The sequence below is a fragment of the Felis catus genome, chromosome X (genome assembly GCF_018350175.1).
Source record: "Felis catus isolate Fca126 chromosome X, F.catus_Fca126_mat1.0, whole genome shotgun sequence".
NCBI lineage: Eukaryota > Metazoa > Chordata > Mammalia > Carnivora > Felidae > Felis > Felis catus.
Window position 1 is genome coordinate 83,445,578 of NC_058386.1, and position 72,089 is coordinate 83,517,666.

Below are 72,089 nucleotides of genomic sequence, written 5' to 3' on the forward strand. Positions count from 1 at the left end.
CCTTCAGACAGTATACCCCCATGAACCCCGAGGCCCCCGAAAATCAAGCTGCTGTTGTAATGGCCTTTGTAAATCAGGCAGCCACTGATATTAAAAAGAAACTCCAGAAACTAGAGGACCTGGAGGGAAAACAGATTCAGGACTTACTCCGCATTGCCCAGCGTGTCTATAATAATAGAGAGACTCCAGAGGACAGGCAACTTAAAGCCACCGAGAAAATGACCAAAGTCCTGGCCGCTGTTGTCCAAAAGCCCCTAGATAAGGACCAATGTGCCTATTGCAAAGAAAAAGGCCATTGGGCCCGAGAATGCCCTAAAAAGAAAAAGCCACGTCATGATCAAAAACGTGGCAGCCAAAAACCACACCCGCCCTCTTCACTCAAGATGCAGAATAGGGGGGACGGGGTTCGGATCCCCTCCCCGAACCTAGGGTAACGCTACAAGTGGAGGGGAACCCAGTTCAATTCCTAGTCGACACAGGGGCACAACATTTGGTCTTGATCAGACCCCATGGAAAAATTTCTGAAAAATCTTCCTGGGTCCAAGGGGCTACCGGAATAAAAAAAATATCCCTGGACCACCCAGAGGACTGTGGACCTAGGAAATGGAAAGGTCACCCATTCCTTCCTAGTCATCCCCGACAGCCCATGCCCCTTATTAGGAAGAGACTCACTAAAATGGGGGCCCAGATTCATTTTATGCATGCCAGGGGGCCCCCAAGTGACTGGCCTCACAACCAACCCATTACCATACTTACTCTAAGATTAGAAGATGAATATTGACTCCATCAGGGGCCACCCTCACAAAGCCAAAACATAGAGCCCTGGCTCCAGCAGTTTCCAGAAGCATGGGCCGAAACCGGGGGTATGGGGTTGGCTAAACATCGCCCAGCTCTATTCATAGAGCTGAAACCGGGGGCAGATCCAGATCGGGTCCGACAATACCCGATGTCAATGGAGGCCAAAAATGGCATCACGCCACATATCCGTCGCCTCCTAGACTTAGGCATCTTGCGTCCCTGCCATTCAGCCTGGAACACCCCCCTGCTCCCTGTACGAAAACCTAACAGTGCAGACTACCTTCCGGTACAAGATCTGAGAGAAGTTAACCGCCGAGTCATGGACATACACCCAACAGTACCCAACCCCTATACCCTCTTAAGTGCCCTCAGCCCAGAAAGACAATGGTATACTGTCCTTGATTTAAAAGATGCTTTTTTCAGCCTGCCTCTGGCCCCCAAAAGCCAAGAGCTCTTCACCTTCGAGTGGTCCGACCCTGAGAGAGGCATAAATGGGCAACTCACCTGGACCCGGCTCCCCCAAGGATTTAAAAACTCACCCACCTTGTTCGATGAGGCACTACACGAGGATCTGGGTGAGTACCAGAATCAAAACCCCGAAATGACTCTCTTGCAGTACGTTGACGATCTTTTAATCGCCACTGAGACTGCCGAAGCTTGCTTGCAAGGCACCAAAAATCTCCTCCGGACACTTGGTGCCCTGGGGTACCGGGCTTCAGCAAAGAAAGCCCAAATTTGCAGATCCGAGGTAACCTACTTGGGGTATCTGTTAAGAGAAGGCCAACGATGGCTCACTGATGCATGGAAGGAAACCGTCCTTCGCATCCCCGACCCACAATGTGAAGGCAGGTAAGAGAATTCCTGGGATTGGCCGGGTTCTGCCGCTTGTGGATACCTCGTTTCGCCGAGATGGCTAAGCCTCTTTACCTGGTCACCCGAGAACAGGTGCCCTTTGAATGGACAGAGAAAACTGAGCAGGCTTTCCAGCAAATTAAACTCGCCCTGTTGTCAGCGCCGGCCTTAGGGCTCCCCAATGTCTCCAAACCCTTTCATCTCTTCATAGATGAAAATAAGGGGGTAGCCAAAGCAGTGCTGACGCAACTCCTCGGTCCATGGCTCAGGCCCATTGCCTATCTTTCAAAAAGACTAGACCTAGTAGCGGCTGGCTGGCCCCCTTGCCTCCGTATGATCGCTGCTACAGCTCTAATGGTAAAGGATGCTGATAAGTTAACTATGGGACAAGAGTTACATGTTACAACCCCTCATGCCATCGAGGGAGTCCTCAAACAACCTCCTGACCGATGGATAAGTAATGCCTGACTGGTTCACTACCAGGGACTATTATTAAATCCCCTCAGAATCATTTATGCTCCCCCCCCGAACACTAAATCCTGCTTCCCTGTTACCAGACCTGGACTTGGATACCCCCCTCCATGACTGCGCTGAGATACTGGCACAGGTTCATGGAGTTCGGGAAGATTTACAGGATCACTCGCTACCAGACGCTGAAGTTACCTGGTTCACTGACGGCAGCAGCTTTGTACATCAGGGTCAAAGGTATGCGGGGGCAGCAGTCACAACTGAAACTGAGACTGTTTGGGCAGAGCCTTTGCCAGCTGGCACCTCTGCCCAACGGGCTGAACTTGTGGCCTTGACCAAGGCACTGACTTTGGGAAAAGACAAGAGACTAAACGTGTATACCGATAGCAGATATGCTTTTGCTATGGCCCACATACATGGAGCTATATACAGAGAGAGGGGACTGTTAACTGCAGAGGGGAAAACTATCAAAAACAAAGAAGAAATATTGGCTCTTTTAAAGGCACTCTGGGTGCCTAAACGACTAGCCATCATACATTGCCCAGGCCACCAAAAACCGGTCACACCGGTGGCCAGAGGAAATAATTTGGCTGACCAGGTGGCCCGAGAGGTGGCCTTACAGGTGGACTGTGCTTTAATGACCACCCTACCAGACCCCGGTTCAGCTAGTTTACCAGAAAGTCCCACCTACACTATAGAAGACTTAAACTGGATCCAAAAATTGCCTATGACTCAGTGCCTTAACGGATGGTGGAGAGCAGCAGACTGTAGCATAATCCTCCCAGAAGAAATGGGAAATAAAGTCTTATCCAAGATGCACCGAGCCACTCATATGGGCACAAGAAAAATGCAAGACTTAATAAGACATGCTAGGATCACCATTAGAGACTCCAGGACAAAAATTGAACAGATAGTTACTAGCTGTAAAGCTTGCCAACTAACTAACGCCACCAACCACGGGAAAAACCCTGGCTCCAGAACCTGCGGAACCAGGCCGGGAGCCTATTGGGAAGTAGACTTCACCGAAGTAAAGCCTGGAAAATATGGATACAAATATTTGTTAGTGTTTATAGATACCTTTTCAGGATGGACAGAGGCCTTCCCCACCAAGCATGAGACTGCGCAGGTAGTAGCAAAGAAAATGTTGGAAGACATCATGCCCAGGTACGGATTCCCTACCCTAATAGGATCAGACAACGGACCAGCATTCATTTCAAAGGTAATACAAGGGATAGCGCAGTTTATTGGGGCCGATTGGAAACTACATTGTGCATATAGACCCCAAAGCTCAGGACAGGTAGAAAGAATGAATAGAACCCTAAAAGAGACCCTAACCAAATTGACCATGGAGACTGGCACTAACTGGGTAATCTTACTCCCCTATGCTCTGTTCAGGGTACGGAACTCCCCTTACAAACTGGGATTAACCCTCTTTGAAATCATGTATGGAGTGCCCCCCCCCCCATAATTCCCAACCTACAGTCTAATGTGTTAACTGAATTTGATGATCATAAACTTCTTATTTCCCTGAGGGAACTCCAGCACACCCACCAGTTTGGGAAGTTTGGCCCAGATTGAGAGCCATTTATGAGAATAGGCCCCCTCCTGAGCCGCATCACTACCGACCTGGAGATTGGGTATACGTGCGGAGACACAAGCAAGAAACCCTCCAACCATGGTGGAAGGGACCCTACATTGTGATCCTAACCACACCCACTGCTCTCAAAGTCGACGGAATTGCTACCTGGATCCATTACACCCACGCCCGACCAGCTGATCCCTTTGCGGTTCGAGAAGACTTCGTGCCAGAAGCCAACACCGCCTGGACGGTTGACCAGAGTAAGACCCATCCTTTAAAATTGACTCTGCGTTGAAAACCTGACCCCGAAAACCGGCTGAGACCAAAGGCCTGGGTGTCCCATACCAAGACTGTTGCAGCAGCTCCGGACCCACAATGATCGGAGGAACACTCATTAGCGTGCTCCTGCTCACCTCCTACGGACTGATAAGTATTGCGAGCAACCCCCATATACCCTATACTTTAACTTGGGAGGTTTCTAATTTAGAAACCCAGGAAGTCTATAATACTACCACAGCAGACGATACTCCCCTAAATGCCTGGTGGCCTGATCTATATTTTAACCTAGAGGATGTAGCCGTAACCATGGGGGTACTTCCCCCCAACGGAAGCCGCCAGCGTCCTAATCCATCATGGACCGGAACCCCAGAAAATGAAAAAGAGCGCATAAGATCTAGTGGGTTTTATGCATGTCATGGGTTCAGAACAGGAGCAATGAAAAAAACCTGTGGAGGAATCGAATCCCTCTACTGTAAGGCTTGGAGTTGTGTCACTACCAATGATGGAAGCTGGAAATGGGAGGTAAAACCCCATTATATTGACATGAAATTTGCCAGCCCCTGTCCCAAGCAAACCCGTGCCTGTAACCTTATTCGTATCAAATTCCTAGAGGACGGAAAAAAGGAGACGAGATGGATTACGGGACTAAATTGGGGAATTTACCTGTATCGGGGACCACCTTACTTTGCAACTGTTATTCAGATAAGATTAAAAATAAAACCCAAAGCTTCACCAACACTAATAGGGCCAAACCAGTCAGTATGGCCCACAAGTAAGCCTAATACTACCCCGTGGTCCACAAATAAGGGTACTAATCCTCTGGCCACTCAGGTGGTCACTGTAACCGGGACTACTCCAAGAAAACCCCCCAAAAATTCAAATCCCATTCAAAGATGACCCCTTATGGGTAATGATGAATACCACTTATAAGGCCTTAAACCATACTAAACCACAAAGAGATACTACCACATGCTTACCTGAACAACAAAAATGAAATAGATGGAAGATATCAAGTGTTGGTGAGATTGGGTATATAGCCTGGAACAACCACTTTGTGCATTTTTTTAGTTTATTTATTTATTTTTGAGAGAGAGGGAGAGAGTGTGGCATGAGTGGGGAAGGGGCAGAGAGAGAGTGTGTGAATCCCAAGCAGGCTCTGCACTGGCAGCATGGAGCCTGATGCGGGGCTTGATCCCATGTACCACGAGATCATGACCTGAGCCAAAATCAAGAGTTAGATTCTCAAATGACTGAGCCACCCAGGTGCCCCCCTTTTTTTTTAAGTGTTTTTTTTATTTTTGAGAAAGAGAGAGAGAGGGAGTGGAACAACCACTTTGAAAAAGTGTTGGCAATATCTACTGAGCTCAGCATACACACATCCTATGACTCAGAAATGCCTCTCTTAGGCATGTGCTCAAGAGAAAGGAAAATAAGTACCCCATCCAAAAGGTATGTACAAGGTATGAACATTCATAGCAACATTATTAATAAATTAAAAAAAACTAGAAAATAGTCAAATCCTAATAGATAAATATATTAAAATATCTACAATGTAATACCATACACCAATGAGAATGATCTGCAACTATAGACAACGATAATGTAAATCACACAAACACACGCACACACTCACAGATACGTATTATGTTCATTGGAAGGATCCAGACACAAAAAAATACATGTTGCATGATTCCAGAAAATTTTTCTTCTAATCTCCCAACTGAGTTTAAGAAAGAAGAGGAAAATAAACACCTCATTTCCTTTCATTTGAAGATATTTAGTGTCCTCTTATATTACCTTCAGAATAACCTCAGAGAAGCACATATCCTCTGAGCCCTTGAAAAGTGGTTCACTACATACAGTGCCATGTCTGATAGACAAAAAAACTGAGTATGAGACAGGAGATATACATGGCCCTGCACTAGACCTAACCCACTAACTCTAGGTGACCCTGGGTAAGTCACCACACCTCTGCTTGCCTCACCTTTAAAAAGGGGTCAGATCATACCTGCCACCCAACCAGTGAGGCCTCAGACACAAAATAATGTGATTCTCATCCAAAGAGCACTCTGAGTTTATAAAACAAAAGAATTCAAAGTGGAAGTCCAAGTAATTATTTTAACAGACAAGTTGTCTAATGCATAGTAACTGCGATAATTATTACTTTTTTGTTTTTATAATTATTACCTTTTCATTTTTCTTAAATAAATACCCTCTGTATATATTAAAAAATGCATACTCAAGCATAGGGGCACCTGGTGGCTCAGTCAGTTAAGCATCCAACTTCGGCTTAGGTCATGATCTTGCAGTTAGCAAGTTTGAGACCTGCATGGGGGCTGTGCACTGACAGCTTGTGGTCTGGAGCCTACTTAAGATTCTGTGTCTCCCTCTTTCTCTGCTCCTCTTGTGCTCACACTCTGCCTCTCTGTCAAAAATAAATAAACGTTAAAAAAAAAGGTTTAGATAGAGCGTGAGTGGTGGTGGGGCAAGGAGAGAGAAAGACACAGAATCTGAAGCAGGCTCCAGGCTTCAAACTGTCAGCACAGAGCCCAACGCAGGGCTCAAATCCACGACCATGAGATCATGACCTGAGCTGAAGTGGGACACTTAACCAACTCAGCCACCCTGGCACCCCCTCCAAAACTTTTTTAAATGCATACTCAAGCACAGCTTTCACCCAAAAAGATATGGCCCCAGGATGCACCTGGTCTGCTAAGTCGATAGAGCATGCAACTCTTGATCTTGGGGTCGTGAGTTCAAGCCCCACATCCGGTGTAGAGATTATTAAAATAATAAATAAATAAACTTAAAAAAATATGTGGCTCCAGCCTAACATCACCCACTGTGGGCTGACATAATTAAACACATGTTTTTTAATTATTCCTAAGTGTACTGGTTTAGAATGTGGCCTCTGGAGACAGTCTAGGGCCATACCCTAGTTTTGCCACTTATAAACTGTATGAGTGTGAATATTTTACTTTTCCTTATAGCCACTTGGCTTCTGTCTACCCTTTAGACCTCATTTCTTACCGTCTGTGCTTTGTCTACCAGGCTCCAGCCACTAGAGCTCATCATCTGCTCCTGGAACAATTGATGCCACACACATCACAGATCAAAAGGCCAGCCCAGGCCTAATTACCACTTGTCCTTCAGGACTCATCTCCAATGTCACTTCCTGAGAAAGACCTTACTGACAACCCAATCTAAGTAATCCCTGACCCATCATTCTCTATTCTATTTATGTGTTTATTTTCCTAAAGCACTCATCCCCATATGGAATCGAAACACTTATAATTTACCTCTTTATTGCCAGTTTTCCCAAACTTAAATGAAAGCTCCAGGGACTCTGCCTGTCTTGTTCTCTGTGCTATGTTTAGTGCCTAGTTCAGAACCTCACATATAAATCACTAAAAATGTATGCCCTAAATGAAGGAATTATTACCTATTTGACACACAGGAGCAGACAGAGATATTTGACAAAGAAATTAGATGCCAAAGATTCAAAATTTAAGAACACTTTGGTGCAAATCTACAGCAATTCTTCTCAAACTGGAAAGAGCCAGAACCAATCATTTGAATCAAATTATTCAAAATGTAGACAATTCCCACATATCTCCCTGTGTTGGATACAGCAGACCTAGGGTGAGCCCAAGAATTTGCAATTTCCATAAGCACTCCTTGGTGATTTTCATAAAGTGGTCCATGAACCACACTTGGAAAACTCCTGACCTAAACATCTGACATTTGTGTAACATTAATTTCATGCCTACCATGCAGAGTTCTGTGATATGAAGGGCATTTCCATTAATATAATTACTCAAAGGGGCACTAGCTCTTCCCTCCTACTTACAGGCACAGATTGCTTTCCCGCATGGAATCACACTTAAACTCAACAATATTCCTGAGTGGTGGAAGGAATTTGGTATCACTTTACTCTTGTATAGATGAGCCTGATGGAAGGGTAGTGATATACCTAATGTTTCCCAATGATGGGAACCTGACCTCTTCACTCTTGTTCCAGGAAATTGTCTAGCACACTGGACATTATTGTTGGTTCTTCTCTATCAGCTCCTGTTTTGGGGGCTCACATTCCACACCTTTCTCTCATGATCGACTAGAAGGGAAAATCTAGGGATCAGACAGCAGAATATAGAGGAAAGCAAGAAGAAGGGAGAGCACATGAAATGCAGAGAAAAGGGAGAAGCATGTACTTGCTTGTCCCCACTCAGTTCACAGGAAGCCATGCAATGGCACTGTGCCTCTTCCCCAGCTACATCCCACAGCACCCTCCTACATATAGCAGTGACACTGAAGCTCACATATCATAGAAATGTGGGCTCATCCTTGCTTGCTGTTCTATGTCCAAGTATTCTCTCTGGTAGTCCTGCTATCATGTTCATGTAAGAAGCATCACATTGACAGAATTAAGGAGGCAAAGTTGGAACAGACAACTAACATTTTGAAGGCCTACTAAATGCCACACAGTGTAAGTTATTTTCAGAGTTTTTTTTTTCTTTAAAGGCTCAAAGCATTGCACTAATGTGGGCAACATTACCTTCTCTCTACAGATTGGGAAATACTCAGGATCAGAAAATAAAAAGTCCATACTCAAAGAATTCTAGGGAGATGACAAATGGACACAGAAGTCAACTTGAAGGAGCTTCTAATGGCATGACCTCAGCTTCAGCAGCAGCGGGGGTAAGTCTCATTTTGCAAGTAGACAACCGCACATAGTGCTGCCCATAGTAGGCAAAGACAGCCTCTGCAGAAAACTGGACTGGAGGAAAAAGAGGCCAAGACTCATCAGCACAGCAGACGCAACACACATAGGAGACACTCGCTGAAGCACCAGGCCCTAGGGAACAGGGGACACTACACTGCAAGGCATTATGAGACCTCTTCTTCTTAAGGCTATTATTCAGACCAAGAGAATTAGTGGACGTTCCTAACAAAGACAAACAGACACAGAAAGTCACACAAAATGAGGAGATAGAAAAACATCTCTCAAATGAAAGAACAAGAGCAAAATACAGGAAGAGACCAAAGTGAAACAAGTAATATGCCTGATAAAGAATTTAAAGTAATGATCATAAAGATACTCATTGGACTGGAGAAAAGAGTGGAAACATCAGTAAGACCCTTAACTCAGAGATAAAAAAGAACCAATCAAAGACCAAGTACACAATAAATGAAATTTAAAGTACACTTGATGGAATAAATAGCAAGCAAGAAGAAGCAGAGGAACAAATTAATGACATGGAAGACAAAGTAATGGAAAGTAACCAAGCTGAGCAAAGGAGAAGAAAGAAAATTATGTAAATTGAGAACGGTCTTGTGGAACTCAGTGACTCAATCAAGCATAATCACATCCTCATTGTTAGGATTTCAGAAAGAGAGAAGTAAGGGGCAGAAATTTTATTTGAAGAAAAAATAGCTGAAAACTTCACTAATCTGGGGAAGGAAACAAATATCCATATCCAGGAGACACAGAGATTCCCCCCAAAAATTCAACCCCAGGAGGGTTGAATATATAGTAGACATATAGTAATTAAAATGTCAAAAAAGAACAATAAAGAAAAAAGTTTAAGGTGACAAGAGAAAAGAAGACAGTTACATATAGGGAAAAATCCCATAAGTCTATTAGCGCATTTTTCGGTAGAAATTTTCCAAGCCAGAAGGGAGTGGCATGATATATTCAAAGTGATGAATAGGAAAAATCTGCAACCAAGAATATTCCATCCAGCAACACTATCATTTGGAGTAGAAGGAGAGATAGTTTCTCAGACAAACAAAAACTAAAGGAGTTCATGAGCACTAAACCAACCCTATAAGAAACATTAAAGGAGACACTTTGAGTAGAAAAGAAGACCATAAATTACAGTATGAAAAGTAAAAGAAAAAAAAGCCATAAAAATAAATATTTCTGTAAAAATCAGTCAAGGAATTCATAAAATAAAAGGATGCAAAATGTGACACTATATACCTAAAATGTAGGAGGGAAAGGAGTAAAGAATTGGTTTAAGCAACCATCAACTTAATACAGACTGCTATATGCAGACATGTTATATGCAAACCTAAATGGCAGACACAAATCAAAAACCAGTAATAGATATGCAAAAAATGAAGAGAAAGGAATCCAAGTATATCAGTAAAGAAAGCCAACAAACCATGAAAGAGAGCAAGAAAAGAATAAGAAAGAATCACAACCACAAAACAAGTAACAAAATGGCAAAAAATTATCTATTGATAACTATTTTGAACATAAATGGACTAAACACTCCAATCAAAAGACACAGTGTGACAGAGTGGATAAAAAACAAGACCCATCTATATTCTTTCTACAAGAAACTCATTTCAGACCAAAACACCTACGGTCTAAAAATGAGGGGATGGGGCAGCATCTATCATGAAAATGGATGTCAAAAGAAAGCCAGGGTAGCGATACTTATATCAGGGAAAAAACAGGCTTTAAAATACAATCTGTAATAAGAGACAAATACACTATATGATAGCAAAGGGGACAAACCAACAAGATAATATAACAATTGTAAACATTTATGCGCCCAACATGGAAGTACCCAAATACATAAAACAGTTAATAACAAACAAAAAAGAAATAATCAAGGGTGCCTGGGTGACTCAGTCAGTTGGGCATCCGACTTTGGCTCAGGTCATGATCTCATGATCCATGAGTTCAAGCCCTGTGTTGGGCTCTGTGCTGACAGCTCAGAGCCTGAAGCCTGCTTCAGATTCTGTGTCTCCCTGTCTCTCTGCCCCTCCCCTGCTTGCACTGCCTGTCTCTCTCTCTCTCTCTCTCTCTCTCTCTCTCTCTCTCTCAAAACTAAATAAAACATTAAATTTTTTTTAAATAAATAATCAGTAGTCATACAACAGTCATAAAGGACTTTAACACCTGACTTACATCAATGGACAGGACATCCAAAACATGAAATCACCAAGAAACAGTGGCTTTGAATGACACACTGCACCAGACATATTCAGAACATACCATCCTAAAACAGAATATACATTCTTTTCAAATGCATGTGGAACATTCTCCAGAATAGATCACATATTAGACCACAAAACAAGTCTCAACAAATACAAATAAACTGAAGTCATAACATGCATTTTTTTTCTGACCATGAAACTAGACATCAACCACAAGAAAAAATCTGGAAAGAGCATAAATATATGGAGGTTAAGTACATGCTATAAAACAATGAATAGATCAACCAAGAAACCAAAGGAGAAACCAAAATTTACATAAAAACAAATGAAAATGCAAACACAATGGTCCAAAATCTTTGGGATGAAGCAAAAGTATCTCTAATAGGGAAGTTATAGCAACACAGGGCTATCTCAAGAAGCACGAAAACTCTCAAATAAACAACCTAACCTTACATGTAAAGGAACTAGAAAAAGAACAAACAAAACACCAAACAAGCAAAATAAAGGAAATAATAAAGATTAGAGCAACATTAAATGATATAGGAACTAAAAAAAGAGGGATGGGGGTCCTGAGTGGCTCAGTCGGTAAGAGTGTCTGACTTTGGCTGAGGTCATGATCTCAAAGTTTTTGAGTTTGAGTCCCACATTGGGCTCTGTGCTGAGAGTTCAGAGCCTGGAGCCTGCTTTGGATTCTGTGTTTCCCTCGTTTTATGCCCCTCCCCCGCTCATATTCTGTCTCTCTTTCTCAAAAATAAATACACGTATTTTTTTTCAATTCTCAAATAAACAACCTAACCCTATGCCTAAAGCTAGAAAAAGAACAAACAAAACCCATAACCAGTAAAAGGAAAGACATAATAAAGATTAGACCAGAAATAAATGATATAGAAACTAAAAAAGGCAGAGGGATGGCATACATGGTTGCCTCAGTCAGTTGAGTGTCTGACTTCAGCTCAGGTCATGAGTTCAAGCTCTGCATCAAACTCTCTGCAGTCAGTGCGGAGCCTGCTTCAGATCCTCTGTCTCCCTCTCCCTCTGCCCCTCCCATTCTCATGTGTGCTCTCTCTCTTTCTCTCTCTCAAATATAAAAAATTAAAAAAAGAAACTAAAGAAAATAGAACAAATCAATGAAACTAGGAGCTGGTTCTCTGAGAAAATCAACAAAATTGAGAACCTCTAGCAAGCACCATTTAAAAAAAAGAGAGGACTCAAATAAACATAAATTACTAATGAAAGAGGAGAAATAACAACCAACAACACAGAAATACAAACAACTGTGACATAATATTATGAAAACTGATATGCCAACAAATTGGACAATTTTGAAGAAATGGATAAATTCCAAGAAACATATAACCTACCAAAACTAAAACAGGAACAAATAGAAAATTTGAACTAAAAAAACTGAATCAGTAATCAAAAAAAATTCCCAACAAACAAAAGTCCAGGACCAGATGGCTTTATAAGTGAATTCTACCAAAAATTTAAAGAAGAGTTAATACTCATTCTTCTCAAACTACTCCAAAACTTCGAAAAGGAAGAAAAACTTCCAAACTCATTCTATGAGGCAATAATTACCCTGATACCAAACACCAGACAGAGACAAAAAAGGAGAACTACAGGTCAATATCTCTGATGAATAGAGATGCAAAAATCTTCAACAACATACTAGCAAACCAAATCCAACATTACATTAAAAAAAAATCACTCACAAAAAAAAAAAAAATCATTCACCACAACCAAGTGGGATTTATTCCTGGGCTGCAAGGGGGGGTTCAGCACTTGCAAATCAATCAACATGATACATCACATCAATAATAGAAAGGATAAAAACCATATGATTATTTCAAGAGACACAGAAAAAGCATTTGAGAAGGTACAATATCATTCACGATAAAAACACTCAACAAAGTAGGTTTATAGGAAACATACCTTAACATCATAAAGGTCATCTATGTAAAACCCAAGTCTAACATCATACTTCATGGGGAAAAACTGAGAGGTTTTCCCCTAAGGTCAGCAAAAAGACAAGGATGTCTACTCTCACCACTTTTATTCAACATAGTACTGGAAGTCCCAGCCAGAGCAATCAGACAACAAAAAGAAATAAAAGGCATCCAAGTTGGTAAGGAAAAAGTAAAACTTTCCCTATTCACAGATGACATGATACTATTTATAGAAAACCCGAAACACTTCACCAAAAACTACTGGAACTGATAAACAAATTCAGTTAACTTGCAGGATACAAAATCAATGTACAGAAATATGCTGCATTTCTATATACCAATAATGATGCAGCAGAAAGAGAAATTAAGAAAATAATCCCATTTACAACTCTACCCAAAATAATACAATGCCTAGGAATAAACCTAGTCAAACAGGTAAAAGATCTGTACTCTGAAAACTATAAAACTCTGATGAAAGAAATTGAAGATGACACAAAGAAATGGAAAGACATTCTGTGCTAATAAATTGGAATAACAAATATTGTTTACAATGTCTGTACTACCCCAAGCAATCTACACATTAAATGTAATCCTTGGCAAGATGGCGGCTTAGGAGGATGCTGGGCTCACCGCACGTCCTGCTGATCACTTAGATTCCACCTACACCTGCCTAAATAACCCAGAAAACCGCCAGAGGATTAGCAGAACGGAGTTGCCGGAGCCAAACGCAGACGAGAGGCCCACGGAAGAGGGTAGGAAGGGCGGCAAGGCGGTGCGCACTCCACGGACTGGCGGGAGGGAGCCGGGGCGGAGGGGCGGCTTTCCGGCCAAGCAGAGCCCCCGAGTCTGGCTTGCAAAAGCGGAGGGGCCCAACGGACTGTGTTCCCACAACAAGCGCGACTTAGCCTCTGGGAGGTCATAAGTTAACAGCTCTGCTTGGAAAGCAGGAAGGCTGGAGGACAAAGGGAGGGAGAGCTGCTGAGCCCCCTGACGACAGAGCTCAGTTTGGTGGGGAACAAAGGTGCTCGCCACCGCCATCTCCCCCGCCAATCCCCCAGCCAAAATCCCAAAGAGAACCAGTTCCTGCCAGGGAACTTGCTCGCTCTGCGCAAACACCCAACTCTGTGCTTCTGCAGAGCCAAACCTCCGGCAGCGGATCTGACTCCCTCCCGCTGCCACAGGGCCCCTCCTGAAGAGGATCACCTAAGGAGAAGTGATCTAAGCCTGCCCCTCCTGCCCCCGTGCACCTTGCCTACCCACCCCAGCTAATATGCCAGATCCCCAGCATCACAAGCCTGGCAGTGTGCAAGTAGCCCAGATGGGCCACACCACCCCACAGTGATTCCCGCCCCTAGGAGAGGGGAAGAGAAGGCACACACCAGTCTGACTGTGGCCCCAGCGGTGGGCTGGGGGCAGACATCAGGTCTGACTGCGGCCCCGCCCACCAACTCCAGTTATACACCACAGCACAGGGGAAGTGCCCTGCAGGTCCTCACCACACCAGGGACTATCCAAAATGACCAAGCGGAAGAATTCCCCTCAGAAGAATCTCCAGGAAAGAACAACAGCTAATGAGCTGATCAAAAAGGATTTAAATAATATAACAGAAAGTGAATTTAGAATAATAGTCATGAAATTAATCGCTGGGCTTGAAAACAGTATAGAGGACAGCAGAGAATCTCTTGCTACAGAGATCAAGGGACTAAGGAACAGTCACGAGGAGCTGAAAAACGCTTTAAATGAAATGCAAAACAAAATGGAAACCACCACGGCTCGGATTGAAGAGGCAGAGGAGAGAATAGGTGAACTAGAAGATAAAGTTATGGAAAAAGAGGAAGCTGAGAAAAAGAGAGAGAAAAAAATCCAGGAGTATGAGAGGAAAATTAGAGAACTAAGTGATACACTAAAAAGAAATAATATACGCATAATTGGTATCCCAGAGGAGGAAGAGAGAGGGAAAGGTGCTGAAGGGGTACTTGAAGAAATAATAGCTGAGAACTTCCCTGAACTGGGGAAGGAAAAAGGCATTGAAGTCCAAGAGGCACAGAGAACTCCCTTCAGACGGAACTTGAATCGATCTTCTGCACCACATATCATAGTGAAACTGGCAAAATACAAGGATAAACAGAAAATTCTGAAAGCAGCAAGGGGTAAACGTGCCCTCACATATAAAGGGAGACCTATAAGACTCGTGACTGATCTCTCTTTTGAAACTTGGCAGGCCAGAAAGAATTGGCACGAGATTTTCAGGGTGCTAGACAGAAAAAATATGCAGCCGAGAATCCTTTATCCAGCAAGTCTATCATTTAGAATAGAAGGAGAGATAAAGGTCTTCCCAAACAAACAAAAACTGAAGGAATTTGTCACCACTAAACCAGCCCTACAAGAGATCCTAAGGGGGACCCTGTGAGACAAAGTCCCAGAGACATCACTACAAGCATAAAACATACAGACATCACAATGACTCTAAACCCGTATCTTTCTATAATAACACTGAATGTAAATGGATTAAATGCGCCAACCAAAAGACATAGGGTATCAGAATAGATAAAAAAACAAGACCCATCTATTTGCTGTCTACAAGAGACTCATTTTAGACCTGAGGACACCTTTAGATTGAGAGTGAGGGGACGGAGAACTATTTATCATGCGACTGGAAGCCAAAAGAAAGCTGGAGTAGCCACACTTATATCAGACAAACTAGACTTTAAATTAAAGGCTGTAACAAGAGATGAAGAAGGACATTATATAATAGTTACAGGGTCTATCCATCAGGAAGAGCTAACAATTATAAATGTCTATGCGCCGAATACCGGAGCCCCCAAATATATAAAACAATTACTCATAAACATAAGCAACCTTATTGATAAGAATGTGGTAATTGCAGGGGACTTTAACACCTCACTTACAGAAATGGATAGATCATCTAGACACACGGTCAATAAAGAAACAAGGGCCCTGAATGAGACATTGGATCAGATGGACTTGACGGATATATTTAGAACTCTGCATCCCAAAGCAACAGAATATACTTTCTTCTCGAGTGCACATGGAACATTCTCGAAGGTAGATCATATACTGGGTCACAAAACACCCCTTCATAAGTTTACAAGAATTGAAATTATACCATGCATACTTTCAGACCACAGTGCTATGAAGCTTGAAATCAACCACAGGAAAAAGTCTGGAAAACCTCCAAAAGCATGGAGGTTAAAGAACACCCTACTAACGAATGAGTGGGTCAACCAGGCAATTAGAGAAGAAATTAAAAAATATATGGAAACAAATGAAAATGAAAATACAACAATCCAAACGCTTTGGGACACAGCGAAGGCAGTCCTGAGAGGAAAATACATTGCAATCCAGGCCTATCTCAAGAAACAAGAAACATCCCAAATACAAAATCTAACAGCACACCTAAAGGAACTAGAAGCAGAACAGCAAAGGCAGCCTAAACCCAGCAGAAGAAGAGAAATAATGAAGATCAGAGCAGAAATAAACAATATAGAATCTAAAAAAACTGTAGAGCAGATCAACGAACCCAAGAGTTGGTTGTTTGAAAAAACAAACAAAATTGACAAACCTCTAGCCAGGCTTCTCAAAAAGAAAAGGGAGATGACCCAAATAGATAAAATCCTTAATGAAAATGCAATTATGACAACCAATCCCTCAGAGATACAAACAATTATCAGGGAATACTATGAAAAATTATATGCCAACAAACTGAACAACCTGGAAGAAATGGACAAATTCCTGAACACCCACACACTTCCAAAACTCAACAGGAGGAAATAGAAAGCTTGAACAGACCCATAACCAGCGAAGAAATTGAATCGGTTATCAAAAATCTCCCAACAAATAAGAGTCCAGGACCAGATGGCTTCCCAGGGGAGTTCTACCAGACATGTAAAGCAGAGATAATACCTATCCTTCTCAAGCTATTCCAAGAAATAGAAAGGGAAGAAAAACTTCCAGACTCATTCTATGAAGCCAGTATTCCTTTGATTCCTAAACCAGACAGAGACCCAGTAAAAAAAGAGAACTACAGGCCAATATCCCTGATGAATATGGATGCAAAAATTCTCAATAAGATACTATCAAATCGAATTCAACAGCATATAAAAAGAATTATTCACCATGATCAAGTGGGATTCATTCCTGGGATGCAGGGCTGGTTCAACATTCGCAAATCAATCAACGTGATACATCACATTAACAAAAAAAAAAAAAGAGAAGAACCATATGATCCTGTCAATTGATGCAGAAAAGGCCTTTGACAAAATCCAGCACCCTTTCTTAATAAAAACCCTTGAGAAAGTCGGGATAGAAGGAACATACTTAAACATCATCAAAGCCATTTATGAAAAGCCCACAGCTAACATCATCCTCAACGGGGAAAAACTGAGAGCTTTTCCCCTGAGATCAGGAACACAACAAGGATGCCCACTCTCACCGCTGCTGTTTAACATAGTGCTGGAAGTTCTAGCATCAGCAATCAGACAACAAAAGGAAATCAAAGGCATCAAAATTGGCAAAGATGAAGTCAAGCTTTCGCTTTTTGCAGATGACATGACATTATACATGGAAAATCTGAAAGACTCCACCAAAAGTCTGCTAGAACTGATACAGGAATTCAGCAAAGTTGCAGGATACAAAATCAATGTACAGAAATCAGTTGCATTCTTATACACTAACAATGAAGCAACAGAAAGACAAATAAAGAAACTGATCCCATTCACAATTGCACCAAGAAGCATAAAATACCTAGGAATAAATCTAACCAAAGATGTAAAGGATCTGTATGCTGAAAACTATAGAAAGCTTATGAAGGAAATTGAAGAAGATTTAAAGAAATGGAAAGACATTCCCTGCTCATGGATTGGAAAAATAAATATTGTCAAAATGTCAATACTACCCAAAGCTATCTACACATTCAATGCAATCCCAATCAAAATTGCACCAGCATTCTTCTCAAAACTAGAACAAGCAATCCTAAAATTCATATGGAACCACAAAAGGCCCCGAATAGCCAAAGGAATTTTGAAGAAGAAGACCAAAGCAGGAGGCATCACAATCCCAGACTTTAGCCTCTACTACAAAGCTGTCATCATCAAGACAGCATAGTATTGGCACAAAAACAGACACATAGACCAATGGAACAGAATAGAAACCCCAGAACTAGACCCACAAACGTATGGCCAACTCATCTTTGACAAAGCAGGAAAGAACATCCAATGGAAAAAAGACAGCCTCTTTAACAAATGGTGCTGGGAGAACTGGACAGCAACATGCAGAAGGTTGAAACTAGACCACTTTCTCACACCATTCACAAAAATAAACTCAAAATGGATAAAGGACCTAAATGTGAGACAGGAAACCATCAAAACCTTAGAGGAGAAAGCAGGAAAAGACCTCTCTGACCTCAGCCGTAGCAATCTCTTACTCGACACATCCCCAAAGGCAAGGGAATTAAAAGCAAAAGTGAATTACTGGGACCTTATGAAGATAAAAAGCTTCTGCACAGCAAAGGAAACAACCAACAAAACTAAAAGGCAACCAACGGAATGGGAAAAGATATTTGCAAATGACATATCGGACAAAGGGCTAGTATCCAAAATCTATAAAGAGCTCACCAAACTCCACACCCGAAAAACAAATAACCCACTGAAGAAATGGGCAGAAAACATGAATAGACACTTATCTAAAGAAGACATCCGGATGGCCAACAGGCACATGAAAAGATGTTCAGCGTCGCTCCTTATCAGGGAAATACAAATCAAAACCACATTCAGGTATCACCTGACGCCAGTCCGAGTGGCCAAAATGAACGAATCAGGAGACTATAGATGCTGGAGAGGATGTGGAGAAACGGGAACCCTCTTGTACTTTTGGTGGGAATGCAAATTGGTGCAGCTGCTCTGGAAAGCAGTGTGGAGGTTCCTCAGAAAATTAAAAATAGACCTACCCTATGACCCAGCAATAGCACTGCTAGGAATTTATCCAAGGGATACAGGAGTACTGATGCATAGGGCCACTTGTACCCCAATGTTCATAGCAGCACTCTCAACAATAGCCAAATTATGGAAAGAGCCTAAATGTCCATCAACTGATGAATGGATAAAGAAATTGTGGTTTATATACACAATGGAATACTACGTGGCAATGAGAAAAAATGAAATATGGCCTTTTGTAGCAACGTGGATGGAACTGGAGAGTGTGATGCTAAGTGAAATAAGCCATACAGAGAAAGACAGATACCATATGTTTTCACTCCTATGTGGATCCTGAGAAACTTATCAGGAACCCATGGGGGAGGGGAAGGAAAAAAAAAAGAGGTTAGAGTGGGAGAGAGCCAAAGCATAAGGGACTGTTAAAAACTGAGAACAAACTGAGGGTTGATGGGGGGTGGGAGGGAGGAGAGGGTGGGTGATGGGTATTGAGGAGGGCACCTTTTGGGATGAGCACTGGGTGTTGTATGGAAACCAATTTGTCAATAAATTTCATATATTATTAAAAAAATTTAAAAAAATAAATAAATGTAATCCTTATCAAAATACCAACAGTATTTTGCACAGAAGTACAACAAACAATCCTAAAATTTTATGGAACCACAAAAGACCCTGAATAGCCAAAGCAATCTTGAAAAAGAAGAGCAAAGCTGGAGGCATCACAATTCTAGACTTCAAGCTATATTACAAAGTTATAGTAATCAAAACAGTATGGTACTGAGGAGCACCTGGCTGGCTCTGTCAGTGAACAATGTGACTCTTGATCTCAGGGTCATGAGTTCAAGCCTCATGATGGGCACAGAGCCTACTTTAAAAAAAAAAAGTGTTACTAGTACAAAAATAGATACATAGCCCAAAGGAACAGAATAGAAAACCTAGAAACAAACCCACAATTATATGGTCAATTAATCTTTGACAAAGCAGAAAAGAATATCCAATGGGGAAAAGACAGTTTCTTCAACAAATGGTGTTAGGAAAACTGGACAGCAACATGCAAAAGAATGAAAATGGACTACTTTTTTACATTATACACAAAAATAAGTTCAAAATGGATTAAAGACCTAAATGTGAGACCTGAAACCATAAAATTTCTAAAGAGAACATAGGCAGTAATTCCTCTGACATAGCTGTACCAACATCTTCCTAGATATGTCTCCTGAGGCAAGGGAAATAAAAGTAAAAATAAACTACTGGGATTACATCAAAATAAAAAGCTTCTGCACATTGAAGGAGACAGTCAACAAAACTCAAAGGCAACCAATGGAATGGGAGAAGATATTTGCAAATGACGTTTATGATAAAGGGTTAGTGTCCAAAATATATAAAGAACATATAAAACTCAAAACTCAAAAAGAAAATAATCCAATTAAAAATGAGCAGAAGACATGAACAGACATTTCTCCAAAGAAGACATCCAGATGGCAACACACACATGAAAAGATGCTCATCATCACTTACCATCAGGGAAATGTAAATAAAAACTACAATATCATGTCGTACTTGTGAGAATGGCTAAAATCAACAACACAAGAAACAACAGGTGTTGGTGACCATGTGGAGAAAAAGGAAAGCTCTTGCAATGTTGGTGGGAATGCAAACTGGTGCAGCCACTGTGGAAAACAGTATTGATGTTCCTCAAAAAGTTGAAAATAGAACTACCCTATGATACATCAATTGCACTATGAGTATTTACCCAAAGAATACAAAAACACTAATCTAAAGGGACACATGCACCCCTATGTTTATAGCAGCATTATTTACAATAGCCAAATTACAAAAGCTGCCCGTGTCTATCAACTGATGAATGGATAAAGAAGATGGTGTGTCTGTGTGTATGTGTGTATGTATTTATATATATGCAATGGAACATTATTCAGCCATAAAAAAGAATGAAATCTTGGTATTTGCAACAACATGGATGGAGCTAGAGAGTATAATGCTAAGTGAAGTTAGTCAGAGAAAGACAAATACCATATGATTTCACTCATATGTGGATTTTAAGAAATGAAACAAAGGAGCAAAGGAAAAAAAAAGGGAGACACAAACCAGGAAACATACTTGTAAGTATAGAAAATAATCCGATGGTTACCAGAGGGGAGGTTGGTGGGGGGATGGGGGAAATAGGGGATGAGGACTAAAGAGTATACTTATTAGATGGAAAAATAAAATGATAAAAAAACATACATCTTTTAAAAAGTATGAAATTAATAAAATTTAGGTCATTAAAAAAGAAAAGCAACACTTGATAACTATCATACTAACAAATGATTCGGGCAACAGACCTGAGTGGATGCTCAATCTGCACCAAATCCCACAGCTGTCATTGAGTCACCATGGTACCATACTAGCCAAGGAAAGCTAGGAAGAAAACAAGCAGCAACCACTGGGATTTAGTTCCCAAAATGTGCTAGGAACTGAACAGGACTGACATAACACACAGTAATTAACCTCAAGTATTCCTGACAATATATGCCTGGCAGCTTTACCAATCTATTCATACATGCTTCTTCCCTTCTCTCCCCACTCAAGATCCCAGGAATAGTTGGGGAGTAAAAAAGAAAAATACTACAATTCAATGGATTCAATTCTAAACAGACGTATAAAGTTGAAAACTACTAAACTGGGGCGCCTGGGTGGCGCAGTCGGTTAAGCGTCCGACTTCAGCCAGGTCACGATCTCGCGGTCCGTGAGTTCGAGCCCCGCGTCGGGCTCTGGGCTGATGGCTCAGAGCCTGGAGCCTGTTTCCGATTCTGTGTCTCCCTCTCTCTGTGCCCCTCCCCCGTTCATGCTCTGTCTCTCTCTGTCCCAAAAATAAATAAACGTTGAAAAAAATTTAAAAAAAAAAGAAAACTACTAAACTATTTTTAGTGATGGATTTTTTTTTTGGAAATGACCTATAGATTTATCTCTGGGACACTCTTCTCCCTAGTCAACATATTGCCAATAACCTCTAAAATCTGATATAGAAATATAAATGAATGAATGTTTAAATCAAGTACCTTTTCCATTGTACAGTAAGTAGCCTGAGCTTTCAACCAAAAGACTCTTCGATGGCTTTTTTTGTTTTTTTTGACATTTTGGCTGCTAACTGTTTAGTGAAAATATATGTGAAAATTGCAATTTAAAAATACTGCCATTCATTATAGCACCAAAAAGTATAAAATATTTACCCATGTGTACAATGTATGTGCACTGTACACTACAAAACACTGCTGACAGAAGTTAAAGATCTAACTAAATGAAGGGACATACCATCTTCATGTGTCAGAACACTAGTATTAAGATATCTGTTCTCCTAAAACTGATCTATAGATTCAGTGCAATCCTAATAAAAATCCTAGTTTACATTTTGGGTTTTTTTTTTTTAGAAACTGGAGTGCCTGGGTGGCTCAGTCGATTAAATGTCTGACTCTTGGTTTTGGCTCAGGTCACAATCTCACAGTTCTTGAATTCAAGCCCTATGTCAGGCTCTGTGCAGAGCCTGCTTGGGATTCTCTCTCTCCCTCTCTGTCTGACCCTACCCTGCTCTCTCTCTCTCAAAATAAACAAATAAACTTAAAAAAAAGAAACTGGATGGCTAATTATAAAATTCATGTTAAAATAGAAAGGACTTAGACTATGAAAAACAACTTTGAAAAAGAACAAAGTTAATTATGCTATTTGCAACAACATAGATGGGCCCAGAGGGTATTATGCTAAGTGAAATAAATCAGACCGAGAAAAACAAATATCATATGATCTCACTCATATGTGGAATCTAAAAAACCAAATGAATAAACAAAAAGCAGAGACAGACCTATAAATACAAAGGACAAACTGATGGTTGCCAGAGGAGAGGGGGCTGGGGGCTGGGCAAAATGAGTGAAGGGGAGTGGGAAATAGAGGCTTCTAGTTATGGAGTGAATAAGTCATGGGAATAAAAGGCACAGCATAGGAAATTGAGTCAATGGCTTTGTAATGGTGTTGTATGGTGACAGATGCTAGCTACACTTGTGATGAGCATAGTATAATGTATAAACTTCTCAAATCACTGTGTTGTACACATTAAACTAATGTAACATTGTGTCTCAACTACTCAAATACATTTTTTTTAAAAAAGAACAAAGTTCAAGGATCAAAAGTACCTGATTTCAAGAGTTATGATAAACCTTAAGTAATCAAAACAGTTTGGTATTGGCATCAAGGTACACAGCAGATCAAAGGAACAGAATAAAAAGACCAGAAATAATCACACTTATATGAACAACTGATTGCAAAGGCAATTTGGTGAAGAAAGGATAGTCTTTTCAACAAATACTGCTGAGACAAGTGAGTCTCCATATGCACAAACATCAACTGTGATCATACCATATACAAAAGTCAACTCCAAATGGATCATAGACCTAAATGTAAAATCTAAAACTTCTAAAAGAAAACACAGGAGAAAATCCTTGTGACCTTGGGTTAGGTGGAGATTTCATAGATGCAAAATCAAAACTACAACTGATAAGTGAACAAATCAATAAACTGGACTTCCTCAGAGTTAAAAAGTCCTGCTCTTCCAGACATTGTTGACATAATTAAAAGACAAGCCACCAACTAGGAGAATATATTTGTAAATCAGAACTCTGTTAAAGGACTTGTATCTAGAATACAGAAAATCTCAAAGGTCAATAAGAAGAAAACAGATACTCTAATAAATAAATGGGGGAAAATTTGAATAGATACTCCATTAAAATATATATATATAAATGTCAAATAAGCACATGAAAAGAAGCTAAACACCTTTCCTCAAATATTCAAAATCTTTAGGGATATGTAAATTAAAATACAAGATACCACTATAACCCTCTGAGAATAGCCAACATTAAAAAAGACTGACCATAACAAGATGTGGCAGGGTTGTAGAGCATGCCTCAGAGCATGGAACTCTCATACATTGCTAGTGGCAATGAAAAATGACGCCAACACCTTGGAAAACAGTTTAGCAGTTTCTTAAAATGTCAGTCTTACAACTATTATATGGTCCAGCCATTGCACTCCTAAGTATTTGCCCTACAGAAAGAAAACATATGTCCAAGCAAAGACTCATGCACAAATATTCATAGCAGCTTTATTTATAAGAGCCCCAAATTGGAAAGAACCCAAATATCCATGACCAGGTAAATTGATAGAACAAATGTGGTATATCCATATAATGGAATATTAGTCAATAATAAAAGAAGAACTATTCATACATGCAACAAGAGGATAAATCTAGAACTAATTAGGTTGCAGGAAACAAGACACAAAAATACACATTGTATATTCAATTCACATAGAATTATAAGAAAAGAAAACCAATCCACACTGGCAGAAGATCAGTAGTTGCCTGGGAATGAAGTAGGGTGATATGAAGAGAAAGAGGCTGGAGAGAGGCAGATGGGAGCATTACCAAGGGGCACAAAAAAGTGTTTTTTTTTTTTAGGTTTTAATAAAGCAGAAGAGACTTTGTTTATTAATTAGTTGTGATGGAAATGCATTACCAAATACATTTTAAAATCTCTTTCACTAGAATAGATATTTTCATGTAAAATATAACTGCCTTATTTAGGAAGGATTCAAGAATAGCTATTCCTTTTTATGTGTATTATATTCTCTTATATTTATCTTAAATTTTATATAAACCATACTTTTCATTTATTTATTTATTTTAATATAATTTATTGTCAAATTGGCTTACATACAACACCCAGTGTTCATCCCCACAAGTACCCTCCTCAATGCCCATCACCCATTTTCCCTCTCCCCCACTCCACCCCCCGTCCACCCTCAGTTTGTTCTCTGTATTTAAGATGATGGATATGTTCATTACCTTGACTGTAGTATTGGATCACAGGTGCATACATATATCCAAAGTTATTAAAACATATACTTTAAATATGCAGTGTATTGTATGTCAACCACATCTCAATAAAGTATGTTACATATATTTATATATTCATAATTATCCAATGCAATTAAATCAGGCGAAAGATTCCCATAATTGTGTTCTTGTAGCATTAACAGACCCATACTATGTCTTATCAAATTGGTCCATGCTACATTCAACCAAAATAGAAATAATAATTTCCAGTGAAATGTATCCAAATATTTAGGGAAAGATGATGTCCATTTCCTTCTAAAATACATAAATAAAAAAATTCTATTCTAGGAAACAAATCATAATGATATTTAAGACTAACTGGTTATTTTAGGGAATGTGGCTCAGTACATTATAAGAGGGCAAACTCTAGGGTAATAATTATTTTTTTTAATATTAACTTCTAGTCACTGATATCTTTAACGCTTGGAAATTTTCTAGATCTTTAAAAAACTTATATATACACATTATATAATGGAAAAAAAATAAGCATGGGCACCAGGGAAGAATCTATGTTACAATGTCAAATTGCTAGGAAGATCTAATGACTGCACATTTCCACACCCATAGGAGAGACTTGGGAATTGCTGATTATTATTTATATGGTGAGAACAACTTAGGTATATTTATTGCAAATGTATGGTAAAGACCAAATAAGTTCTTTCTTAAACTTGACGACCCATTGCTTCTCAAAGGGAAAAAAAGCATCTCTAGGATGTGCCTCAAGGGCTACTACACAGTGTGTAACTACTGATGAAATAAAATTCCACCTGCTAAACCTCTTCTCCCATGGTGAGATTAAAGCAACTTCTTTACTTTTAGGCTAGTTTGTGAACCTCACAAGAGTTATTTCACAACATGTTTTTGTTCAGATCTATGCACTCACTTGAGCCAGGCATCGTATCCCACCAGGGATGTGAAGTGATGGGCTCTCCTGAGGACTGCTGTCCTTGAATCTGGAGTAGAAGCTTCACGAGCCATCAAGACAGAGATCACCATAACCTGTTTCCTTCGGGCACCTGATATGAACTCGGCCACTGCCATGAGGAGCCGAACAGAGACAGATCCAGCAATCAGTGCGTTTTACTGGAGTAACTGTGTGCCCAATACAATACTATGTTCCCTATCATCAAAAGCAAAACACCTTGACTCATCAGACCACCACCACTAGCTGCCTGCAATCACCCTTCCAATGGGGCAAGTCTGGGGAAATGAGCAACCATATTAGCAATAAAAACATAAGATGGTAATACCTGGGGTTGGAGGAATGAAGGGAAAATAGACTCTTGCATACGTTATTATGTCAAACGGGAAAATCTGTTTTCGAAGGCCTGTATTATTGCAGCTGAGTAACATGAATGGCCTTTGATACAGAAGTCCCATTTTCCCCAAGAGAGTTTCAGGTGAGGGTTTAGAAAAGGATTCCAAGGTGATGCTGAACTGTGTCAGACCCTATCCAAAGGGGGCAGATAAAGGAGCTATATAAGTTATCTGATCTGAGGGCATAGACAGCTAATATTAACATAACATTTAGTTAAGTAGGGCCTATGGATAAGTTCTTCATGTTGTTGGCTGGATTTAGTCTTCACCACAAACTTGCTATGAGGTATCACTATCACTTCATGGATGTTTGCAACTCTAAGCATGTGTTCCTAACCAGAGACAGATGGCAAAGAAGTCCAGGTTCCCCACTTAGCCTCCACTGACATGGGGAAGGTGGGGTGGGCATGGGAATGGAAGGGAAGGGAAGGGGTGCCTTGTTACTGCTTGGTAGAAGCAGGATTTCATTTCCCACCAGGCCTCCACTGACACCACCCTGGCAGGTGAGGAAGACACTTCCTTACTGCCCTCCATGTGGTCTCCCCTGACACTGTGGAAGGGAGGAGGCATCCTCATCACTGGATGCCCATGAAACTTCCATCGTGCTTTTCAGCTTCCTGACATCAGCCCAAAGAAGGCAAGTGCCTCAGCATCACTTAATATGGGTGGAAGGCAGGCTCCCTGAATGCTCTCCACTGACACCATGAGGAGAGGTGCTCATTTCCCCCAGGTTGGGATTAAAGTCATTGTTCCACATGCAGTCTTCTCTCATAATCCTTCAGAGGGTGAGGATGGGTGCCTTATTCCAATCAAGTGAGTGTAGAATCCACAGTCCCCACTCAGCCTTTGCTGGAATGCTGCAGGTAGAGCTCTGCTTCATTCTGTGGTGTTAGAGCAGTCATAGTCTGAAAACCGTCTTGATAAGTTTCCCCTTTAATGGTTCTTTGTCCAGAAAAGAGATTTTCTTGGGGCTTTTCTTGACTTTTCCTGTTGGCATTTTTTGGTCCCCTACTCCTCCAGCACCCAGTCTGGGATACAACCAAGGGAATTCACCGTGTGTCATTACTCGAGTCCCAAAGTCCCAAGCCAGGCTGCCTTTTTCATCTCCACCTTTCAGAGTCTTATATTTGTTGCACATGTAATATCCAGAGATTTCAGCTGCACCTAGCAGGAGCAACAGGGAGAAGTGTATCTACCTCTTCTAATCCCCCAAATAAAGTCCTTTCCTTTTAAATTTAATACAAGAAAATATTTTTATATTTACATTCCCTTCTTCCCTAGATAAAAAATACCTTACTATTTACATCTTCATGTATGCAGACTTTTTCACTTAACATTCTGGAGATCCCTTGACAGCCCTATGTGGAAATTTTCATCATTTTCCTTTATACCGTATTTAGTGTCCATTGTTGCGTGATTGTGTGATAGTTTATTCATCCATTACACAATTGATGAATATTTAGGTTGTTCCCATTCTTTTGCTATTCAAATAGTGCCAGCATGAATACCTGTATTTATTATTGTATCTATATCTAAACTCATCAAGCCAATCACATCTGCAAAGACCCTTTCCAATAGAGGCAATATTTATATGTTCCAGGAATTAGGACCCAGTATCTTTGGGGACCACTATTAGACCTACTCCAGTGGAAGATGGCGGAACAGCATGGAAGTTTTTTGTGTGTCTCGCGTCTATGAAATACTCCCAGACCAACACTAAACCATCCAACACACCTAGAAAACTGACTGGAGGATTAACACAACAAACTGCACTATCTGAACCACAGAATTCAACACGTACGCAGCCCAGAGAAGTGAACTTGGGGAGTAAGAAGGAGTAGAAAGGGAGGTGTTTTTGTGAGTGGAGAGAGGATGGAGACTAGAGGGGGTGGAGAATACGGGAAAAGAACCCCTCCCCAAAAGCAGCTGGAGAGAAAGTGGAAAATTGGAAACAGCTGCAGGGACTAAACTAAAAAGGGAGACAGGAGAAAGGAAAGTATTTAAATTCCATTAAGACTGTAAACAAGGGGAGCACAAAGGCTGCAACTCTGCAGCTCAATACCTGGCAGTGTTCTGGTGGGAAGGGCGAATCCCCAGGAACAGAGTGGGGTCTGGGAGGTCCTCAGGCCACATGCAGAAAGGTCATTCCACTGTTGGAAGGGAATTTGGTGGAGACTGTTGGGGCCACCTGGAACCAGCAGACCCCAGAAACTGGCCACATTTACTGGTGCTGGAACAAGGTCATTAAGGGTGAAGCCTGGTGCCGGATGTGTGTGTGATTTTCCATAATCACTGAAACACTGCTGCTACACTATCTCGCGAACTTTTTCTGGGGTGGGCTGGCACCTGGCTGCAGTCTTGGGGCATCAGCAGCAGCAGGGTCCAGCAAGTGTTCCTGGTTGCAGCCAACATTCAACCATTGCTCATTCAGCCATTGCTCAGTGAGAAACTCCTGCAGAGGGGCAGAACAGGTCAAAGCCACAGTCCTTCAGAAATAAGGGGACAGGGAAAACAGCCGCATCTGAGACAAAACTAGGGAGAGAGGTACTGCCTGGGGCCTGGTCACGGAGAATGAAAAGGCCAGGAGTGGACGAAAGCTGAAGACAGAGGACAGGTGCATGATTGCTGATCTAGTAAAACAGACTGGGTAGCTGGGTGGCACCATTTTCACCGCTCTCACACATGCGCATGCACACCTACAAGCACCACAATACTCCACCCCAGTAGTCTAGCAGCGCCATCTAGTGGAGAGAGGAGCCAGTACACTGAGCACTGCCCAACTGGCCCAACTTCCTTCTTCAAGAACAAAAGTCTCACCACCAGCTTAGTTTATGGACTATGAAGCACTACATAGACTGACTTCCAGGGAAAAACAAAGTAATTTCAGTCCTACTTTACTCTGTTAGCAGGTCCATCTATTCAATTTTCTTTCTTTCTTTTTTTTTTCTTTTTTCACTTTCACACTTCCTTTTCTTGAATACAGAAAGAGAAAAAATTCATTTTTATTTTCAATTTTTTAAAAATATTTTTCTTTAATTTTTATTACTATATTTTTTACTTTTGTGTAATTTTTTTTCAAATTCTATTTTACCTCAATCATTTTATTTTAGTTTACTACAGAGTATTCACTTTTTCAATTTTCAAAGGATTTCCTTTTATTTTCTTTTTTTCTTTTTTTCTCTTTCTTTGCTTTTTGGTTTCTTTTCTTTTTCTTGAATATAGAAAAAGAAAAAAATCATTTTTATTTTTAATTGTTATTAAAAATATTTTTCTTTAATTTTTTCTACTATATTCATAACTTTTGTGTATATTTTTTCAATTTCTATTTTACTTCCATCATCTCATTTTAGTCTACCTCAGTGTATTCATTTTTTCAAATTCTCAAAGGATTTCCTTTTTTTTCCTTTCTCCCCCCTTTTTTTCTCTAATCTGTCAAACCATTTTCAACACCCAGACCAAAACACACCTAGGATCTAGCATCATTTATCCGATTTTGTGTGTGTGTGTGTGTGTGTTTAATTTTTTAATTTTAATATTTTTTTAATTTTGATTTTTTAATTTTAATTTTTCTACCTCATTAACTCCTTTTCTCCCTTCAAAATGACAAAACAAAGGAATTCACCCCAAAAGAAAGAGCACAAAAAAACGACAGCCAGGGATTTAACCAACACAGATACAAGCAAGATGTCTGAACCAGCATTTAGAATCACGATAATAAGGATACTAGCTGGAGCCAAAAACAGAATCCCTTTCTGCAGAGATAAAATAAAAATAGCCAGAATGAAATGAAAAATGCTATAACTGAGCTGCAATCATGGATGAATGCAGCGGCGGCAAGGATGGATGAGGAAGAACAGAGAATCAGTGATATAGAGGACAAAATAATAGAGAATAATGAAGCAGAAAAAAAGAAGGAGATTAAGGCAAAAGAGCACTATTTAAGAATTAGAGATATCAGGGGCGCCTGGGTGGCGCAGTCGGTTAAGCGTCCGACTTCAGCCAGGTCACGATCTCACGGTCCGTGAGTTCGAGCCCCGCGTCGGGCTCTGGGCTGATGGCTCAGAGCCTGGAGCCTGTTTCCGATTCTGTGTCTCCCTCTCTCTCTGCCCCTCCCCCGTTCATGCTCTGTCTCTCTCTGTCCCAAATATAAATAAACATTGAAAAAAAAATTAAAAAAAAAAAAAAGAATTAGAGATATCAGTGACTCATTAAAAACGAACAATATCAGAATCATAGGGGTCCCAGAAGAGGAAGAGAGAGAAACAGAGGTAGAAGGATTATGTGAGCAAATCATAGCAGAAAACTTTCCTAAACTGGGGAAAGACACAGACATCAAAATCCAGGAAGCACAGAGGACCCCCACTAGATTCAACAAAAACCGACCATCAACAAGGCATATCATAGTCAAATTCACAAAATACTCAGGCAAGCAGAGAATAATGAAGCAGAAAGGGAAAAAAGTTCCCTAAACTAAAAGGGAAGACAGAGCAGGTTTGCAGCAGACCTATCCACAGAAACTTGGCAGGCCAGAAAGGAGTGGCAGGATATATTCAGTGTGCTGAATCAGAAAAACATGCAGCCAAGACTTCTTTATCCACAAAGGCTGTCATTCAAAATAGAAGGAGAGATAAAAGGTTTCCCAGACAAACAAAAATTAAAGGAGTCTGTTACCACTAAACCAGCACTGCAAGAAAATTTGAAGGAGGACTCTTTGAGGGGAGTAAAGATGAAAATACACACACACACACACACACACACACACACACACACACACACATATATACCAAAAGCAACAAAGATTAGAAAGTACCAGAGAACACCACCAGCAACTCCAACTCAAATTCATATCTTTCAGTACTCACTCTAAACATCAATGGACTCAATGCTCCAATCAAAAGACACAGGGTAACAGAATGGATAAGCAAACAAGATCCATCAGTATGCTGTTTACAAGAGACATACTTTAGACCTAAAGGCACCTTCAGATTGAAAATAAGGGGATGGAGTACCATCTATCATGCTAATGGTCAACAAAGGAAAGCCAGAGTAACCATACTTACATCAGACAATCTAGACTTTAAAATAAAGACTGTATCAAGAGATGCAGAACGGCATTATATCATAATCAAGGGGTCTATCCACCAAGAAGACCTAACAATTGTAAACATTTATGCGCCAAATGTGGAAACACCCAAATTTATAAATCAATTAATCACAAACATAAAGAAACTCATCGATAGTAATACCATAATAGTAGGAGACTTCAACACCCCACTCACAGCAATGGACAGATCATCTAATCAAAAAATCAACAAGGAAACAATGGCTTTGAATGACACACTGGGCCACATGGATTTAACAGATATATTCAGAACATTTCATCCTAAAGCAGCAGAATATACATTCTTCTCCAGTGCACATGGAATGTTCTCCAGAATAGACCATATACTGGGACACAAATCAGCCCTAAGTAAGTACAAAAACACTGAGATCATACTGTGCATATTTTCAGACCACAACACTATGAAACTTGAAATCAAACACAAGAAAAAATTTGGAAAGCTAACAAATACTTGGAGACTGAAGAACATCCTACTAAAGAATGAAAGGGCTTACCAAGAAGTTAAAGAGTACATGGAAGCCACTGAAAATGATAACACCACAACCCAAAACCTCTGAGATGCAGCAAAGGAGGTCATAAGAGGAAAGTATATAGCAATCCAGGCCTTCCTAAAGAAGGAAGAAAGATCTCAGATACACAACCTAACCTTATGCCATAAGAAGCTGGAAAAAGAACAGAAAATAAAACCCCAAACCAGCAGCAGACAGGATAGCAAAGATTAGAGCAGAAATTAATGCTATTGAAATGAAATAAAATAGAATAGATCAATGAAACCAGAAGCTGGTTCTTTGAAAGAATTAACAAAATTGATAAACCACTAACCAGTTTGATCAAAAAGAAAAAGGAAATGACCCCAATAAATAAAATCAAGAATGAAGGATGAGAGATCACAACCAACACAGCAGAAATAAAAACAATAAAAAGAGGGGCGCCTGGGTGGCGCAGTCGGTTGAGCGTCCGACTTCAGCCAGGTCACGATCTCGCGGTCTGTGAGTTCGAGCCCCACGTCGGGCTCTGGGCTGATGGCTCAGAGCCTGGAGCCTGTTTCCGATTCTGTGTCTCCCTCTCTCTCTGCCCCTCCCCCGTTCATGCTCTGTCTCTCTCTGTCCCAAAAATAAATAAACGTTGAAAAAAAAATTTTTTTAAACAATAAAAAGAGAATGTTATGAACAATTATATGCCAATAAAATGGGCAAACTGGAAGAAATGGACAAATTCCTAGAAAAATATATACTACCAACTCTGAAACAGGAAAAAATAGAAAATTTGGACAGATGCATAACCAGTAAGGAAATCAAATTAGTAATCAAAAATCTCCCCAAAAACAAGAGTCCAGGGCCAGCTGGCTTTCCAGGAGAATTCTACCAAACATTTCAAGAAGATTTAACACCGATTATTTTGAAGCTACTCCAAAAAATAAAAATGGAAAGAAAACTCCCAAATTCATTCCATGAAGCCAGGATTACCTTCATTACAAAACCAGACAAAGACCCCAGTAAAAAGGAGAACTATAGACCAATTTCCCTGATGAACATGGATGCAAAAATCCTCAACAAGATATTAGCCAACTGGATCCAATAATACATTAAAAGAATTATTCGCCAAGACCAAGTGAGATTCATACCAGGGATGCAGACCTGACTCAATATCCACAAAACAATTAACGTGATTCATCACATCAATAAAGGACAAGAACCATATGATCCTCTCAATAGATGCAGAGAAAGCATTTGACAAAATACAGCATCCTTTCTTGATAAAAAAAAAAAACTCAAGAAGGTATGGATACAAGCAGCATTCCTCGAGATCATAAAATCCATATATGAACGACCCAATGTTAATATCATCCTCAGTGGGGAATAACTGAAAGCTTTCCCCCTCAGGTCAGGAAAAGACAAGGATATCCACTCTTACTACTGTTATTCAACATAGTATTGGAAGTCTTAGCCTCTGCAATCAGACAACACAAAGAAATAAAAGGCATCCAAATCAGCCAGGAGGAGGTTAAACTTTCACTCTTCTCAGATGACATGATACTTTATATGGAAATCCCAAAAGATTCCACCAAAAAACTGCTAGAACTTATCCATGAATTCAGCAAAGTCACAGGATATAAAATCAATGCACAGAAATCGGTTGCATTCCTATACACCAATAATGAAGCGGCAGAAAGAGAAATCAAGGAATCGATCCCATTTACAGTTGCACAAAAAAACATAAAATACCTAGTAATAAATCTAACCAAAGAGGTGAAAAATCTATACACTGAAAACTATTGAAAACTTATGAAAGAAATTGAAGAAGACAAAAGAATGGGAAAAGATTCCATGCTCCTGGATAGGAAGAACAAATATTGTTAAAATGTCAATACTACCCAAAGCAATCTACACATTCAATGCAATCCCTATCAGAATAACACCAGCATTCTTCACAGAGCTAGAACAAATAATCCTAAAATGTGTATGAAACCAGAAAAGACCCTGAATAGCCAAAGCAATCTTGAAAAAGAAAACCAAAGCAGGAGGCATCACAATCCCAGACTTCAAGCTATACTACAAAGCTGTAATCATCAAGACAGTATGGTACTGGCACAAAAACAGACACTCAGAACAATGGAACAGAATAGAGGACCCAGAAATGGACGCACAAACATATGGCCAACTAATCTTTGACAAAGCAGGAAAGAATATCCAATGGCATAAAGACAGTCTCTTCAGCAAGTGGTGCTGGGAATACTGATCAGCAACATGAAGAAGAATGAACCTGGACCACTTTCGTACACCATACACAAAAACAAACTCAAAATGGTTGAAAGACCTCAATGTAAGATAGGAATCATCAAAATCCTCGAGGAGAAAGCAGGCAAAAACCTCTTTGATCTTGGCCGCAGTAACTTCTTACTCAACATGTCTCCAGAGGCAAGGGAAACAAAAGCAAAAATGAACTACTGTGACCTCATAAAAATAAAAAGCTTCTGGGCAGCAAAGGAAACAATCAGCAAAACTAAAAGGCAACCGACAGAATGGGAGTAGATATTTGCAAATGACATATCAGATAAAGGGTTAGATCCAAAATCTATAAAGAACTTATCAAACTCAACACCCAAAAAACAAATAATCCAGTGAAGAGATGGGCAAAAGACATGAATAGACACTTCTCCAAAGAAGACTTCCAGATGGCCAACCAACACATGAAAAAATGCTCAACATCACTCATCATCAGAGAAATACAAATCAAAACCACAATGAGATACCACCTTACACCTGTCAGAATGGCTAACATTAACAACTCAGGCAACAACAGAGGTTGGCAAAGATGCAGAGAAAGAGGATCTCTCTTGAATTGTTGGTGGCAATGCAAGCAGCCACTCTGGAAAACAGTATGGAGGTTCCTCAGAAAACTAAAAATAGAACTACCCTACAACCCAGCAATTGCACTACTAGGTATTTACCCAAGGGATACAGGTGTGCTGTTTTGAAGGGACACATGCACCCCCTTATTTATAGCAGCACTATCAACAATAGCCAAAGTATGGAAAGAGCCCAAATGTCCATCGATGGATGAATGGGTAAAGAAGATGTGATATATATAGAGAGAGAATGGAGTATTACTCGGCAATCAAAAAGAATGAAATCTTGCCATTTGCAAATACATGGATGGAGCTGGAGGGTATTATGCTAAGTGAAATTAGTCAGTCAAAGAAAGACAAATATCATATGACTTCACTCATATGAGGACTTTAAGAGACAAAACAGATGAACATAAGGGAAGGGAAACAAAAATAATATAAAAACAGGGAAGGGGACGAAACATAAAAGACTCATAAATATGGAGAACAAACGGAGGGTTACTGAGGGGTTGTGGGAGGGAGGATGGGCTAAATGGGTTAGGGGCACTAAGGAATCTACTCCTGAAATCATTGTTGCACTATATGCTAACTAATTTGAATGTGAATTTTAAAAAATAAAAAAAAGTAAATTAAAAAAAAGTAAAAAATAGATCTACTCCAGTGATTGTACCATTTTGCACCCCTGTGAGCAGGGTAAGAAAGGACATGTTTTCCCACATTCCTACCAACTGAGTGTATTGACAAACATTTGGATCGTTGGCAATCTAATAGTTAAGAAACAATATCTTAGTGTAGTTTTTCATTGCATCTCTCTTAATTAAAGCAAGCTGGAGACTTTTCATACATTTAAAGAAAACTTTTTTTTTTTCTGTTAACAGGCTATATTTCTTACATGTCTTTGATAGGGCTGTTGTTTTATGATGCCTGTACTGATAAGCATTTATATAGCAGGGATATCAACGCTTTGTTAGAGATGTTGGCTGAATATGTGTCTCCCAATGTCTTTAATTGGCTAGCATGTTTTTGCCATGCAGAATTGTCATGTTATTTTTATGTTGTCAAATATATCAATATTTTTCCTTAATGTTCCTGGATATTGATTTATATTGAGGAAACTTGCCTCCACTTCCAGTTTATAGAATAATTCACCTATGTTTTTTCTAATACTCATATGGATTTTTTTTACATTTCATTCAGAACCAATTGGAATCTATCCTGCTATTAAGAAAAGATAAATGGACCCCTATTTACTTTTTAAACTTATGGTTATCTATCTTAATACTACTTCTTAATCGTGCATTGTACCTCCACTGGTGTGAAATGTTATTTTAGTCATCCTCTAGGTTTTTTTTTAATGTAATTGGGCCTATGTCACTACTTTCTATCATTACATTAATCTTTCTGTCAATTCATGGGCCAATAAAATTAAAAGGATCTTTTTTCTTCCACTAACATGGAGCTTTCTCTTTAACACAGGAAACTACGCTTTCTTCCTAGCTCTGCTCTCACTTTGTCTCAGTTCCCTGAGGGCTTATATTGATTGGCTTGAATTGACTTTAATGCGTTTAGCATGTAAAAGTAATTTATAAAACTATAAATAGATGAAGCAATCATAATCTTAAAAATGTGTAATTATATCTGCATAGTGGAATAGAAAAATATACAAATGATCACAGTGCTTATCCATAGGAAATAGACTTTCAAGGGTATTTAATGATTTTTTTTCCTTTTGTGCATTACCCATTTTTAGCTATAATAAAAGTGTCTTGGTTTTGAAGGTGAAAAAATAATAATGAATAAATATCCCTAAACCTACCCATAGGGAAGTGGCTCAGCATCAGAATGGGGAACATCCCTAAACCCAGGGAATTAAATACTAGGTGCCCCAGAACTAATTTTTGAATCTATATGACAGTGTCAGGGACAAAATAGATGCCTAAGGGAAGTGCAACATGTTGCTCAAATAAACCTTACATTCTCAGGGGACTTCAACACCCCACTTACAGCCATGGACAGATCATCTAAATAGAAAATCAGCAAGGAAACAATGGCTTTGAATGACACACTGGACTGGATGCACTTAACAGAAATATTCAGAACATTTTATCCTAAAACAGAAGAATACACATTCTTCTCGAGTGCACACGGAAACTTCTCCAGAATGATCACATATTTGGGATACAAATCAGCCCTCAACAAGTACAAAAAGATTGAGATCATACCGTACATATCTTCAGACCACAAAACTATGAAACACAAAATCAACCACCAGAAAAAATTTAGAAGGGCGCCTGGGTGGCTCAGTCGGTTGGGTATCCAACTTCGGCTCAGGCCATGATCTCAAAGTTTGTGGGTTCAAGCCCCGCATCGGGCTCTGTGCTGACAGCTCAGAGCCTGGATCCTGCTTTGGGTTCTGTGTCTCCCTCTCTCTCTGACCCTCCCATGCTCATGCTCTGTCTCTCTCTGTCTCTTGATAATAAATAAGCGTTAATTTTTTTTTTATTTAGAAACACAACAAATACGTGGGGACTAAAGAACATCCTACTAAAGAATGAATGGGCTTACCAAGAAGTTAAAGAGGAAATTAGAGAGTACATGGAAGCCAATGAAAATGATAACACCACAGCCCAAAACCTCTGGGATGCAGCAAAGGCGGTCATAAGAGGGAAGTATATAGCAATCCAGGCCTTCCTAAAGAAGGAAGAAAGGTCTCAGATACACAAGCTAACATTATGCCTTATGGAGCTTGAAAAAGAACACCAAATAAAATCCCAAAACAGCAGAATATGGGAAATAATAAAGATTAGAGCAGAAATCAATGCTATTGAAATTAAAAAAAAAAAAAAAACAAAACACAGTAGAACAGATCAATGAAACCAGGAGCTGGTTCTTTGAAAGAAAACAAAATTGATAAACCCCTAGCCATACTGATCAAAAAGAAAAAGGAAAGGACCCAAAGAAAAAATCAAGAATTAAAGCAGAGAGATCGCAACCAACACTGCAGTAATACAAACAATAATAAAAGAATATTGTGAGCAATTATATGCTAGTAAATTCGGCAATCTGGAAGAAATGGACAAATTCCTAGAAACATATAAACTACCAAAACTGAAACAAGAAGAAATACAAAATTTAAACAGACCCATAACCAGTAAAGAAATCAAATTAGTAATCAAAAATCTCCCAAAAAAACAAGAGCCCAGGGCCAGATGCCTTTCCAAGGGAATTCCACCAAACATTTAAAGAAGAATCAACACCTACTCTTTTGAAGCTGTTCCAAAAAACAGAAATGGAGAGAAAACTTCCAAACTCTTTCTATGAAGCCAGCATTACCTTGATTTGATTCCAAAACCAAAGACCCCACTAAAAAGGAGAACTACAGACCAATTTCTCTGATGAACATGGATACAAAAATTCTCAACAAGATACTAGCCAACCTGATCCAACAATACATTAAAAGAATTATTCACCACGACCAAGTGGGATTTATACCTGGGATACAGAACTGATTCAATATCCCCAAAATAATAAATGTGATACATCACATCAATAAAAGAAAGACAAGAACTACATGATCCTCTCAATAGATGCAGAGAAAGCATTTGACAAAATACAGGATCCTATTTGATAAAAAACCTCAAGAAAGTAAAAGGATCCTCAAGAAAGGATAAAAGGATCTTACCTCAAGATCATAAAAGCCATATATGAAGGACCCACAGCTAATATCATCCTCAATAGGGAAAAACTGAGAGCTTTCCCCCTAAGGTTGGGAACACAGCAGAGATATCCGCTATCACCACTGTTATTCTACATAGTATTGGAAGTCCTAGCCTCAGCAATCAGACAACACAAAGGAATAAAACGCATCCAAATCGGCAAGGAGGAAGTCAAAATTTCACTCCTCGCACACGACATGATACTCTATGTGGAAATCCCAAAAGATTCCACCAAAAAACTGCAAGAACTGATCCATGAATTCAGCAAAGTCGCAGGATATAAAATCAATGCACAGAAATTGGTTGCATTTCTATACACCAATAAGAAGCAACAGAAAGAGAAATCAAGGAATTGATCCCATTTACAATTGCACCAAAAACCATAACATACCTAGGAATAAATCTAACCAAAGAGGTGAAAAATCTATACACTCAAAACTATAGATAGCTTATGAAAGAAATTGAAGCAATGGAAAAACTACAGCAAAATCCATGTTCATGGATTGGAAGAAAAAATATTGTTAAAATGTCGATACTACCCAAAGCAATCTACATATTCAATGCAATCCCTATCAAAATAACACCAGCATTCTTCACAGAGCTAGAACAAGCAATCCTAAAATTTGTATGGAACTAGAAAACACCTCGAATACCCAAAGCAATCCTGAAAAAGAAAACCAAAGCTGGAGGCATCACAATCCCAGACTTCAAGATGTATTAATTACAAAGTTATAATCATCAAGACAGTATGGTACTGGCACAAAACAGACACTTAGATCAATGGAACAGAATAGAGAACCCAGAAATGGACCCACAAACATATGGCCAACTAATCTTTGACAAAGCAGGAAAGAATATCCAATGGAAAAAAAAGTCTCTTCAGCAAGTGGTGTTGGGAAAACTGGACAGCGACATGCAGAAATATGAACCTGGACCACTTTCTTACACCATACACAAAAATAAACTCAAAGTGGATGAAAGATGTAAACGTAAGACAGGGAACCATCAAAATCCTAGAGAAGAAAGCAGGCAAAAACCTCTTTGACCTCGGCTGCAGCAACTTCTTACTCAACATGTCTCCAGAGGCAAGGGAAACAAAAGCAGAAATGAACTATTGGGGCCTCATCAAAATAAAATTGGGAAAAATATTTACAACTTACATCACAAATGGTTATGTTAAAAATATATAGATAGTCATGAAAAAATGAAGACAGAAATATCCATACACACACACACACACACACACACACACACACACACCAGGAAAGAACAAAGGAGCAATACACACAAACAAGTATTGCACCAAAAATTCCCTAAACATCTAAAATTGCCCAACCTAACTCAAGATAAGACATTCAAAGGGGGGAAAAAACCTACCTCTTCTCACCAATTAGATAGTCTGTGAGGAAATCAGCATTCCCATGCATCACTAAAGGTAATATAAAATGGTACAAACCCTGTGGATGGAATTTGAGCTCTCTAGTAAAATTACATATGTATTTCCTCTTAGAACCACTAATCTCTCTTTTAAGAATCTATCCTAAAGAAATAATACAAAAAATGAAAAGGCATACGTACAAGTTTATTCCTTAAAGAAAAATTCATAACAGCAGAAAACTAGAAACAAACAGCTGTCCACCAATAGTGAGTTGTATGAATAAGCTATGGCACATCTATATCCTGGCATACTATGCAGCTAGAAAAGCAATGAGAAAAGAAAAAAGAAAAAGAAAGAAAAGCAATGAGGACTCCCTCTCTGTACTGCTATGGATATATTGTTTGGTGAAAAAGGCAAGGCGCAGAAAAATGTTTAGAGCTGTTTCTGTCCAATACAGTATTCATAGCCACACAGGTCTATTTAAATTTAAATTAGTTACAGTAAGTGTAATTAAAAAAAATCAGTTCCTTAGTTGCAATAACCACATTTCAGACACTGTACACCCACATGCAGCTAGTGGCTACCAAGTTGGATAGCACAGATACAGAATATTTTCATTTCTGCAGAAATTTTTATTGCACAACACTGGTGTACAATATGGCATCTTTTACAAATGAACAGGGGAGAGGGGCGCCTGGGTGGCTCAGTCAGTTAAGCGTCCGACTTCAACTCAGGTCACGATCTCGCGGTCTGTGAGTTTGAGCCCCGCGTTGGGCTCTGTGCTGACAGCTCAGAGCCTGGAGCCTGTTTCAGATTCTGTGTCTCCCCCTCTCTCTGCTCTTCTTCTGCTCATGCTATGTCTCTCTCTGTCTCAAAAATAAATAAACGTTAAAAAAATTAAACAAAAAAGGAACAGGGGAGAAAACTAATATATGTATATTGCAAATTATATCTTTTAAAACTGGAATGTTAAAACCCAACTGATAAAGAAGATGTGATTTATATATACAATGGAGTATTACTCGACAATCAAAAAGAATGAAATCTTGCCATTTGCAACTACGTGGATGGAACTAGGGGGTATTATGCTAAGTGAAATTAGTCACTAGTCAGAGAAAGACAAATATCATATGACTTCACTCATATGAGGACTTTAAGATACAAAACAGATGAATGTAAGGGAAGGGAAGCAAAATTGATATAAAAACAGGGAGGGGTACAAAACAAAAGAGACTCTTAAATATGGAGAACAAACAGAGAGTTACTGGAGGGGTTGTGGGAGGGGGGATGAGCTAAATGGGTAAGGGACATTAAGGAATATACTCCTGAAATCATTGTTGCACTATAAGCTAACTTGACATAAATTAAAAAAAAAAAACCAACTGATAAAAATGATTACCTATAAGGTGACAGAGGAACCTATAAGCCCAGGATGGAAGGAGATGATGTATATTACCATAAAAATATAATACATATTTACAGGCTCCATGTAGTAAAAAGGACAATCAATAGTGACCAACCCAGTAGCAATGAGCATCTCTAGTTCCCAGACCTAATCCTCTAAAATATTTTCCCCTAAAAGAACCAGGTTTCCTTGAAGAAATAACTGATTCCAGATGACCCTGGACCAAACAGCTCATATCAGAAAGCATATCATACACACAAAAGCCAACCCAAAGAGTCTCCCACAGGCCTAAGATAGAACAATTGAACATCAAAAACATTAATGACTAAAGACTAAAACCTCAAGTATATAAACATCTAGAGTTCATGATGACATTCTTAAAGAAAAAGAAACAACACACGAAACAAACTCATTGTTCACCTTTGGAGGATCCAAGGAAAACAACCCATTATTTTAAAAAGTGGACATAGGGGGTGCCTGGGTGGCTCAATCAGTTAAGTGTCGACTCTTGGTTTCTACTCAGGTCATGATCTCACGGTTCGTGAGAATGAGCACTGTGCTGACAGCAAAGAACCTGCCTGGAATTCTCTCTCTTCCTCTCTCTCTGCCCCTCCCCTGCTCACTCGCTTTCTCTCTCTCAAAATCAATAAATAAACATTTTTTAAATTTTTTAAAAATTAAAAGTGGACACAGTGCAAAAGAAGTAAGCATTCATCCTTCCCTTCTGTGTGTACCATACCACAGTGTAACCATGTAGTTGACAAAAGGAGTTTTGTTTTATAGAATCCTAACTAATAAACGCAGAAGAAATTATAGAATTAAAACATCACTCCTTATATCTGTTAAATTAATTTAAATCTAAGCAATTATCTTTAAGCTACAAAAAACCTGAGTTTACAGGTGGATTGAAAATTTAATAAAAGATGGATCAGGCTGACAACACCTGACAGCACATGGGGTAGAAAGGAAAGCTAGAGGAAGGGAAAGCATATGAAACACAGAGGAAAGGGATGAGCATGTTCTCGCCTGTCCCCACTCAGGTCACTGGAAGCTATGCAGTGATGCTGTGCCTCTTCCACAGCTCCATCCCACAGCCCCCTCCCTGCACACATCAGTGACACTGAAGTCTTCACATCATAGAAATGTGGGTTCATCCCTGCTTGCTGTTTCATGTCCAAGTATTCTCTCTGGTAGTCATGCTATAATGTTCATGTCAGGGCATCACGTTGACAGAATGAAGGAGGCAAAATTAGAATGAGGAACTAATATCTTGAGGTCCTCCTACATGCCCCATGCTATAGGTTGTTGTTTTCAAGTTATTTTCAGATTTTTTTCTTTAAATCCTTAAAGTGATGATCTGAGATGGACATTATTACTTCCTTTCTACAGATTGGGAGATACTCAGGCTCAAAGAACAAAATCCATGCTCAAAGAATTCTATGGAGGAAACAAGTGGACACAGAAGCTAACTTGAAGGGGAAAAAACTGGCCAATTCTGTGACAATGTGACCAACAAAACAAATAATTATAATGCTAGATGGTAACCCTTTAAGCAAAATAAGAATCTATGAGGCATAATAGTTAAATAAATGGATGAGTGAATGAATGAATGAATGAATGAATGAATGAATAAAAGGGGACAATGGGAAGCTCTACCCAACATTTGAATGTCAATTAATATATCTAGAAGGAATGACAGAATTATAAAAGCAACACTTAACAACTATCATAGTAATGGGTGATTCAGATAAGAATCATAAATGCATTTTCAGGCTGTACCAAGTCCCACAGGAGTCACAGAGCCACAATGGTAACCATGCTGGCCAAGAAAAGCTCAAAAAAAAAACATACAGCAACCATCCTGACTTGTCTCCTTACATGCTAGCAACTGAGAACTGACATAACTCACAGTAACTCACCACACATATTCCTCATAATACATATTCCTCACAGCTTCAACAATACACACACACACACACACACACACACACACACACACACACAGTTATACATAATCTCTCCTCCTTATCACCCAAGAACCCAGAAATTCATCAAGGTGGATTTATTTGGGGATAAAGAAGGAAAACTCCACAATTCAATTTTAACCACACATATAAGGTTGAACACTACTAATCTATTTCATTTTAGTGACTGATTTTTCTCAAGGTGACCTATAGAATTTTCTCTGGAACATTTTTCTCCCTATGTTTAAGTACTTTGCCAATAATATCTAAAAACTAATATAGAAATCTAGGCAAATGAATATTGTGAGGATAAATTTTATGTGTCAACTTGGCAGGGCCACAATGTCCAAATATTTGATCAAACATTCTGGATGTTTCTGTGAGACTACTTTTGAAGAAGATATACATTTAAACGGGTCATCTTTGAGTCAAGCAGTCTGCCATAAGGTGAGTGGTCCTCATCCAATCACTTGAAGGCCTGAACAGCCTAAAGGGCTGATTTCCCCTGAGCCAGAAGGGATTCTGCCAGAAGACTGCCTTTGGAATTCATCCTCAACATCAGCACCTTGTGGTTCTCTAGCAGACAGCCTTCAGACTCCAACTGTAACTCACTCCTCAGTCTCCAGCCTGCCAGCCTTCCTTATCAGATTTTGGACCTGCCAACCCTCCACAATCTCATGAGTCAGTTACTTAAAATAAATCTCTATCTATATATAAACACGCTATCATTCTGTTCTTCTGGAGAAGTCTGACTAATACAGGTGTTAAGCATCAAGTATCTTTTCTGACTTAGAGTAACATGTGCTTTCAACCAAAAAGATTCCTGGCAATAATTGGCTACCGACAGTGCAGTGAAAATGTAATACCTGGGAAATGTAATAAAAATACTACCATTGAGGGAACCTACTGAATGGAAGAATATATTTGTGAATAATATATCTGGTAAAGGGTTAATATCCAAAACATATAAAGAACATATACAATTCAACAGCAAAAAAGAAAAACCCACAAATAATTTGATTTAAAAAATGGGCAGAGGACCTGAAAAGACATTTTTCCAAAGAAGGCATAGAGATGGCCAACAGACACATGAAAAGATACTCAACATCATTAATCATCAGGAAAATGCAAATCAAAACCACAATGCGATATCACCTCACATCCATCAGAATGCCTAATATTAAAAAGACAAGAAATAACAAGTGCTGTCAAGGATATGAAGAAAAGGGAACCTTTGTGAACTGTTGGTGGGAACGTAAATTGGTACAGCAACTGTGGAAAAAAGTATGGACATTCTTCAAAAAAATAAAAATGGAACTGCCATACAACTCAGTAATTTCACTACTGGATATTTACACCCCCCAAAAGAAAATACTAGTTTAAAGAGATGTAAATAACCCTACATTTACTGCAGCATTATTTACAATAGCCAAGATATGAAAGTAACCTAAGTGTCCATGATAGGTGAATGGATAAAGAAATGTGCTATACACTCACACGCCCACACACCCCCACACACACAGTAATATTACTCAACTATAAAAAGGAATAAGATCTTGCTATTTGTCACAACATGGATGGACGTACAGAGTATTAAGCTAAGTGAAATAAGTCAGAGAAATACAAATACGATATGATTTCACCTATATGTGGAATATGAAAAATAAAACAAATGAACAAACAAAAAAATCAGAAACAGACTCATAAATACACAGAAAAAAATAGTGGTTGCCAGGGGGGAGAGGGATGAGGGGATAGGCAAAACTGGGTAAAAAAAATACTGCCGCTGACAGCAGCATCAGAAAGTATGAACTACACAGAGGTAATCTATATAAGACAATTATGTCCACTGATGTGCAAGGACTATACTCTGAACAGTGCAAAACATTGCTGAGACAAATTAGACAAGGCCTAAATAAAGGAGGGACATATCATCTTCAGGGGTCAGAAGACTCAGTATCATGAGGCGCCTTGGGTGGCTCAGTCAGTTAAGCATCTGACTCTTGATTTCAGCTCAGGTCATTTGTGAGATTGAGCACCACTTCAGGCTCTGCGTTGACAGTACAGAGTCTGCTTGGGATTCTCTCTCTCCCTCTCTCTCTCTGCCCCTACCATGTCTCTCAAAATAAATAAATAAACCTTTATAAAAAACCCTCAATATCATTAAGATGTCTGTTCACCCCACGGTGATCATAGATGAAATGCAATTCCAAAAAATCCTAGCATACATTTTTTTTGAGAAGAAATTAACAGGCTTTTTCTAAAAGTCATGTGGAAATACAAAGCGCCTAGACTATGGAAACAACTCTGAAAAAGAAGAAGACAGTTGGAAAATAAGCATTACATTATTTTAAGACTCATTATGAATCTACAGTAATCAATACAATGTGCTATTGGGACATATGTAGAAATGTATATCAAAGGAACAAAATGAAGAGTCTACAAATACCCACACATATATAGATAACTGGTTTTTGACAAAACTACAAAGTCAATTCAGTGAAGAAAGGATAGCCTTCTCAACTAATGCTTCCAAGACAAGTGTGTATCCATATACACAAACATAAACTGTGATCCATATATTGTACCATATGCAAAAGTCAACTCAAAATGAATCACTAACAAAAGTATAAGGGCTAAAACTATACAAATTCTAGAAGAAAACACAAGAAAAAATCTTGTGGCCTTAAGTGAGGTGAAAATTTCCTAGATATGACACCAAAAGCAATATAAAAACCAAAAATGAACAAATTAAAACTTAGATGTCCTCAAAATTAAAAACTTCTGTTCTTTTACAGACACTGCTGGAAGAATTAAAAGGCAAGCTTCTGACTGCAAAAAAAAATATTTGCAAATCTTATGTCTGATAAAGAACTTGTATCCAGAATAAAAATCCTTGCAAAGTCAATACAAAGAAAACCAACACCAAATAAATAAGTGGGCAAAAGATTTGAAAAGATGCTCCACCAAAGAAGGAATACAAATGTCAAGTAAGCAAATGAAAAGATGCTGAACATCATTAGTCATTAGGAAAATGTGAAAATGTAATCCCACTGTATGCCTCTGAGAATGGCTAAAATAAAAACACTGACCATACCAAGTCCTGACAGAGTTGTGGAGGATGGAACTCACATATGCTACTGGTGACAATGAAACATTGCACAACCATGTTGCAAAACAGTTTAACACTTTCTTACAAAGTTAATTTTACAAATCCTCTTATTATTTTTTTTAATGTTTCTTTCTTTCTTTTGAGAGAGAGTGCAGGGAAGGGGCAGAGAGAGAGGGAGACAAAATCCGAAGCAGGCTCTGGGCTGTCAGCACAGAGCCTGACATGGGGCTCAAACTCTCAAACTGAGAGATCATGACCTGAGCTGAAGTCAGATGCTTAACCGACTGAGCCACCCAGGCGTTCTTACAAATCCTCTTAATAAATACACTTCAGCATTAGAGAGAGAAAGCATATGTCCAAGCAAAGACATATCTAAATGTCCATAGCAGCTTCATTTATAAGATTGAAAGCAACCCAAACACCCATTACCAAGTGAACAGAAAGAACAAATTGTGGTATATCCATAAAATGGAATATTAGGCAATAAAAGGAAGGAAATATTAACGCATGTAAAAAATGGATAAATCTACAAATAATTAGGTTGAAGGAAAGAAGATTGGCAAAACAGAATACACATTGTATGGTTCCATTCACATAAAATTATAGGAAATAACCCTAATCCATAGTGACAGAATATCAGTGGTTGCCTGAGAATGGGGTAAGAGTGACAAGGAGAGAAAGACTGGAGGGAGGTAGATGGGAGCACTACAAAGGGATATGAAGAAGTTTTTTGAGGTGGTTATTTTCATTATCTTGACTGCAGTATTGGATTCACAAGTGCATACATATCAAAAATTATTAAAGCAAAAACTAAATGTGTATAGTATATTGACATTAATCATACCTGAATAAAATATGTGTGTTTATATATTCATAATTCTGTGATGCAATTAATTAAATGAAAGATTCCCACGATTATGTTCTTATAGTATTAACAGATCCACCCTATACATCTTGTCAAATTGATCCATGGTACATAGAACCAAAACAGAAATAATCATTTCCAATGAAATATATCCAAATATTTAGGGAAAGCTAATGTCCATTTCCTTCCAAAGTACAGAAAAACTATTAAGAAAATAGTCATAATGATATCAATGAGTAACTGGTTATTTTAGGGAACATGGTGTGGCTGAGTATCATTATAATAGGGCAAACTCTAGGGTAACAAATGATTTTTAAAATATTAAGTTCTAGGGGCACCTGGCTGGCTCAGTTGGTGGAGCATGTGACTTGATCTCGAGGTCATGAGTTAGAGCCCCACACTGGGTGTGAAATCTACTTAAAAAGCAAAACAAAACAAAATGAAATAATAAAATAAATAGTACATTCTAGTTACTGACATTTTAAACTAATACTTGGAAAATTTCTGGCTCTTTAAAAAAATGTCATGGAGGCAAACCATAAGAGACTCTTGAACACTGAGAACAAACTGAGGGTTGATTGGGGGTAGGGTAGAGGGGAAAGTGGGTAATGGGCATTGAAGAAGGCACCTGTTGGGATGAGCGCTGGGTGTTGTATGGAAACCAATTTGACAATAAATTATATTTAATATAAAATAAAATTAAATAGAAATTAATTTAATTTAATTTAAAATTTAAAAATGTCATTATATAATGGAAGAAAACTCTGATCACCAGGGGGAAGTCTATATTACAATATCAAATTGCTATGAGGATCTAACAACTGCATATTTCCACACCCATCTATGAGGTACATGAGAATTGCCTATTTATTATTTATATGGTGAGAAAATTTTAAGTATATTTATTGTAAATGCATGTTAAAGACAAACTTCCTTCACCAACTAGACAATTATTTTTCAGCAAAAAAGGGTTTCTCTAAGATGGACCTCAAGGGCTACTACAAATCATATAGCTGCTGAAGGAATGAAATTCCACCTGCTAAACTCTTCTCCCATTAGACCACTTTGTGAATCTCACAAGAGCTATTCCACATCATACTTTTTGCTCAGAACTATTAACTCACTTGTGCCAGGCATCAATTTCCACCAGGGGTGTGAAGTGTTGGGGTCTCCTGAGAACCGCTGACCTTGAACCTGGAGTAGAAGCTTCAGCAGCCATCAGGACACACATCCTCAGAACCTGCCCTCTTCACGCACCTGATATGAGCTGGGCCACCCTCATGAAGAGCTGCACAGGGAGAAACAGATCCAGCAATCACTATGATTGGGCTCAGCACCATGCCAGACACTGGGTTAGTGGCAATGACACTGATACAACTGGGTCGTGATTGTAACAACCACATGTTTTAATGGGCTTCTCACGGAGCCTTTTTTTCCTCCTTTCTCATTTATCCTCCAAAAACAAAGTTGAAAAGAAGTGGCCTGAATTCATACAGACATTCATGAACACACAGGGCTATGAGTTCACTCATTTGTATCACTGGCTGTTTTCAGCAATCCTGTGGGTGAAGCATTCTCATCCCCATTTTATAGAGGGCTCGGGCTCAGAGTCCTTATCTGTCTTAACTCCCGCGTCTCTGTCTTTAAAGGAAAGCATCTCTAGGACACCCCTGGGGCAGGACCCACACTAACTGCGCCCGGGCGAGAGATTCCCAATGGTTTTACCTACGAGACAGCGGCCGTGCAGACTCCCAAGGCAAGAACGAAGCAACTTGGATCTGAATCCCTTTGTCTCCTTCCATCCCAGGGCGGTTCAGCCCCGACCGCGGGGACCCACACCCTCAACAACGCCCCCAAACACCTGAAGGCGGGCCCCTGCTCTGCTATGGAGGGCACTTCTGTCTCTATTAAAAAGTCGTCACGGTCGCCACGTGACGTCAGGTTTCTATGGCAACCACGAAGCGTGGGCCAGACCTCCACACCCATAATGCCTCTTCACACTCCTCTACCTGGTCACCCAGAGTTGCAAGCAAAGCACCTGACTTTTCAGGCCATCACGTGAGAAAGCATAGTAATTAGAGGCACCAGACTGGGATTGAGCAATTTATGGAACTCTCCCCGTGTTGAAGGAACAAAATATGTCCCTGTCTTCAAGAATTTTGCTTCCTTTGAAGAGACACTAGGAGAGTATCATCAATATGCAGAGCCCCAGGGAGATATCTTAGGATTCTGGAAGGTAAACTAGCCCTCGGAGGGTAAACATAAAATTCAAGGCCATGCTAAGCAAGTAGCTATCTGTGGCAGAAAACTGATAGATTGTAACAATGTGACTGAACAAAAAAAAAAGTCACTGATTGATCTAGATACGTACACAAATAATGTCATTTCAGAAATCTCAGAGTAATTTCAGGGATTCAGGCCTATACTGTTACACTCAGTTAGTAGGCAGACACCTAGACAGTTGAACCACACATTGTTTTTTTTCCTGGGGAATTCTTATCTTCCATTTCCCATATTTTCTTACAGGTATAGGGACATCTACAACCAAACACATTTAACATCTCTATACACTCACTCCCAAAAGAATCACCTGATTAATGAGGTTGGAAGGACAAATGACTTGCATGGCTCAAGCCCTCTCTCTTCAAAACTGTAGCAAGCTGCCCTTATGGAGCATGTTTTCCTCTGCCCTCGGGATGATTCTAAAAATAGACTTACAGGTCTTCTTCCCTTTTCTGTGTCTTGCTGTCTCCCCAAGTGTTCTTATGGTCTTGTTCCAAAATGCGTGGGCCTTTAAGGAACACCCAAAATACACCCCTTCTCCACATCTGGGCTCTTAAAACACCTAAAAATATGAAAAAGGAATAAAGGAAAAGTATATATACTTTATTTTTTATACAGGTAATATTGGAGAATGTGGCTTAGATTTGCCACAAGGGAATTAGGTTTCCTATTAATGAACCCCAGAATTGGACAGACATTTCTATCCATCAGTGCTGCACAGGGGCAGTCAGAAAAATCAAGGACTACAATGCATATGTATCTGCTGTCTCTTGAAAAAATTCTATGTGTATTCAAGAAGAGTGGCTTCCTTGCAAGGCTATCTCTGTAGCAGGAAAAAGTATTTCAGGACAATTTCTTTGAGAAAAGTTCTCAAGATGACTAAATAGTCCTTTTCTGATTATGTATTTACCAAGCCACCTTCTGAGGATATGGTTTTCCATGTGTCTCAGGGAGCAGTTTGAAGCATTTACCCTATCATTTCCTTGACAAGTATGATTTCATGGAACTCTCTCCTTGCAGAAGGGGATTGGAATAAATTTCTAAATTCCAAGTGTAGGATGAAAATCATACATCATGAAAATTTTAGTTGGAAATCTTTTCAAAAAGGAATTGAAGAAATGTTCAAAATCGATACCCACACTTAAACTCACACTAACCATAGCCAAAATTATAATTAAGTCCTACAAAACCTTCAAGAATAAGCAAAATCCCTATCTTATCCAATGATTACAGACCACAGAAAAAGAGAGTTCACCAAAAGCACATGTTTTGGATATCCATTTCTGTTTAACAAACATCACCAATAGCCAGTTTTTAATCCCTCAGCATTCTGTGCGCTGACTGGGCTCAGCTAGTTTTCTGCTCCATGTGATATTTGTCACCTGGAGCTGCAGTCATCTGGAGGCTCCAATCACCTGGAACATCCAGTCACTCACGTGGGTCATTGTTGTACATTGTTACTGAGGACTCAGCTGTAGCTGTTCACCTATGCACCTTGGTTCTCCTCCACAGAGCCTTACTTGTGTAGGGTAGCCAGATAAAATCAGGACACCAAGTTAAATTTGAATTACAGATAACTAACAAATAATTATTAGTGTAAGTATTTCACATGCAATATGACTTTGTCTGAAATTCAAGTTCAACTGGGCATCCTGTACATGTAGTTGCTAGATCTAGCAACCCTAGGAGAGGAGCCTATGAATCTAAGTTTAACAACTGACTGAGATGACTTTTCCAATGTGCCTAGTTTGGGAAAAATGAGCAGATCAGAATTGGCAATAAAGAAAAAAATCTGTTAATACCTGACGCTGATGGAATGAAGGGGAAGTGGACACTGGCATACACTGTTAAGTGTTAAATGAACATATTCATTTCTTGAGGTCCATATTATCATGCCTTAATGATTTGAATAGCCTTGAAATGGAAGTCTTATTTCTACCAAGAAGGGAAATTCAGAGGACGGTTTAGAAAAGGATCCCCAAAGTGATTCGAGCTGCAATCTGGTTAAGGGGCCCTGGGTGACAGGGAAGTTCAGGACCACATCAATTCTCCAACTGAAAGAGGAAAAATAGCTAATATTTATGGAGCAGATTGTTTTGATGTGCCTAGATCAGGTTCTTCATCTTAGTGGTGGGATTTAATCTCACAATAGCCCTGCTAGTGAGGTATCAGTATTCTCTCTTCATAGATGTATGTTACTCCAAAGCACATGCTCCTGGGCACAGACACAAATGACAAAAAGGTTGCTCCCCATGCCGACTGCCAGAGCCAGGAATGGGACATGACAGTCTGGGCACCATTAGTTACTAACGGCAAGTTTTAGCAAAGGTATCAGGACACGTTCTATTGAGGTGGTTAATCTCTGTTCTTCTGGTGTTTACACTCCCTGCTGTAGGGTGACAGGCTTGGTTCCCCCCCTGCCCCGGCCTCAGGGAGAGTTGGGGAGGGGCCTGGAAGCAGAAGCTGTCTGAAGCCTGCGTTTGGAAATTAAATTTATGGAAATGATTTGGATGCTTGTACCTGGTAGGTAGGAAAAAGCCTCTGAGGACACAGAGAAGGGATTAGGTTGGAGGTCTACAGGTCTCTTCAGGAGTAGGGACTTTCATAAACTTCATAAACGCTGGGCTTCATAAAAACTGGGGGTATCTCCGTGGATGGTCCATCAAGGCTGGGCATCTAGTTGTAATGGATTTTCTAGTATGGACACAGATATGGATGAAGCAAGAATGGCATTCCAGCTTTTTCCCTAATTACAATACATCATGCATTCTCAACAAAGTTGACATTACACCAGAGGGTTGAAGATTGATTCTTGGGGGTAGAGTTTTCATAGATATTAAAATGGTTGGTGAACCTTCAAAGGACCACAGTATAAAAACAAATAAAATACATTTGTGATATTAAAAATGTCATATTTCTCATTTGGTCCTCAGTTGGTTAAGTGTCTGACTCACGGTTTTGGCTCAAATTATGATCTCATGGCTCATGGGTTTGAGCCTCACATCAGGCTCTGCACTGAGAGTGTGGAGCCTGATTGGGGATTCTCTCTCTCTCTCTCTCTCTCTCTCTCTCTCTCTCTCTCTCTCTCTTCCCCTTGCCCCCTTTCTATTTCTCTCTCTCTCTCTACCTCTCTTTCTCTTTCTCCCTCAAAAATAAGTAAATAAGCATTTTTTTAATGTCATATTCCGTTGGGGAGTGGGGTTGCAGATGATTCAGCCAAAAATGTCTGAAAAGGATCCTTGGAGAGGGTGATAATGAAAAAAGGTTGACAAACACGTCATGTACACAGTGACCTTTTATGTATGTAATGGCCCATCAGGAGTTATGTACAGGTTATTTAAGCTTCCCCATGGATACACACTCAACAATCACTCCAGGTGGTGACAGTGATGGTGATGGTGATGGTGATGGTGATGATGATGATAATTATAAAAATGAAATCCTGCCCCTAAGGTAAAGAGAATTGTGTATGTGAATTGTTGTTGGTTTTTAAGATGATCGAAAAAGATCAGTCAGAACAGGCATTTACTCTGGGAAAGATGATATAGAGGGTAGGAAATTAATGTTTACAAAATTAGTGTAAACAAGTGGTATTCTAAATTGTAATCTCCTTTAATCTTTTTTTTAAGTAGTCTCCATCGTCAAAATGGGGCTTGAACTCAAGACCCCAAGATCAAGAGTCACAAGCTCCACTTACTGAGCCAGCCAGGCTCACCTTATCCTAACACTTATTCAAGTTACTTATTTAATCCCATAGTTCAGATCAGTGTAGGAAGTTAGGAGAGGTTAAGAAAATCAGGAAAACTGCTTTGAAAACCCACTCAGTGGAGGAACCTGAAATTATTCTAAAGATTTTCCCATTGTGTCCTGAAGATGCCAAGCCTCTGATGTTCTAAATATTTCTGGGAATTGACATTCAATGCTGCCCAAAGTTTTGTTTAACTTATTAACAATAATCTCTGTAACTTTTAAATTATAATATTATTGTGAATTTTAAACCACTGTGAAAGGCAATTTTTTATTCCCATTGTTTTCTACCCCAATTTGGGTCTCTTGGAGATCTAGAGAGGAAGTGAATATGAAGATACTGCTGAAAGGGCTTCAAAAAGCATGGTAAATATTAGAAAATCATAGCAAAATATAACACTGACTGAGGAGTTTTTAATAATGTAAATATAGTTTATATCTGTGTGGATTTCACTGTAGGTATAATATATAAAGCCAACATACCAGAAAGGGGGGGAGGAGGATAAGGGACCCTATTAAGGTGAGGTTTCTATATATTAATGGAAGTGGTAAAGTACTGATTTTAAGTGGACTGTGAAGGGGTGCCTGGGTGCCTCAGTCGGTTAAGTGTCCGGCTTTGGCTCAGGACATGATCTTATGATTTGTGGGTTCGAGGCCCATGTTGGGCTCCATGCTGACAGCTCAGAGCTTGGAGCCTGCTTCAGATTCTGTGTCTCGGTCTCTCTCTGCCCCTCCCCCGCTCGTGCTCTGTCTTGGTCTCTTTCTTTCTCAAAAATAAAATAAGAATTGAAAAAAATTTAAATGGACTGTGAAAAATTAAGTAGGTAGTTTGTAATCCATAGAATGGCCATAAAAATGTTATACAAAGATATATTCAAAACCACAATAGAAAAATTAAAGTGAAGTATGAGAAAGCATTCAAATGAGGCAAAGAAAGTCAATAAAAGGGAAAAGGAATAATGAAAAATAGAGGGGACAAAAAAATAATAAAGTAGTAGATCTGAATTGAAACATCAATAATTACATTATTTGTCAGTGGTCTAAATACATAACCAAATGACTGAGATTGTCAAAGTGGATTTAAAAATCAAAATAAAACAAAAAGGTCCCAACTCTATGTTGTCTACAAGAAATCCCTTCAAATATGATACAGGTAGCTTAAAAGTAAAAGGATGAATGCAAATATACCATGCAAACACTGATCAAAAAAAAAAAGCAGAAACATATGCATTATCAAACAATTTAGACTTGAAAGCATACACAGCTAACAGAGATAAAGAGGGTCAGTCAATTAGCCAAAAAGATATAATAATTTTAAATGCATACTGTATTATATCTAACAGCAATCTAAAATACATGCAGCAAAAGTGATAAGATAAATAAATCCACAATTATAATTGAGGTCTTCGACACTCCTTTCTCAGAATTAGTGGACAAAGAATCAGCAAGGTTATAGATAAACTGAACACCACCATCAACCAACTGGATCTAATTGACATTTATAGAACACTTCACCCCAAAGCAGCAGAATACACACTCTTTTCAAATGCACATGTAACATTAGGCAAGATCAATTACACCGTGGGTCATAAAACAAACCTTAACAAATTTAAAGAATTGAAACCAAACAGAATGTGTTATCTGACAATAATGAAATAAAACTCTAGACATCAATAATAGAGAGATCACAGGAAAATCTCCAAGAACTTGGAAACTAAACAATACATATCTAATTAATTCATGAATCAAAGAGGTAGTCTCAAGAAAAATAAAAAATGTACAGAACACAGAGAAAGGGTTACAATGGTGGAGGAGTAAGGCAACCCTAAGCTTGCCTCCTCCCCCCATACAGACAGATAAATATTGAAACATTCTGAAGAACCAAGAAGTTAATTAGAAGCCTTAGAGAACAAAACTGCACATCTACAAACAGAAAAAACAATGGGTGGCAACTTGTCTTAACAAGCAGACTGGGGGCACCTGGGTAGCTCAGTCAGTTGAATTACCAACTCTTGATACTAGCTCAGGTCGCGATATCATGGTCATGAGATCACATCCCACATTGGGCTCTGCACTGGGTATGGAGCCTGCTTAGGATTCTTTCACTCACTCTCTCTCTCTCTCCTCCACCTTCTCTCTCTCTCTCTCTCTCTCTCTCTCTCTCAAAATAAATAAATAAACATTTTTAAAAATGAATAAAATATGGGCCGAAGATCTGATACACATTAAAAACAATGACAACAAACAACAACAACCAGATCAAAACACACATAGGATCCAACTTTTATTATTATTTTTAATTTTTTAATTTTAATTTTATTTTATTATTTTTTTCCTCCAAAAGGACAAGACAGAGTAATTCACCCCAAAAGAAAGAACAGGAAGAAGTTATGGCCAGGGATTTAATCAATACAGTTATAAGTAAGATGTTTGGACTAGGATTTCAAACAATTATAAGGATCCTACTTGGGCTTGAAAAAAGCAGAGATAAAAGATAAAAGAGTTAAAATCTAGTCAAGCCAAAATTAAAAAGGCTATAACCAAGATGCAAATCCAAATGGATATCATAACAGTGAGTATGGACAAAGCAGAGAAATGAATTAGTGATATAGAAGATAAAATTATGGAAGATAATGAAGCTGAAAAAAGAAGGAAAATGGATCATGGATATAGACTTAGGGAACTCAGAGACTTATCAAAATGGAATAACATTCATATCATAGAAGTCACAGAAGATGAAGAAAGAGAAAAAGTGTCAGGAGGTTTATGTGAGAAAATTATAGCTGAAAACTTCCCTAATCTGGGGAAGGACACAGACATCAAAATCCAAGAAGCACAGAGAACTCCCATTAGATTCAACGAAAGCCAACCATTGTCAAGGCATATCATGGTCATATTCACAAAATACACAGACAAGGAAAGAATCCTGAAGGCAGCAGGGAAAAAAGTCCTTAACCTACAAGCGAAGACAGATCATATTTGCAGCCAATCTGTCCACAGAAACTTGGCAGGCCAGAAGGGAATGTCAGTATATATATAATGTGCTGAAAGGGAAAAATATACAAGCAAGAATACTTTATCCAGCAAGGTTGTCATTCAGAATAGAAGCAAAGATAAAGAGTTTCCCAGACAAACAAACACCAAAGGGGTTCTTGACCACTAAACCAGCCCTTAAGAAATATTAAGGGGGATTCTTTGAGTGGGGGGAGAAAGACCAAAAGCAACAAAGACTAGAAAAGACCAGAGAACATCACCAGACACAAACTCTACAGGCAAAACAATAGCACAAATTCATATCCTTTACTAAGGACTCTTAATGTAAATGGACTAAATGTTCTAATAAAAAGACATAGGGTATTGGGACTCCTGGGTGGCTCAGTCGGTTGGGCATCCGACTTTGGCTGAGGTCATGATCTGGCTGTTCCCAAGTTCTAGCCCCGCATCGGGCTCTGTGCTGACAACTCAGAGCCTGGACCTGTTTCAGATTCTGTGTCTCCCTCTCTCTCTCTGCCCCTCCCCTGCTTCTACTCTGTCTCTCTCTCAAAAATAAATAAACATTAAAAAAAATCTTTTTAAAGACATAGGGTATCAGAATGGATTAAAACAAAAAACAAGAAACAAGACCCAACTATGCTGCCTACAGGAGACCCATTTTAGACATAAAAACATTGGCAGTTGAAAGTGAGGAGATGGAGATCCATCTATCATGCTAATAGGTGCCAAAAGAAAGCCAGAGTAGCCATACTTATATCAGACAAGCTAGATTTTAAACCAAAGATTGTAAGATGAAGAAGGGCAATATATCATAATTAAGGGGTCTATCCATCAAAAAAATATCTAACAACTATAAATATTTATTTCCCCAACTTGAGAGCCCCCAAATATATATATATATATATATATATATATATATATATATATATATATATATATATGATAATAATACAAAAATCGATGGGGACTTTAAAACCACACTTTCAGCAATGGACAGATCATCTAAGCAGGAAATGAAGTAGGAAACAATGGCTTTGAATGGCCAGATGGACTTAACAAATATACTCAGAACATTCCATCCCAAAGCAATGGAATACACATTCTTTTTTTGAGTGCATTCTCCAGAATAGATTACATACTGGGTCACAAATCAGCCCTTAACAAGTACAAAAAAAAAATTTGAGATCATACCGTGTATATTTTGAGATCACAACACTATGAAATTTGAAGTCAGCCACAAGAAAAAATTTGCAAAGACCTACTAAGAACATCCTACTAAGGAATGAATGAGTTAACAAGGATTTTTTAAAAATTTTTTATATGAAATTTATTGTCAGATTGGTTTCCATACAACACCCAGTGCTCCTCCCAACAGGTGCCCTCCTCAATGCCCATCACCCACCCACCCCTCCCTCCCACCCCCCATCAATCCTCAGTTTATTCTCAGTTTTTAAGAGTCTCTTATGGTTTGGCTCTTCCCTCTCTAACTTTTTTTTCCCTTCCCCTCACCCATGGTCTTCTGTTAAGTTTCTCGGGATCCACATAAGAGTGAAAACATATGGTATCTGTCTTTCTCTCTATGACTTATTTCACTTAGCATAACACTCTCCAGTTCCATCCACGTTGCTACAAAGAGCCATATTTCATTCTTTCTCATTGCCAAGTAGTATTCCATTGTGTATATAAACCACAATTTAAGGACATGGAAGCAAATGAAAATGAAAACAAGACAGTCCAAAACTTCTGGGATACATCCAAGACAGTGCTAAGAGGGAAGTATATTGTAGTACAAGCCTACTTGAAGAAGAAAGAAAGGTCTCAAATACACAACCTAACCTTACATCTAAAGGTGCTAGAAAAGGAACAGCAAATAAAGCCTAAAGCCAGCAGAAGAAGGGAAATAATAAAGATTAGAGCAGAAATAAACAATGTAGAAACAAACAAAAACAAAACCCTGTAGAACAGATCAATGAAACTAACAGCTGATTCGTTAAAAGAATAAACAGGGGCGCCTGGGTGGCACAGTTGGTTGAGCGTCCGACTTCAGCCAGGTCACGATCTCGCGGTCTGTGAGTTCGAGCCCCGCGTCAGGCTCTGGGCTGATGGCTCAGAGACTGGAGCCTGTTTCTGATTCTGTGTCTCCCTCTCTCTCTGCCCCTCCCCCGTTCATGCTCTGTCTCTCTCTGTCCCAAAAAAAATAAATAAACGTTGAAAAAAACAAACAAACAAAAAAAGAATAAACAAAATTGATAAACCCCTAGCCAGGCTTATCAAAAGAGAGAGAGAGAGAGAGCCCAAATAAATAAAATCACAAATCAAAGGGGAGAGATCACAACCAACACCACTGTAATACAAACAATTATAAGAGAACATTATGAAAAATTACATGGCAACAAACTGGTCAATCTGGAAGAAATGGATAAATTCTTAGAAACTTACAAACTACCAAAACTGAAACAGAAAGAAATAGAAAATTTGAACAGACCCATAACCAGCAAAGAAATGGAATAAGTTATCAAAAATCTCCCAACAAAAGTCCAGGGCCAGATGGCTTCCCAGAATTCTACCAGACATTTAAAGAACAGTTAATACCTATTATTCTCAAACTGTTTCAAAAAATAGAAATGGAAGGAAAACTTCCAATATCATTCTATGAGGCCAGCATTACCTTGATTCCAAAACCAAAGACCCCACTAAAAAGAAATACAAGCCCAAATCCCTGATAAACATGAATGCAAAAATTTTCAACAAGATACTAGCAAATTAAATTCAACAGTACATTAAAAGAAGTATTCACCATGATCAAGTGGGATTTATTCCTGTGCTGCAGGGCTGGTTCAATTATTTGTAAATCAATCAATGTGATACACCACATTAATAAAAGAAAGGATAAGAATGATATGATCCTTCCAATAAATGCAGAAAAAGCCAATAAATGCAGAGAAAGCATTTAACAAAATACAGCATCCATTCTTGATAAAAACTCTCAACAAAGTAGGGATAGATGGAACATACCTCACCATCACAAGGACAATATATGAAAGACCCACAGCTAATATCATCATCAATGGGAAACAACTGAGAGCCTTTCCCCTATGGTCAGGAACAAGACAAGGATGTCCGCTCTCACCATTACCATCTAACATAGTACTGGAAGTCTCAGCCTCAGAAATCAGAAAACAAAAAGAAATAAAAGGCATCCAAATTGGCAAGGAAGAAATCAAACTTTAACAATTTTCAAATTTTCACCATATTCTACTCTATGTAGAAAACCCAAAAGACTCCACTAAAAAATTACTAGAAGTAGTATATGGATTCAGCAAAGTGGCAGGATATAAAATGGACATATAGAAGTCTGTTGCATTTCTGTACACAAATAACTAAGCATAAGAAAAAGAAACCAAGGAACTGATCCCATTTGCAAATGCACCAAAAGCAATTAGATGCCTAAGACTAAACTTAACCAAAGAGGTAAAAGATCTATACTCTGAAAACAACTGACGGAAAGAAATTGAAGAGAACACAGAAATGGAAAAGCATTCTATGCTCATGGATTGGAAGAAAAAACAGTGCTAAAATGTCTATAGTACCCAAAGCAATCTACACATTTAATGCAATCCCTATCAAAATATCCCCAGCATTTTTCACAGAGCTAGAACAAACAATCCTAACATTTGTATGGAACCACAAAAGATTCTGAATATCTAAAGCAATACTGAAAAAGACAAAACTGGAGGCATCACAATTCTGGATTTCAAGCTATACTGTGAAGCTGTAGTCATCAGACAGTATGGTACTGGCACAAAAACAGACACACAGATCAATGAAACAGAATACGAACTTATAAATGGAACCACAACTTATATGGTCAACTCATCTTCAACAAAGCAGGAAAGAATAACCAATAGAAAAAGAAAACAGTCTCTTCAACAAATGGTGTTGGAAAAACTGGACAGCAACATGCAGAAGAATGAAACTGGACCACTGTCCAGTGGACACTGTCCACAAAAATAAGTGCACAATGGATGAAAGACTTAATGTGAGACAGGAAATCATCAAAATCCTAGAGGAGAACACAGGCAGTAACCTCTTTGACCTCAGCTGAAGCAACTTCTTGCTAGACACATCACCAAAGGCAAGAAAAACAAAAGCAAAAAATGAACTATTGAGACCTCATCAAGATAAAATTTCTGCACAGCAAAGGAAACAATCAACAAAACAATAAGACACCTTATGGAATGGGAGAAGATATAGGCAAATGACATATCGGATAAAGGGTTAGTATCCAAAGTCTATAAAGAACTTATTAAACTAAACACCCAAAAAACAAATAATCTAGTTAAGAAATAGGTAGAAGAAATAAATAGACACTTTTCCAAGGAAGACATCCATATGGCTAACAGACACATGAAAAGATGCTCAACATCACTCATCATCAGGAAAATACAGATCAAAACTACAAAGAGATATCACCTCACACCTGTCAGAATGGCTAAAATTAACAACGCAAGAAACAACAGGCATTGGCAAAGATGCAGAGAAAGGGGAACCCTCTTGCACTGTTGGTGGGAATGCAAACTGGTGCAGCCACTCTGGGGAACCATATGGAGGTTCCTCAAAAAGTTAAAAATATAACTTCCCTATGATCCAGCAATTGCACTATTGGTTTTTATCCAGAGGATACAAAAATACAGATTCAAAGGGGTACATGCACTCCAATGTTTATAGCAGCATTATTAACAATAGCCAAGCTATGGAGAGAACCCAAATGTCCATCGACTGAAGAATGGGTAAAGAAGATGCGGTATATCTATACAATGGAATGATACTCAGCCATCAAAAAGAATGAAATCTGGCCATTGGCAATGACATGGATGGAGCTAAGTGAAATAAGTCAATCAGAGAAAGACAAATACCATATGATTTCATTCATATGTGGAATTTAAGAAATAAAATAGATGAATATATGGGAGGAGAAAAAAAAGTTAGAGGGAAACAAACCTTAAGATAAAGATAATCTTAAAGATAGATAACAAACTGAGGGATAATGGAAGGAGATGGGTGGGGGTGGGGTTAGATGGGTGATGGGTATTAAGGAGGGCCCTTTTTGTGATGAGCACTGGGTGTTGTATGTACGTGATAAATCACTGAATTCTACTCCTGAAACCAATATTGCACTGTATGTTGACTAACTAGAATTCAAATAAAAATTTGAAAAGAGAAAATGTATTGAATATAATTTAAATGAAAATACAAAACAAAAAACTACAGCTATCAAAATTTTGGGGTCAGAAAACAGTTTGTTGTCAGGGTTGAGAATGGGTGACTACAAAGAGAGCAGGGGAATTTGGGGGCAAAATGGAACTCATATATCTTTGATTGTAGTAGTGGGTACACAACTGTATGAATTTTTCAAGACTCATGGAACTGTATACTAAGGGAGTGAATTTTATTTTCTCTAAATCATACTTTAATGAGAATAAGTTTAAAAACATTTATATTGTTAAATGAAGAACATAAGTAGATCACTGTTATTCTGTGATTCTAATTTCATATCTAAAAAACAAATAAATCAGTTGATGAAAAGACCAATGTATCCAGTCATGTATGTATATTTCAATATGTACAGAAAAATGGATGCCAGGTAAAATCAAATCATGGTACTGGTTACCTTTGGGGAACAGGATGGAGGAATATTGTTCAGGAAAGAGACTTTACTTTGGTTGTGAGGCATTTTAAACTGCACATAAATTATTTTTATTTATAATTCATTATGAAATAGCATGTATGGAAGATGATCTGATAGCCAGTAAGGGTACTGAGGAGAAATATAAAAATGATTTTCAGTAGGAGTGCCTGGGTGGCTCAGTGGGTTAAGCATCTGACTCTTGGTTTTGTCTCAGGTCATGATCTCATAGCTCATGGATTCAAGCCCCACATCAGGCTCTGCGCTGACAGTGCAGAGCCTGCTTGGGATTCTCTCTCTCCTCTTTTTCTTTCTCTGCCTCTACCTAACTCATGTTCTCTCTCTCTCAAAATAAATAATAAAAATTTAAAAAATTATTTTCAATATATACTTGAAACATATTTTTCTTTGTTCCACTAAAATTAATGTAGTAATGATAACTAGCTCATATGATTTATGATATAAAAATGCAAAAATAACATGTTCAGTGGATGCAGCTAAAATTTAAATAAATGTGATCTATATTCCTTCTGAATTTGGGTTCATTAAAGGAAAATGTTATGCCCTGGGTGAGTAATAATATTATCTTTTAAAGAACATTAAATGATCAGGAACTGTAGCCAAGTATTTTTATAATAGAAAAAAAGTGTCACGGAGGAATACAGGCCTCTTGTCATGAACATAAGAGTTTCTAGGTGTTTCAGACCCAGACAAGGAAAGTGGGCTGTGTTTCTCAGTGACATCTGTCCTACCTTAGGAAGGCTTATAGGTTGGCCTGAACCCCATGAAGTATCAGCTGTCTCCCAACCCACTTTACCTTGTGCAATACATTCACTGAGGTGGGAGAATTAAGAGTCTCACTTATAAGACCAAAGCCTGTGACATGTCATCACCACTCTCACCAGCCGCTAGACATACATCAGTTTTCCATAGTAACAGGGACACAGTCCTGTTACCTCAGCAACAGAGGCTCCATCCATAAGGCTGCTCTTCCTGAATGCTCTGTTCTGTTTGCAAGAAAGGGTAATATTTCTAATCTCAGAGTCCAACACCTTCTTGACTGCCAATAGTAAGTGGGCTCTCACGTGTTTACAAACTCTCCAGAACCTTGCCAGTACTCTGCAGGTAGAATGCAAAGTCCTGACCAGAGCCAATAGGGCCCTGTGTGCTCTGGCCCCTGCCTTCCTTACTAGTCCTATCTGGGGCCACTCCCTCTCTCACACTCACTCTGATACATTGGCCTCATTCCATTTCAAAAGGGCCAAACTACTTCCCACCCCAAGGCCTTTACACATGCTTCTCCCCCTGCTTAGGAATCTCTCTGACCCTAGCTCTCTCCTGCTCACACTTCAGGTTACACTTTTCTTTTTAAGTTTATTTATTTATTTTGAGAGAGAAAGAGAGAAAGCATGCGTCAGGAAGAAGCAGAGAGAGAGAGAGAGAGAGAGAGAGAGAGAGAGAGAGAGAATCCCAAGCAGGATCCACACTGTCAGCACAGAGCCCAATGTGGGGCTTGAACCCACAAACTGTAACATCATGACCTGAGCCAAAGTCAGACACTTAACCAACTGAGACACACGGGTATCGCTCAGGTTGCCCTTTACTTATTTATTTTTTTAATTTTTTTTAATGCTTATTTATTTTTGAGACAGAGAGAGACAGAGCATGAACGGGGGAGGGTCAGAGAGAGGGAGACACAGAATCCAAAACAGGCTCCAAGCTGTCAGCACAGAGCCTGACGCGGGGCTCGAACTCACGGAGTGCAAGATCGTGACCTGAGCCGAAGTCGGCCGCTCAACCGACTGAGCCACCCAGGCGCCCCCTTATTTATTTTTAAAATATATGAAATTTATTGTCAAATTGGTTTCCATACAACACCCAGTGCTCATCCCAAAAGATGCCCTCTTCAATACCCATCACCCACCCCCCCTCCTTCCCACCCCCCATCAGCCCTCAGTTTATTCTCAGTTTTTAAGAGTCTCTTATGCTTTGGCTCTCTCCCACTCTAACCTCTCTGTCTCTCTTTTTTTTTTTTCCTTCCCCTCACCCATGGGTTCCTGTTTAGTTTCTCAGGATCCACATAAGAGTGAAAACATATGGTATCTGTCTTTCTCTGTATGATTTATTTCACTTAGCATAGCACTCTCCAGTTCCATCCACGTTGCTACAAAGGGCCATATTTCATTCTTTCTCATTGCCACATAGTACTCCATTGTGTATATAAACCACAATTTCTTTATCCATTCATCAGTTGATGGACATTTAGGCTCTTTCCATAATTTGGCTATTGTTGAGAGTGCAGGTTGCCCTTTAAATGTAATTTCTCACAGAGGATTTGTGTACCTTCTTACCATCTAAATTAGATCCCCAATATTGCTCCTTCACAGGATTCTGGACTTTGCCCCATGAAGGCCACTTGAGCAAAAGTACTTGACAAAAAGGGAAAGATGCAAGTAAAGTAGATAGCACAGTGCCTGGAACATAGTAATTACTCAATCCAGTACCATACCTTAATTGACCTGCTCCATGGTATAATTCACTTTGGTAGCTGAGGAGACAGGAAAAAAGAGAGGAGATAACTCACCCAAGGTCCTGTCAACAGTGAAGACTCAGGCATTGAGACTCAGGCAATGCTTACAACTCTTGCTCCAGTGTCCCTCCCTGCAGATCCACACAAAATGCTTCATCTTTCTGGAGCTCCAAGAAGGACCCAGCTTCCCAGCTTATGAATACACCTGAACTGAGCCTACTGGACCCAAAAAGGCCACAGCAAAGCCTTATCATTCAATGGAATATATTAAATCTTTTTCTCCCACCCCACTCAATCAGACTACTCATTCTATAGCATGTTTTTTTTTTAATTTATTTATTTAAACACAAGTTAGCCAACATACACTGCAGTATTGGCTCTAGGAGTAGAACTTGGTGATTCATCACTTATGTACAACACCCAGTGCTCATCTCAACAAATGCACTCCCCAATTCCCATCACCCACGAAGCCCATCTCCCTACCCACCTCCTGTCAAGTAACCCCCAGTCTGTCCTCTGTACTTAAGAATCTCTTATCGTTTCCTTCCCTCTCTGTTTTTATCCTATTTTTCCTTCCCGTACCCTATGTTCATCTGTTGTGTTTCTTAAATTGCACATATGAGTGAAATCATATGATATTTGTCTTTCTCTGCCTGACTTAATTCTCTTAGCATAATAAACTCTAGTTCCACCCATGTTGTTGCAAATGGTAAGATTTCATTCTTTTTATTTTTTATTTTTTTTTTTGTTTTTGCCTTTGATTTTGATGTCTCTGATTTCCTTTTGTTGTCTGGTGATGCTAGAACTTCCAACACTGTGTAACAATAGCGGTGAGAGTGGACATCCCTGTCGTGTTCCTGATCTCAGGCAGAAAGCTCTCAGTTTTTCCCCATTGAGGATGATATTATCTATGGGCTTTCCATAAATGGCTTTATGAGGTTTAAGTATGTTCCTTCTATCCCCACCTTCTCGGGAGGGGGTTTATTAAGAAAGAATGTTGAATTTTGTCAAATACTTTTTCTGCATCGATAGGCAGGATCTTTTTTTTTTCTTTTATTAATGTGATGTATCACATTGATTGATTTGTCAATATTTAACCAGCCCTGCAGCCCAGGAATGAATCCCACTTGATCATGGTGAATAATTTTTTTTATATGCTGTTGAATTCGATTTGCTAGTGTCTTCTTGAGAATTTTTGCATCCATATTCATTCAGGGATATTGGCCTGTAGTTCTCTTTTTTGCTGGGTCTCTGTCTGGTTTAGGAATAAAAGTAATGCTGGCTTCATAGACTGAATCTGGAAATTTCCTTCCCTATTTTTTGGAACAGCTTGAGAAGGATAGGTATTATCTCTGCTTTAAATGTCTGGTAGAATTCCCCAGGGAAGCCATCTGGGCCTTGACTCTTATTTGTTGGGAGACTTTGGATAACTGATTCAATTTCTTCACTGGTTATGGGTCTGTTAAAATTTTCTATTTCCTCCTGTTTGAGTTTTGGAAGTGTGTGGGTGCTTACGAATTTGTCCATTTCTTCCAGGTTGTCCAGTTTGCTGGCATATAATTTTTCATAGTATTCCCTGATAATTGCTTGTATTTCTGAGGGATTGGTTGCAATAATTCCATTTTCATTCATAATTTTATATATTTGGGTCATCTCCCTATTCTTTTTGAGAAGCATGGATAGAGATTTATCAATTTTTTTTATTTTTTCAAAAAACCAACTTTTGGTTTCATTGATCTGCTCTACAGTTTTTTAGATTCTATATTGTTTATTTCTGCTCTGATCTTTATTATTTCTCTTCTGTTGGGTTTGGGGTGTCTTTGCTGTTCTACTTATCATTCCCTTAGGTGTGCTGTTAGATTTTGTATTTGGGATTTTTCTTGTTTCTTGAGATAGGCCTGGATTGCAATGTATTTTCCTCTCAGGACTGCCTTTGCTGCATCCCAAAACGTTTGGATCTTTGTCTTTTCATTTTCATTTGTTTCCATATATTTTTAAATTTCTTCTCTAATTGCCTGGTTGACCCATTCATTCTTTAGTAAGGTGTTCTTTAACCTCCACGCTTTTGGAGGTTTTCCAGACTTTTTCCTGTGATTGATTTCAAGTTTCACAGCATTGTGGTCTGAAAGTGTGCATGGTATGATCTCAATTCTTGTATACTTATGAAGGGCTGTTTTGTGACCCAGTGTGTGAACTATCTTGGAGAATGTTCCATGTGCACTAGAGAAGAAAGTATATTCTGTTGCTTTGGAATGCCGAGTTCTAAACATATCTGTCAAGTCCATCTGATCCAATGTATCATTCAGGACCCTTGTTTCTTTATTGATCCTGTGTCTCGATGATCTATCCATTGTTGTAAGTGGGCATTAAAGTCCTCTACAATTACTAAATTCTTATCAATAAGGTTGCTTATGTTTGTGATTGTTTTATATATTTGGGGGCTTCTGTATTTGGTGCATAGACGTTTATAATTGTTATCACTTCCTGATGGATAGACCCTGTAATTATTATATAATACCCCTCTTCATCTCTTGTTACAGCCTTTAATTTAAAGTCTAGTTTGTCTGATATAAGTATGGCTACTCCAGCTTTCTTTTGACTTCCAGTAAATAGCATGATATATAGGTCTCCATCCCCTCACTTTCAATCTGAAGGTGTCCTCAGGTCTAAAATAAGTCTCTTGTAGACAGCAAATAGATGGGCCTTTTTTTTATCCATTCTAATACCCTATATCTTTTGGTTGGAGCATTTAGTCCATTTACATTCAATGTTCTTATGGAAAGATATGGGTTTAGAGTCACTATGATGTCTATACGTTTCATGCTTGTAGTGATGTCTCTGGTACTTTGTGGTCCTTGCAACATTTCACTCACAGAATCACCCCTTAGAATCTCTTGTAGGGCTGGTTTAGTGATGATGAATTTCTTCTGTTTTTGTTTGTTTGGGAAGATCTTTATCTCTCCTTCTATTCTGAATGACAGACTTGCTGGATAAAGGATTTTTTTCTGTTCATCACATTGAAGATTTTCTGCCATTCCTTTCTGGCCTGCCAAGTTTCAGTAGATAGGTCTGCCACTAGTCTTATGGGTCTCCCTTTGTAAGTTAGAGCCTGTTTATCCCTAGATACTTTCAGAATTTTCTCTTTATCCTTGTATTTTTCCAGTTTCCCTATGATATGTCATGCAGAAGATCGATTCAAGTTACACCTGAAGGGAGTTCTCTGTGCCTCTTGAATTTCAATGCCTTTTTCCTTCCCCAGATCAGGGAAGTTCTCAGCTATAATTTGTTCAACTACACCTTCTGCCCCTTTCTGTCACTCTTAGTCTTCTGGAATTCCTATGATATGGATATTGTTTTGTTTGATTGCATCACTTAGTTCTCTAATTCTCCCCTAATACTCCTGGTTTTTTTTATCTCTCTTTTTCTCAGCTTCCTCTTTTGCCATAATTTTACCTTCTAATTCACTTATTCTCTCCTCTGCCTCTTCAATCCGTGCTGTGGTCGCCTCCATTTTATTTTGCACCTCGTTTATAGTATTTTTTAGCCCCTCATGACTTTGTCTTAGTCCCTTGATCTCTGTAGCAATAGATTCTCTGCCATTATCTATGCTTTTTTCAAGCCCAGAGATTAATTTTATGACTATTATTCTAAATTCTTGTTCTGTTATTTTGCTTAAATCGTTTTTGATTAGTTCGTTAGCTGTCGCTGCTTCTTGGAGTTTCTTTTGAGGAGAATTCTTCTGTTTTGTCATTTTGGGTAGTCCCTGGGGTGGCTCCCAACTGCAGGGCACTTTCCCTGTGCTGTCCGGAGTAACTTGTGTTGGTGGGCGGGGCCACAGTCAGACATGATGTCTGCCCCCAGCCCACCACTGGGGCCACAGTCAGCTGGTGTGTAACTTATCTTCCTCTCTCCCAGGGGCAGGACTCACCTTGGAGTGGTGTGGCCCCTTTCTGGGCTACTTATGGTGCTGCTTTGATGGAATCTGGCGTATTAGCCAGGGTGGATCCACAAGGTACACAGGGGTGGGAGGGGCAGGCTTAGCTCACTTTGCTGGCAGTGGTCCCCTGTGGGAGGGGCCCTGCAGCACTGGAGGGAGGCAGACCCAGCAGAGGAATGGATCCACAGAAGCACAGCATTGGGTGTTTGCATGGTGCAGGCAAGTTCGGTGATGGGAACTGGTTCCCTTTGGAATTTTGGCTGGGGAATGGGAGAGGGAGATGGTGCTTGCCAGTGCCTTTGTTCCCCCACTGAGCTAACCTCTGTCTTCCCGGGCTCAACAACCCTCCCTCCCGGTGTCCTGTCACCTTCCCCACTCCCTGAGAGCAGAGCTGTTGACTTTTTAAAAAATTTTTTTAAATGCTTATTTATTTTTGAGGCAGAGAGAGAGACAAAGCACATGCAGGGGAGGATCAGAGAGAGAGGGAGACACAGAACCCAAAGCAGGCTTCAGGCTCCTAGATGCCAGCACAGAGCCTGATGTGGAGCTTGAACTCACGAGCCGTGAGATCATGACCTGGGCCAAAGTCGGACACTCAACCAACTGAGCCACCCAGGTTCCCCGAGCTGTTGAATTTTAACATTCCAGATGTTAAGTCTCCCTGGCTGTCAGAACTCACGGAGTCTGGCCCCTCCACTTTTGCAAGCCAGACTTCGGAGGCTCTGCCTTGCCGGGCGGGCTGCCCCTCCACCACCCCAGCTCCCTCCCACCAGTCCGTGTACCACGCACCACCTCTCTGCCCTTCCTACCTTCTTCCATGGGCCTCTTGTCTATGCTTGGCTCCAGAGAGTCCGTTCTGCTAGTCTTCTGGCGGTTTTCTGAGTTATTTAGGCAGATATGGGTGGAATCTAAGTGATCTGCAAGACGAGGTGAGTCCAGGGTCCTCCTACTCCACCATCTTCTATCCCCAGTCGATTTCATTGGTTTTCATTATTGAGTAGTATTCCTTTGTATATATTATACCACCTCTTCTTTATCCTTTCATCAGTCAATGGACATTTGGGCTCTTTCCATAATTTGGCTATTGTTGATAATGCTGCTATAAACATTGGGGTGCATGTGCCCTTTAGAATCAGAATTTTTGTTTCCTTTGGATAAATACCTAGTAATGTAATTGCTGGGTCATAGAGAAGTTCTATTTTTAATTTTTTGAGGAACCTCCATACTTTTCACCAGAGTGGCTGCACAAATTTGCATTTCCACCAACAATGCAAAAGGGTTCCCCTTTCTCCACATCCTCATAAACATCTGTTGCTTCCTGAATTGTTAATTTTAGCCATTCTGAAAGGAGTGAGGTCATATCTCATTGTGGTTTTGATTTGTATTTCCTTGATGATGAGGGATGTTGAACATCTTTTCATGTGTCTGTTAGCCATCTGGATATCTTCTTTGGAAAAGTGTCTGTTCAGGTCTTCTGCCCATTTCTTCACTGGATTATTTGGTTTTTGGGTGTTGAATTTCGGGTGTTGTTAAGTTCTTTATAGATTTTGGATGCTAACCCTCTCTCTGATATGTCATTTGCAAATATCTTTTCCCATTCTGTCGGTTGCCTTTTAGTTTTCTTCATTGTTTCCTTCACTGTGCAGAAGAATTTTATCTTGATGAGGTCTCAATAGTTCATTTTTACTTTTGTTTCACTTGCCTCCAGAGACATGTCATGTAAGAAGTTACTGTGGCCTAGGTCAAAGAAGTTGTTGCCTGTTTTCTCCTTTAGAATTTTGATGGTTCTGTGTCTCACATTCATGTCTTTTATCCATTTTGAATTTATTTTTGTGTATGGTGTAAGAAAGTGGTCCAGGTTCACTCTTCTGCATGTTGCTGTCCAGTTCTTCCATCACCATTTGCTAAAGGGACTCTCTTTTTTCCACTGGATACTCTCAAATGCTTTGTTAAAGATTATTTGGCCATACATTTGTGGGTCCATTTCTGGGTTTTCTGTTCTGTTCCATTGATCTATGTGTCTGTTTTTGTGCCAGTACCATACTGTCTTGACGATTACAGCTTTGTAATACAGCTTCAAGTTTGGAATTGTGATGCCTCCAGCTTTGCTTTTTGTTTTCAACATTATTTTGTCTGTTTGGAGTCTTTTCAGGTTCTCTACAAGTTTTAAGATTGTTTATTCTAGCTCTGTGAAGAATGATGATATAATTTTTATAAGGATTTCATTAAATGTGTAGATTGCTTTGATTAGTATAAACATTTTAACAATATTCGTTCTTCCAATCCATGAGCATGGAATGGTTTTCTATTTCTTTGTGTCTTCTTCAATTTCTTTCATAACCTTTCTATAGTTTTCAGCATACAGATCTTTTACCTTGTTGGTTAGGTTTATTCCTAGGTGTCTTATGGGCTTTGGTGCAATTCTAAATCAGATTGATTCCTCGATTTCTCTTTCTGCTGCTTCATTATTTGTGTATAGAAATGCAACCAATTTCTGTACAATTGATTTTATATCCTGGACTCTGCTGAATTCACGTATCAGTTCTAGCAGTTTTTTGTGGTGTCTTTCAGGTTTTCCATGTAGACTATCATGTCATCTACAAAGAGTGAAAGTTTGACTTCTTCTTTGCCAATTTGGATGCCTTTTATTTCTTTTTGTTGTATGATTGTTGAGGCTAGGACTTCTCGTACTATGTTATATAGTAATGGTGAGAGTAGACATACCTGTTGTGTTCCTGACTTTAGGGGTAAAGCTCTCAGTTTTTACCCATTGAAGATAATATTAGCTGTGTGCCTTTCATGTATGGCTTTTATGATGTTGAGGTATGTTCCTTCTATCCCTACTTTCTTAAGAGGTTTTATCAAGAAAGAATGCTGTAGGGGTGCTGGGTGGCTTACTCAGTGAAGCGTCCACTTCTTGAATTAGCCTCAGGTCATAATTTCATGGCGTTCGTGAGTTCAAGCCCCATGTCGGGCTCCATGCGGACAGTGCAAAAGGGAGTCTTTCCCTCTCTGTCTGCCACTCCTATGCTTGTGCTCTCTCTCTCAAAATAAATAAATAAACATTTTAAAAAGGATGCTGTATTTTGTCAAAAGCTTTTTCTGCATCTATTGAAAGGATCATATGGTTCTCAAGCTTTCTTTTTTTAATGTGGTCTATCACATTGATTGATTTGCGAATATTGAACCAGCCCTGCACCCCAGGAATAAATCCCAATTGATCATGGTGAATAACTATTTTAATGTACTGTTGAATGATATTGACCTGTAATTCTCCTTTTCTGTGGGGTCTTTTCCTGGTTTTGGAACCAAGGTAATGCTGGCTTCATAGGGATTCTATAGCATTCTTTAGCACAGAAATTACCCTAAATCTGTTACTTAATGTACCTGAGGGTGTTTGTTTTCCTTCTTCTTTTAACATGCTCAAATGCTCTCTAAGATATAGTGATGATCTTGAGGAAAATGAAATCTCTCTTAAGAGGGGAAAAGATGGAATTAGCAGGAAACAAACATTTGCTGCCAGTCTATTCTATACATTCTAGATAATTCTGTTTGGTATCAGGATATCCTTCTACAGATTATAAGAGTGATCGCTTCTCAGCCTTTTGGCTAAGATCAAGTGCAGATTATAAGAGTGAGGCTCAGACAGGTTAAGTACATGTGCCAGGGTCACACAAGTACTAAGATAAAGAGATACTATCATAATCCCCATGTGCTTGATTCAAAGCCCTGTGTTTCAGACCAGGCATTCCACCTCCTCTTTAGATGGACTATGCAGAACAATGGGGACTCTCATACACAATTTGTTGGATTATAACTTTACATCAACTTACAGAGCAATTTGGTCATATGTAACAGATTGTGCCTATCTGATGACACCTCAAATGGACCCACAAGTATATACCCAGAACCACTATCA

General features: G+C 39.2%; 1 long non-coding RNA gene across 1 annotated transcript; it reads right to left on the reverse strand.

The window, feature by feature from the left end:
- Positions 1–40,453: 40,453 nt before the first annotated feature.
- Positions 40,454–48,980, reverse strand: LOC109496563. Its single transcript, XR_002152687.3, has 3 exons — positions 48,719–48,980; positions 48,118–48,281; positions 40,454–40,513 (listed from the first exon to the last, which is right to left on the reverse strand). It is a non-coding gene; the product is annotated as an uncharacterized LOC109496563 (long non-coding RNA).
- Positions 48,981–72,089: the final 23,109 nt, after the last annotated feature.